General features: G+C 34.9%; 3 protein-coding genes, 2 long non-coding RNA genes and 4 pseudogenes across 10 annotated transcripts in view; 6 read left to right on the top strand and 3 right to left on the bottom strand.

The window, feature by feature from the left end:
* LOC143583885 (cationic peroxidase 1-like) overlaps nt 1-793 on the top strand; it is a 1547-nt gene extending 754 nt beyond the window's left edge. The window contains exons 2-3 of the mRNA XM_077066069.1: nt 1-6; nt 176-793. The exon at nt 1-6 is cut by the window's left edge and continues 189 nt beyond it. Coding sequence (XP_076922184.1) covers nt 1-6; nt 176-733 — 564 coding nt within the window. The 3' untranslated portion in view covers nt 734-793. The remainder of the gene's footprint in view (nt 7-175) is intronic.
* A 1526-nt stretch (nt 794-2319) lies between these two features.
* LOC143583887 (peroxidase RIP1-like) lies at nt 2320-4586 on the top strand (annotated as a pseudogene). The gene is made up of 3 exons (XR_013144258.1): nt 2320-2677; nt 2817-3011; nt 3141-4586. The product of XR_013144258.1 is annotated as a peroxidase RIP1-like (transcript).
* On the top strand, nt 4301-9701 carry LOC143583893 (uncharacterized; annotated as a pseudogene).
* A 10711-nt stretch (nt 9702-20412) lies between these two features.
* Nucleotides 20413-23576, top strand: LOC143583899 (uncharacterized). The gene is made up of 6 exons (XM_077066077.1): nt 20413-20515; nt 20919-21032; nt 21765-21943; nt 22721-22918; nt 23012-23071; nt 23274-23576. The coding sequence occupies exons 2-6, from the start codon at nt 20924-20926 to the stop codon at nt 23415-23417; spliced, it is 690 nt and encodes a 229-aa protein (XP_076922192.1). The 5' UTR covers nt 20413-20515; nt 20919-20923; the 3' UTR covers nt 23418-23576.
* A 2665-nt stretch (nt 23577-26241) lies between these two features.
* Nucleotides 26242-31122, top strand: LOC143583884 (MACPF domain-containing protein CAD1-like; annotated as a pseudogene). Its single transcript, XR_013144257.1, has 8 exons — nt 26242-26488; nt 26708-27254; nt 27912-28150; nt 28423-28618; nt 28699-28782; nt 29156-29339; nt 29854-30017; nt 30471-31122. The product of XR_013144257.1 is annotated as an MACPF domain-containing protein CAD1-like (transcript).
* A 187-nt stretch (nt 31123-31309) lies between these two features.
* Nucleotides 31310-33915, bottom strand: LOC143583898 (expansin-A8-like; annotated as a pseudogene). The gene is made up of 3 exons (XR_013144262.1): nt 33511-33915; nt 32451-32763; nt 31310-31766 (listed from the first exon to the last, which is right to left on the bottom strand). The product of XR_013144262.1 is annotated as an expansin-A8-like (transcript).
* Nucleotides 33916-40216: 6301 nt separating this feature from the next.
* LOC143583881 (B3 domain-containing transcription repressor VAL2-like) lies at nt 40217-46720 on the bottom strand. 3 transcript variants are annotated; one of them, XM_077066067.1, is made up of 13 exons: nt 46583-46720; nt 45834-45980; nt 45136-45217; nt 44940-45041; nt 44345-44856; nt 43768-43864; nt 43525-43699; nt 43357-43433; nt 42225-42581; nt 42102-42151; nt 41906-42019; nt 41137-41204; nt 40217-41057 (listed from the first exon to the last, which is right to left on the bottom strand). In XM_077066067.1, the coding sequence occupies exons 2-13, from the start codon at nt 45956-45958 to the stop codon at nt 40453-40455; spliced, it is 2364 nt and encodes a 787-aa protein (XP_076922182.1). In that variant the 5' UTR covers nt 45959-45980; nt 46583-46720; the 3' UTR covers nt 40217-40452. The 3 variants fall into 3 exon arrangements, with proteins under 3 accessions (XP_076922182.1, XP_076922181.1, XP_076922183.1); XM_077066066.1 differs by having other exon boundaries at nt 45834-46720; XM_077066068.1 differs by lacking the exon at nt 46583-46720 and having other exon boundaries at nt 45844-45912.
* A 4334-nt stretch (nt 46721-51054) lies between these two features.
* LOC143583897 (uncharacterized) lies at nt 51055-53302 on the top strand. The gene is made up of 3 exons (XR_013144261.1): nt 51055-51312; nt 53066-53114; nt 53214-53302. It is a non-coding gene; the product is annotated as an uncharacterized LOC143583897 (long non-coding RNA).
* Nucleotides 53303-55033: 1731 nt separating this feature from the next.
* Nucleotides 55034-56333, bottom strand: LOC143583896 (uncharacterized). The gene is made up of 2 exons (XR_013144260.1): nt 55996-56333; nt 55034-55106 (listed from the first exon to the last, which is right to left on the bottom strand). It is a non-coding gene; the product is annotated as an uncharacterized LOC143583896 (long non-coding RNA).
* Between the last annotated feature and the right edge of the window lie 15756 nt (nt 56334-72089).

Below are 72089 nucleotides of genomic sequence, written 5' to 3'. Positions count from 1 at the left end.
GTTGCGGTAAGTACATAGTGTAGACTTATGTGCTATGCGTTATACACGTGTTCATCATTTAACTTCCTTCCTAATGTTGAAAATAGAAATTAATAAGAACTTGTATATAATGAATATTTTGACACTAGAATTTCGTTTGTTATCGAATTTAACTTTTGTTTTGTTTTGTGTGTAGCTTGGCGGCCCATGGTGGAAGGTAAAGCTTGGAAGAAGAGACTCAACCACAGCTAGTCGGACTGCAGCTAACAATGACCTCCCGGCACCATTCATGGATTTAACCGCATTACTTAAAAACTTTAAGAAACAAGGGCTCGATGAAAATGACTTAGTTGTGCTTTCGGGTGCACATACCCTAGGGTCTGCCCAATGTTTTACATTTAGAGATCGTATTCACAACGAAACCAACATTCATCCCGCTTTTGCAAGCCACCTTCGTACCATTTGTCCACAAGTTGGGGCTGACTCAAGGCTTGCACCACTTGACCCCACACCAAACTCGTTTGACGCCAAGTACTTCACGAATTTAGTGAGTAAGAAGGGGCTTTTGAGCTCTGATCAAGCGTTATTAAGTGGTGGCGTAACTGATGAGCTTGTGTCAAAATACAGTCGGAAACAAAAAGAGTTCTACAAGGAGTTTGCAAGGTCTATGATTAAAATGGGTGATATAAAGCCATTAACAGGGAATAGAGGTCAAATTCGCAACAACTGTAGGAAAGTTAATTTGAAATATTAAGAGTTCATTTAATTATATATTATGTTATTTTTTCTTAAATTGCGGTCGCGGTATTGATTTGTTGATAATTGTAATGTTCTATTTTTTTATATTTCAAATTAAAATTGTTTGTAATTTGTTTGTTAATGAATTAAGAAGATTTGTTTCTTTAAATCCAGAATAAGATTGCCTACGTACGTTAAATTATGACTGTTATTGTTGTTGTCGTCGTCGTCGTTGCTGTTAACTTAGAATGTCATTTCAAATACTACTTAATTTCTATCCTAATAGTTGATGTTACACTAAGGATAATGATACACAAACAATAAGTATGCCTCCACAAGCTTAATGCGAAAGAGTGTGCAAAAGGATAATCAGTTGGTTGTCCTAAATGCGAGTGCCAAATGCCCAAAGAATGTGCGAAATGTACGTACTTAGTAGCAGAAAACGAGTGAAGCAATGCAGTTTTAATCAGGAAGCATGTCTTAGAGGGCTAGCGTGTAAAGTCTGAATAGACAAACCATAACATGAGAATAATTGAATAATAGTTAGAAGATTCTTGGTTAAAGCAGGAATATGAGGCCAACCTTATCGATAACCTACCATGATTCTGATTCATTCGGAAAGCGATTAATATTTGAACATGTTACACCACCGTGATTCTGATTCACGCGAGAGCCTTTATGGCCATGAACCTGTCCACGATTTCGATTTGTTTCATCATATTGATGGACATATATATCTTAAATAGCATGAAGATATTCATGTGTTTTTTCTTGGAAATAAGGTAACGTTATAGAAGAAGTTCCTTTTGTGGGTTCCATCATATGAATTACTACATGTTTGATTTCTCTTAAAATCATTATTCACTTTCAATTTAAAACAATTATCACACACAAATTGTTATATAAGGCCCAGTTTATTAGAACCAAAAGTCTTTTCCAGATATTTACCAAGTTAAAGTTTAGGTATGTGTATGACTAGTTCTTTAAGTTTTTTTTTCCAATATTAACAAAATGCATCAACCAAATACATTTATTAAATTTAAATCATGTGGGTGATGGGTGATTAAACAATGTCTTTTAGCCAAGTCAAAATCTACTTTTACTTTTATATCTTATTATGTATAACTTGTGGGATTAAGATATCTACCAAGTCTTACATAGCTTCAATAACATAGCTGGCTTTTTATTATACTCAAATACATATTCAATGTAACTCGTTTTTATTACTCACTCCGTCCCATTATAAGTGTCATAATTTAACTTTTCAAGTCTTTCTTTTGCAATCTTGACCGTAAATATTTTTGTTAGTGTCATATAATACTTGATGAAAATTATATTAATGTAAAATACATTTAAAACCCAATCCATTCATATATTTTACATCATGTATTATATAACACAAACAAAAATATTGTCGGTCAAAGTTAAATAAGAAAGACTTGAAAATCAAACTAGGACACTTATAATGGGACGGAGGGAGTATATATCTAATCTATAACTTATGGAATACGCATATTGAATAACTCAAATCTTTTACAGTTCTAGAATTATGAACCAAGTCTCCAACATTGTTTGGTGCAATTCATACTAAACATCTATATTTTTTTGACCATTTTTGAAACCAGCTATCTTTAGCATTTGCATTCCTTATAAATACAACATAATGCACACCATAACAACATAATACAATTAACACAAAGAATTTGTTCTAAAAGAACCTTTTTGGCTGCCAATTATGACGAAGATAATGAACAACATAAGTTGCTTAACTCTTTTGGTTACTTTCATTTTTGCTATTGTGGCTGCACATTCGGATTCGGGTTTGTCATCAAGTTATTATGATCGAGTGTGCCCTGAAGCTCTCCCAACCATCAAACGTGTGGTGGAGGATGCATTGGCACAAGAACGTCGCATGGGCGCTTCTCTATTACGTCTTCATTTCCATGATTGTTTTGTTAACGTAAGTGATTTATTTCTACCCTTTTATGATTGAGATTCCAGAATTGTTATTCATGTAACATCAACATATGAATTTTGTTTAATATTCATGTTTTAAGAAAAATTGGTAATACGGTTTTTTAAATTAACTATGTGTTTAGTACTAAACTTTTTCCATTCTTTTGGATCAAACGTCAACAATAGATAGTGAGAAAAATGCAGCTCCGAACGCAAATTCAGCTAGAGGATTCTAGGTTATTGACAGAATCAAGTATGAGGTTGACAAGGTTTGCGGTTGCCCTCTGGTGTCTTGTGCTGATATTTTAACTGTTGCAGCTCGTGACTCTGTAGTTATGGTAAGTATAAACAAGTTACGCAACACCTATAACTTGATCATGTGTTCATCACTTACATTTGAATATATATATGAGAGTATGATGATGTATATTTTGACACTAAATCTCAAATTTGTATATTGAGTGCAGCTTGGTGGCCCAACATGGAAAGTCAAGCTCGGAAGAAGAGACTCAACCACCGCTAGTCAGGCATCAGCTAACGCTAGCATCCCATCACCTCTCATGGACTTACGCGCCCTAATTAAAAACTTTGAGGACCAAGGGCTCGATGAGGAGGACTTAGTTGTGCTTTCGGGTGCACACACCCTATGGTTTGCTCAGTGTTTTACCTTTAGATCTCGCATTTACAACGATACCAACAGAGATCCAGCTTTCGCAAGCCATCTTCGGACCATTTGCCCACAAGTCAGGGGCGACTCAACTCTCGCACCACTTGACCCGACACCAGGCTCATTTGATTTGGTGAATAAAAAAGGGCTTTTAAGCTCTGATCAAGCACTATTTCATGGTGGAGAAACTGCTGAGCTTGTTTTGAAATACAGTCGGGACCATGAAGAGTTCTGGGAAGATTTTGCAGAGTCTATGATTAAAATGGGTGATATAAAGCCGTTGACGGGGAATAGAGGTGAAATTCGAAGCGACTGTAGAAAAGTTAATTTTAAATATTAAGAGTCATGCATTGAGCCGGTTAAATTCTTTTATGATAATTAATTTTACGTTTTTGTTTTATAATATTATGGTCGTGATGCCGATTAATTTCTCGAAAATTGTAATGGTCTAGTCTTTTATATTTCAAATTAAAATTGCTTGTACACGTTATTTTTAAATAAGAATATTTGTTTATATAATTATGCACCTTGTATAATATTACGCTTGTTATTTTGTTTGTTTTGAAACAAAAGAAAAAAGGAATATTTGTTGTTTATATAATTATACATCTTGTTATTTGTTACATGTAGCTTAGTCCTGAAAATTATTTGACAACCAACAATAAATGATCAATTGTCTTGTATCAGAAAGAGGAATTAGCTCATTAAGATTGAATTCATACACACAAACTTGATATTCTTTTGGTCCCCTTTGGGTATCTTATAATTCTTGCATATTTAATGTACCCTGCGTAGTGGACCACCGTAATTTACTTACGGTGGTTCAACTACAAGGAAACGCTCCCAATTGCTGGGCTTTTGGACCCGTAGCTGCCGCAGTAGCGACATATTGTAAGTTGAAGGGAACTGTTGTTAAATTTTCGGAACAAGAAGTTGTTGACTACTTTTGGAGAGAAGCGGATGGTTTTGAAAAGTTGCAGATGGAAAGGTACGGTTTACATATGTTTGCTGCATTTGATTATCTAACTAGAAAGATGATATCTCCGTCTTGTAATTATTCATACAGGGGAAAATTTGGACAAAGAACACCGAGTCAAAATCATTTTCAGTCGATTCACGGGAAAATTTCTACAAATCCCGAACGATGAGTTTGCTCTGCAACTCGCAGTAGCAACTCAACCTTTTGTTGCAGTAATACGAAGCAATGATGATTTGTACAAGCATGATCCAAAGGTATGAAGTTCTGTTTAGTTATATACAGTTAATTGATTTTGATTTTTTTAAATTATTATAGGATTTTTTTTTAAATTATTATAGGAAATTTACACTCGTAAGCAGGTTGGGAAGTTGCTATTACATGTTGTTTGCATTGTTGGGTACGGCGAAAATTTTTGGCTCATACCTGACTCGGGTGTACCCAAAAATTTCAGAAACTGTCATGTTAAAGTTGGTAAAATCACATTTTTAGATTGAGCCATCTCGAAATTGCCGAGAATGATTATATTCCACTAATGGAGGGACTTAAACCTCCAAACCTTGCGAATGCACTGATAGCTGGCATGTACTCTCCGGTGTTCCATGAATTTTGTAGTATTCAGGTTAAGAAGTCAAGGAAGCAACTGAAGGAAAGGAAGAACAAGGCAGAGATCAGAAGTGTAAAGAAGGTAAAAAATTAACTATATTTTATAAAAGAAAAACAGGGAAGCAACTATCACACTTTTTAATCAAAAACATGTATGATAAATAATGACTCATGATGTTTTTTTAACTGTTATATTGTAGTAATTCCATGGCCTATAATATTCTAAGGCTAAGGATAATGGGGCACGGGTTGAGCCCTAAGTGATCCAATCAAAACCCGACATGTAAGCGATGACATGGCAATGGATCAAGCCCCTCAACCAAGCCCCAGAGGGTGTAGTGGTCCAGGTGATCAGGGGCTTGAACCAGTTTTTTATTTATTTAATTAATTTAAATAATACATTAAATAATAATATAAAACATTACATTAATATGACCCCTAAATATAATTATTAAAATTATATAAGTTATGTAAATATTTAAAAAATATATAAACAAACGTAAATAATAAAATTATATTAAAACTATATACCTCTACAAAAGTGGTTAAGTGCATCTCGTCCGGTCTTTTTAGCCATTTGTAGATAGTCGTCCAACATGTCCGAGCCAACACATACGCTAGTTGCCGAAGAGCGGCGGTAATTTTTTGAGTAGCCTTGAATCCGGACTTACCTCTAGCGTCATTCCTTTGTTGAAAATACTCAAAGTGCTCAGGCAAGTCATTTGCTAGACGCATGAATAATCGTCTAGTCATTCGAAAACGGGTTCTAAAACTATCATCACCATATATGGGATTGGGACTAAAATAGTGACGTATAAAAGTTTCGTTAGCAGTCTTTCGATCACGAATACGTGGTTTCAGGAATAATGGGGCTCGGGGGCGTTTTTGATCTCTCAAAAAGCTTATCGTCGTTTGAACCGCTTGACAAATGAGTTCGTATTCTTCGGTAGAATAGAAAGACGAAGACGATGGCGACGATGCCATTGATAAATATGGAGAGAAAAAAAGTTTTGGTAGAGGGAAAGTGTGGTTTGAGTTTTTATAAAGTATGTGTGTGGATTTGTATTTATAGGTAATATATATATATATATATATATATATATATATATATATATATATATATATATATATATATTATGACTGGCCAAAATAGGTTGACCGGTCAACTCCCCTCCAACGGCTACAAAGTTGTGACAATCGTCAATTTCAGGTTAACTCCGTTAACTCAACTCCGTCAATTCAAACTTAAAGATCACTGAATTTATAACGCACACCTCATTACATTTAAACTAGGGTTTAAATGACGCTTGAACAATTACTACATGTGTAGTCTTTCGGGAATTGCACCGAAACGCAAACGAGTTGACGCAAACGATTAGTGAATAAACGAAAAACGTCAAAATAATAATTATGTGATAACTATGTGTTAGACTTATGTGTTACTTGATTATATTATATGTGATGCTAAACAAGAAACAAGAACTAAATTAATTAAGCTAGAAAGGTAACATTTGAAAGTTGAGGGACTTGAGTGTAATATATTGTTATTAAATAATATTATTATAAACCCTAATCCTCTCTTTCTCTCCCTCATAATCGACGGCCAGCCCCCCCCCCCCTTGCTCTCTCTTGCGATCGGCTCACACACACACACATATACACAAGATCTTTCAAGTTTAATCGAAGATTAAGGTGCTAGAAAGGTATAAACAACTATCCTATGTATTTTACATGCTTAATTTTGAGTTTGAATGGGTTAATTATAAACCCTAGAATCTGAAAATTTTATTTATGATGTTCATATGACTTGTTTTGATTAGATGATGGTTAATCATGTATTGATTGTTGAATTGATAGCTAGTATTGTTGTTATTGCATGTTAATCGTTTGTTTCTTGATTTTGAGTTCAAGTAAAACCCTAATCATGGATGTAATGTGTATTTGATGTGCATGGATAATGGTTATGGTGTCTAGAATGTCATATGAACGGATTATGGTACATAAATAGTTAATATGTTGAGTTTGGATGCAAACAGTTTCTGGACAGATTGTGTTATTGATGTTCAATTGACTGTAACGGGGTGTGAATGTAAAAATTGGTCGAGATAATTGATACTACAGTAAACTAGGTTGAGTCTAGTTTCTAAAGAATATAAATTTGCAATTTTTGGACGTGTAAAAGTTAACCTTTATGATTTTACAAAAGCGTTGTGCAAAGCTGAGTTGTTAAACCTGCTGTTAGGTTGTTTTGTAAATGTTATATCTCATGAACCACGAGACCAATTGGGTTGGTTCCACTTCTGGAAGTTGACTTGTTGAGTTAGGAACCTAACCCAAGTGGTCTTGCATTTGTTGGATTTTTCATTTAACGGGAATTTCAAATAGCATTCTGTTGCGCATGAATTTGACTGTTATGAGTTTGCTGTAATGTTTTGATCATTGTGAGAAACACATATGGAATAAAAATAAAAGAAATATGTTCTGGAAACCTAATACATGTATTCTTTTGTGAAGATTTTTGATGAATTAATTGAGATGCTATGATCGGTGGTATAGTATAATCTTTCAAGTAGAATATCTGTCTCGGTGAAACTAGCTGCTGAATTTTGTGAAAATGCATGAAACATGATAATTGCTAGTTAATTGTTATGTTTTGACCAAATTGCCCCTGCGGGGAATACTTGCTAAATAATTGTGGTGTTTTGACCAAATTGTCCCTGTGGGGAATAGTTGCTAGTGATGTACATTATTAATACATGACACGTAAATAATTGTTAACACATGTATCGTATCACAAATGTACTTGTTAAGTCACACACGATTCACAAACGAAATACGAAACGTGATATTTGCATAGGTACTACGTGCCGGATCTAGAGACTCGTTAATAGTTCCGACACTTAGAAAATCTTTTTGTTGATTTAGAACGCTAGAGAGAATTTTCTGTGACGCACATCACTTTTTTCTGAACATGGAACTTCAACCATCTAGAAAACTTAAATATAAGATACTAAAAAATCATTTAAAGATATTCACAATATTAATCTATTAATCTATCTAGAAAAAATAAATATAAACCAAGATAAATATATTTTTATTAGATTATACATAAATTTTCATTTCTTTCAAATGGATGGTTTTTGTCCCTTCAACGCCAAATGACATTTTATATGATTGCGTCATAATAATACATCAGCATGACGTCACTCACTTTTACCCACTCGCACCTATGCTCGTGTAACAGCATACTAGTCTTCACGTATGTTAACTAAACTAGTTTAGAGCGTGGTCGTGGATTTTACTCTCCTAATTTGTTTATAATTTCTTTGCCACTAGCCTGTTTCAAAAAATAGAAATAAACACACATTTTCTTATTTTAAACAAATATACACTTCATATTTTGCTATATTATCGATAAAGGTGTGCTATATGGATCTCACACAAACAATTAATAGCATATAGCCGAAAAGTTTACCAAGCAATAGCATCAAAGCATTTCAAAAGTTTTAGCCAATAAGCTTCTAGAAATGCTCTATTCGCAGAAAAAATTGAATCTGATATCAAATCAGTAAACAATATAGTGATACAGATCTCAGGGATGTCTAATCACACCCATTCCATCTTTAGCTCTACTCATCTTGACGGGATTCTTCATGATCCAACTAATGATGTTAGATCTTCAAACCGCTTTGAGGATCACAAGTCACAAGTTTTTGGTACAGACGTCAAGACTATGAAACCTGTAAAAACAAAAAGAGGATGTTACAAAAGAAGGTATGATTTATTCTGCATAATATTTTAACTAGCATAAATCGATCATACCATCCTTAAAATACATGTATACGATGTGATGTTGATGGTATTGATCTAAGTTGCATATGATTTTGTATTTTCATATCTTGTCTTCGTCAATTAAATAGTTGTCAACAATATAATATATATGTAAACATGCCATATGCATATTACACACACACAAACACACTAAGTTGTTAATGATTACTTTTTGGTTGCAGAAAAAACGTTTCAACGATTACAAAAGTTATCTCTACTTTGATTGATGACAGATATGCTTGGAGAAAGTATGGTCAAAAAATGATTCTCAACTCAAAGCATCAAAGGTAGAACATAAGGATTTGACTTGAATATCATAGCAAGTGCAATCGTGTTCTTTTTTTTCAAACTAAAATCTATCAAAGACTCAACTAGATTCGAATTTATTATGTTTTACCATTACAGATAATAAATATGTTTTTCTACGTTGCACAGGAACTATTATAGGTGCAGTCATAAACTTGAACAAGGGTGCCAAGCAACCAACAAGTCCAAAAAACCAATGACAAACCATCTAAGTACAAGATCACATACGATGGCTTCCATACTTGCAATAATTTACAAAGTGCTACCCAGGTCATTTTTGAAGCTCCAAACACTATGGATAACTCGATCCTTATTAACTTTGAAACAAATACCCTTATGGAGAACCATAAGTTTGCTAGTTGTTTCCAATCAATGAAAGACGTGTATAAGAACGATTTTCCTTCTTTAAATTTAAAGCAGGAACAAGTTTTCTCATTGGATCATGATACTCCATGGGATTCGATTGTGGGACTCTCACAAGTTCCATCGGAACCTATGTTGATGATGTCATCTGGATCTAATTGTGAGAACGTGGTATTGTCACCACTGTTTTCGTCTATATGTAGTGCATATGACTTTGAGTTTGACGATATCATCGAAAGTTATGACTATGGTGACTTCCTCTTTGAATTATACCGATAGTTAGTTGCTTTTCATGATGTAATATCTTCAAAGTATAAATGGTGAGGGAAATGTAATTTTTTTTGTTTTCGAAGTATATTATAGTTAATTCTAGTTAAATATGAATTTGGGTCCATCAATAAGGTATGATACATTGTATACCCGTTTAAGATACAATGATAATGTATCTGAGCTTTAGTTAAATAATTGAATAATGGAATTACTTTGGTTGTTATTTAAGGGATGATCCTCCTTATAAATAACCCTGAATTTCTCAACACCTTGTGTGTGAGACAAGTCCTCATTTTTTTCTTTTCCGTTTTGCTTAAGTTTTTGTAATTGTGTATGTCAAACAAACAACCTAAAGCATTGAAATCTCATTCTAGCTCCATTTTTAACTTAGTTTAATTAGTTACTAAGCTCTGACATAAAACACAAACATATAAAATAATAGTATTAATCATAATAAAAAATTATTAATGTATGTGTCCAAACTAAAATAACAGTATTACACATAATAAAAAATTACTAATGTGCATGTCCAAAGTTAGCGTGAACACATTTTCACTATCTTTTTCCCCAAAATCCCCCCCCCCCCCCCCCCCCCCCCCCCGCGGTCATGAATCAATCTAAATAATTGTGTCTACCATAATATAGAAAGTGTTATCCTTTGAACATTCGCTTTTAAGTTTACTAGTTGCCAATAGAACTTAATGTTTTGAACTAAAAGTTGTTCATATAAATTACAAAAATTAATACACATTCACAAAATTTAGTTTAACTTGGACAATTCCTCTTTTCGTGTCCATTATGGTCATGATACACATGCCCAGTTCCGCAAGAACTCTAGGAATTGCACCACCGTAATTCCAATCAAAGCGGCCATATTTCCTCTTACTAGGTGATTCCATGAATTATTAAAAGCACCATGGCTAGCCTGATTTACACTTACAACTAACCTTATTATGTCTATCCTCACATAAGTGTCACTTTTTGGGTACTCCCTCATAGTAACCCCCCCCCCCCCCTACACACACACTTTTTCCCCTAGATTATATTAGTTGTTTATCCAAGCTAACCTGAATCTTGGGATCTCATGTCAACTACGTTATTTCATCTTTCTTGGGTTGTAATCCCACTCACCAAACTAACCCGTTATGAAGGTTGGTGGGTGTTAACAAATTCACTACTCTGCGTCATCTCTCCTATTCTCCAATCGAGAGTTGCTTCTTTGTTGTTTCACCTTAAAGGTAGAGATCACAAGTATCCCAAACGTTTCACTAGTATAAAGGTAGTGATCAACTTTATAAACGCTTCGCTAGTTCAAGATAGTAATCACTGTCTATGTTTCATTAATCTCAAGAGGTAGTGATCACATCTCACACAATTCATCAAACAAGTAATGGTGAGCCCCTCACAAACTTCTCACTAAAATAATGGTACGTAGTGATCACCAAACTATAACAACATACGAATGAATAAAACGGTAGTTGTAGAACTACACTTCTATTTTTTTGCTATTCTTCTTGATCTTGATCTTTCTTCGTCAAATTTGATGACTGTATATGAAGAAAACTAGAGAGAATTATCTTATTAATATTGAATTGTTAGAGCACAATGGGTGGATATACCCAAGTTGCAAACTGAATAAACAACCCACTAGACCATCCGTAGTCGCTTCGGCGGTTGTTCAGCGGCTGGAAAAACGTCTGGTCCACTTTTTCTTGGCTTTTGAAAAACTTGAACGTTGTGTATTTTCAATTGCGCTGCTATGACGAATACTTAATCTTTCTCAAATGCGCCTCGGTCCATTTCAAGACCTCAAGTAAAAACTTTATTTTCCTGCTTTTTCATCCTTTTTTTTTTTACCATTTTATCAATACATTCTTAAATTGGCACCCAACAAGAAAAACATATAAACAACAAAGAAAAAGATTTTTCATGTCAAGTGAAAATATATGCAAAGGAATCAAAATGGAGGCATAAAATCCTTAATCTAGTGGCCTAGTGGGTTACACATGTTTTGAATGGACATTAGAGAGTATTTTTATTATTCTTGTGTAATAATTGTATGTTACAGAAACAAAAAGAAATAAATAACTACAAATGGACAATGCCTTTAACTATGGAAATTATAATAAACAAGGTAAAAAGAATCCCTTGATTGTGGGAACACAACGGTCTGAATGGCTGGCAATTTGGTGGTGAAATCTTCAAATAAAGAAATGATGTAAATTGGTTGATCCTTAAATATCTTCATTATTCTTTTTATATTTTCTAACACTCCTCCTCAAGTTGAGTAGTGGGATTTTCAATATTCAACTTGCTAAGAAAGTTGTTGAATATTCTTCCATTGACGGCCTTGGTTAAAATATCTGCTAATTGGTCTTCTGATCGGACGAATGGTAACTCTATAATTCCGGCTTCCAGTTTCTCTTTGATGATGTTTCGGTCAACCTCTATGTGCTTTGTACGATCATGTTGGATAGGATTTTCTGAAATTTGGATCGCGGCTTTGTTATCACACATAATTCTACTTGCTTCGGTTGGTGGGAACCCGATCTCAGTTAAAAGTCTGCGGATCCATAGAACTTCTGCCAAGCCTCGTGCAATTCCTCTAAATTCCGCTTCGGCACTAGATAAAGCAACTACTTTTTGTTTTTTTGCTTTTCCAAGTCACCAAGTTTCCACCAACCAGAGTGAAATATCCTGATGTAGATCTTCGGTCGTCTTGATCTCCTGCCCAGTCCGCATCGGTATATAGTTGGATCTTTAGATGTTTGTTCTGTTGAAAGAGAACTCCGTGACCCACTGTTCCTTTTAGGTATCTAATAATCCACATTACTGCCTCCATGTGGGAAACTTGAGGTTGGTGCATAAACTTGCTAACCACTCCCACTGCATATGCAATATCAGGACGAGTATGTGAGAGGTATATTAGCTTACCTACCAGGCGTTGGTATCTTTCTTTGTTTGTTAACTCGGCTTCTTTTTCCATACGAAGTTTATGATTTGCTTTCATTGGTATATCGTCGGGCTTGCAATCAATCATTCCTGTCTCGGCTAGGAGGTCAAGAATGTATTTCTTCTGAAATATAAAAATTCCTTGTTTGGATCTTAGTACCTCAATTCCAAGAAAGTACTTAAGTCTTCCAAAGTCCTTCATTTCAAATTCTGTGAATAGGTTTGCCTTCAACTCTCTCATTTCATCTTCATCGTTTTCTGTAATAATCATATCATCAACATATATAATTAAACAAGTCACAAGTTTACCTTTTTGTTTAAGGAATAGTGTATGATCTGAGTTGCTTTGCTGGTATCCGTATTTCTTCATTGTTATAGTGAATCTGCCAAACCACGCTCGAGGGGATTGTTTGAGCCCGTAGAGAGATTTTTTTAGCCGACACACTTCGTTTGTTTTGAAATTGTTTGTGAATCCGGGTGGAGCTTCCATATAAACTTCTTCTTCTAATTCTCCATGTAGGGAGGCATTCTTAACATCAAATTGGTGAATAGGCCAACCTTCATTAGCAGCTATTGAGAAAAGAACTCTAATTGTGCCAAATTTGGCTACTGGGGAGAATGTTTCATAATAGTCCACCCCGTATGTTTGGGTATAGCCCTTAGCTACAAGGCGTGCTTTAAATCTTTCAATAGTTCCATCGGGTTTGTGTTTGACTGTAAAGATCCAACGACATCCAACTGGTTTTTTCTCTGGAGGAAGGTTACATTTTTCCCATGTATTGTTTTTCATTAGGGATTTCATTTCAATATCCATTGCATTCTTCCAATTCTTTGATTCCAGGGCTTGTTCCATAGAAGTTGGAATTTGTTCGGCATACAGGGAAGAAACAAACGCCTTGGCTTTTTTGGAAAGGTTTCCTTCGGCTATGTTAGCCATGGGATACTTAGAGGATTTTGATTGTTTCTCAGGAGAATATCTTTTTGCTGGAATGCCTCTGTTGACCCTTGGTGGAAGGACATATTTCTCAGTCGTTTCTTATTGTCTTGTCTTTTCTTGTATTGAGTCTTCTTGTTCCTCCTGCATTGTATGTTCTACTTCTTTCTCATGATTATCAGATATGTTAACAATTTGATTTTCATGAGATCCTTTACTTGTCATAGTTTGAGGATCACTTACCTCGAATGGCCGATCGGGAGAGTTTTGGTCTGGGACACTGAATCTTGGTCCACCCGATTGTTCTGAAGTTTGTGACTCGTCTTGGGTACTGTGATTGACTTCTTCTGATGATGAAGCCCACTTTGGAACCCATTTAAGCCAACTCAGTGTGCCATGTTCGGTCTCCCCCTGAGCACTGTGTTGGCTGGCATAAAAGAACTCGACTTCAAGGAAATCACAGTTTATGGTAGTGTGCATATGTCGGGTTTTTGGATTATAGCAATGGTATCCTTTTTGATTGACACCGTACCCTACAAATACACATTTCTCAGCACATGGATCGAGTTTGGTTCGACTGTTTTTTGGTATGTGGACAAAGACAGGGCATCCAAATATTCGTGGCTATAATGTAAGAGTGGGTGGAAGGTTGGTAAATTCCGAAAGGGCTTGAAGAGGGGTTTTTAGATCTAGGGCTTTTGTTGGAAGTCTATTGAGGAGATACGTAGCAGTAGCAAGGGCTTCGGGCCAAAACGATGTTGGAACTTGGGAGTTGATCACTAAGGCACGAGTTATTTCTAATAGAATGCGGTTTTTCCGTTCGACGGTGCCATTTTGGTCAGGAGTGTGGGAGCACGAAGTTTGGTGAACTATTCCTTTTGTTTGGCAAAATTGTTTCATTGAATTGTTTACGAACTCCCCACCATTATCGGATCTAAGAATTTGGATATTGGCTTTAAATTGTGTTTGTATCATGGCATAAAACATAGTAAATTTATCAAAAACTTCATATTTATGTTTTAAAAAATAAATCCATATCATACGAGTGCAATCATCAACAAATAGAACGAAAAAACGAAAATTTAGACCACCAAGAACTTTTGCGGGTCCCCATACATCGGAACGAATAAGGGAAAAGGTGAATTAACTCTCGTATTATTGGATTTAAAAGTGTGCCTATGGCTTTTGGCCAAGACACAAGTTTCACAACTTAAAGTTTCATTTGAAGTAAATAATTTTAGAAATAAAATATGTAAATAACTGATAGATGGGTGTCCTAATCTTCTATGCAATAACCACGCTTCTCTGTTGATAGTTCCATGGGCCAACATCACAGTACCGTGTTGAGTAACTTCTTCCACATAGTACAACCCGTGGCGTTCAGTGCCACGCCCAATAATCACTCCCGTCCTGATATCCTGTAGTACACAGAAGGTCGGGTGTATTAAAACAGAACAATTTAATTCTTTTGTCGCATGACTAATTGACAAAAGTTTATGTGATAGGGGTGGGGCATAAAGACAATTTGAGAGTTTTAAAGTAGGTGATATTTCAATGGTTCCTCCTCCTTTAACGGGAACCATTCCCCCATTCGCGGTTTTTATATAGTTAATTTTAGGTTTAGAATTTGAAACTATATCAGATGATTCAAAGGTCATGGTGTCAGTAGCACCACAATCGAAAATCCAATATTTACTTAAATTTTCATTGGTTTTGACCATGTTAACTTCTCCCATGTTTTTGTTTTTTTAAGAAAAAATATAACCTCGAGGAACTTCCGAGATATGTTTAGATTTTTGGCCTGTATAAAAAATAATATTTCCTTTAGTGTTTTTATTACTAGTATTAATTAACTGTTCAGGAGGTTTATTGTTATTAGAGTCTCCATGTGAGTTATTTAACAAACCAACGTATTGGGAATTTTTTATTGAATTGCTTTCTTCCTTACGGATTATTTTAAGCAATTTCTGAACTGTAGGGTCAATAAAGGAATCATGACAAATACAATACCCTCAAACCCGTTACCTGTTCCTTGTATGTTTTGCAACAGCTTCTTCACCGCCGCTTTTGCCCCTTCCTTATACCCTTTCTTGTGCCCATCGTTCGGGGAAGCCAATGAGTTTAAAGCATTGATCTTTGGTATGTTTTGACATCCCACAATGGGTACACTTTGATTTTGTCTTATCGATCCGGGATGATGAACTATTTAAATTCTTGTAACCAGATTTGACCTTTGACAGAAACCCTAGCCCATCGCCTTCTGATTCGTTCTGAGATGATGGTTACGTTTCCTTGGTGCGCCATCTCTTTTCGAACGGATGAGTAGGCACCCTCTGCTGAGGATTTCCCGCTTGATGGTATCGTATTGTCGGTCAAGGGCGTTGAGGAATTGAAAGAGTTTTTGTTCTGACCTGATTTTGTTGTAGGCATCCCACAAAGTTTTTGCCGTGGGAAATTCAGTTAGGTTACTTGCAAGATCGGGTTCAATATTTTGTATTAACCACGACTAAATCGTCTTGTTCCCATTGTTCATATGCTTCATCGGTATGTTCCGGTGGTGCCGGGTTTCCCGATAAGTGGGTTAAAAGACCTTTTGATTTCCCTCCGATGGCAACTTGAATCATTCGAGCCCATAGGGAATAGTTCTGGCTATTTAGCTTGAGGCTGACTTTCAGGCTGTCGGAAAGATTTTGTTTTTGAGGTTGGTTTAGACCATTCTTGAGTAGGTTGGTAAGTTGTAATGCGAGCTCGTCATTGTTATTGCTCCCGGACATGGTTTTGGATCGGGTGTTGAATGGTTAAAGGGCTGAAAAAGAGAGGTTTGTAGCAGCAGGTTTTGAACAAAAAAACTGGTTTGAATGAGATTGAGAATTGGTAGAGATGAGCAGTTTGGATTTTTGGAGCAGGATGATCCAAAGATCATGCAACCTGCTTTGATACCATGTTTTGAATGGACATTAGAGAGTATTTTTATTATTCTTGTGTAATAATTGTATGTTACAGAGACAAAAAGAAATAAATAAATAAATACAAATGGACAATGCCTTTAACTATGGAAATTATAATAAACAAGGTAAAAAGAATCCCTTGATTGGTCTGAATGGCTGGCAATTTGGTGGTGAAATCTTCAAATAAAGAAATGATGTAAATTGGTTGATCCTTCAATATCTTCGTTACTCTTTTTATATTTTCTAACAACACAGCCGCCATGATGTTGGCCAAAGTTGATACATTTTTTAAAATCTTTTGTACTTATTTAAAGGTTCCAAAGATGTTTTAAGGAGTGGATTCCATATGTGGTCAAAAGAATCATGCACGTTTAATGCAGACAACTATCTTTTGTCCCCGCGACAGCTTGCTGTGTTTGAGTGTTTACGTGCCCCTCATGCTCAGGATTTCTGTCAGTTGTTCCCATTGAAGGTTTAGGGCAACGTATGTCGGCAGTGGAATATCGGGCTATCCTCAAATACCGGCTGATGGTACCCCTTTTCCCGGTTGATGACCCGTGTCCCGTATGTTTGAAGGTTTGTTTGGATTCTTTTGAGGAGCATGCAGTCCATTGCAAAGAATTACCGGGCTTTAAATATCGACATAATCTAATTCGAGATGTGCTTTATAATCCGTTACGGGTATAACCGAAAAAAAACGGTTTTAGAAAATAATAGTTAGAAAAGAGAACCGGCTTGGTTATTGGTTTAATATTTTGAATTATGATTTTGAGAAAGACGGTAAAACCAATTCAACCAGTCCATGGGACCGATTTTTAAAACATTTGTTTTGTGGATAATAAGATATAAGAGGTTGGTAGGTATGGATTAGGGTTTCTCTTTTGTCTCTTAAATAAATAAATTGATACGATTGAAAAGCTTTTTATTCCATTTTTTAACATCATATAACCTTATAATTTATATATCTGATTCTAAGAGTACAAAGAAAGTTGATAAAATCCACATCAACTTAGTTGAATAAAAAATCTTTTTGTGTTTATCCTATCTTAATGGTTGATTATTCTTAGAACCAAGTATCATCCAAAATTGGTCGCTCAGCAAAAAAAAAATAATAAAAAATAAAAAAGAATCAACCAAAATTATTTCGCACATTCGATGGTGACTCATAACTCATAAGTTCTAGTTTGACCCTTGAATCATTTTTCTTGGTCTAGTTTGATACATTTTTATTCTAGGACAAATAATGACCAACATAAATAGTCCAAAAGGCAAATCTTTGAACACTTACAACTTACAAGTATGTGTGTAAAATGTATATATCTTGATTCTCTGAGTGTGTTTTCTTTAAAAAAAAGTAACTATTTGTATAAGTAACTACATGGTAAATGAATAATACACATAATATAGAATAAAACCTTAGAAATGACTAACAATATAAAAAATTAGAAGACAATAACGCAAAACCGAAAACGATTCACATAATGTGTGTATCTTTGTCAAATTCTGACAATGCATGAATCTAACATGAAAATAATAAGTTTGAATTTACTCTAAACAACCAAGGGATTCGTAACACGCTTCGTTAAATGCATTTGTTCTTGTCAGTTGTCAATCTCATAGTTCACAGCGGGTTCATTTAACATGATATTTTTATATATATATATATATATATATTACAAATTTGTTGTATCTCCTAACTTAACTCGATTAAGCATTTTATGTCAAACTAATGAGGTGGTGGTTCATTAACAAATACAAATTCTTTAAACACATAAGATTCAAAGTTGGATGTCTTGGGTTCGAGTCCCATATACGATAACGATTAAAAGAAATTTTGTGTCATGTCAAAATTTAAAGGTTAAAAAAGAGAACTACATAATGTTGTACGGTTTAAAGTTTAAACACGATTTATTTATACATACTCTTACTTTTTTAGAACAACTTTCTTGTGTTTAGGCTACCGTACTTCTCAAATTGGAGATCCTCATTGCCCCACTCTAGACAAACTATCTTGTTTTTACCGCATCCACGTCAGCTTCAGAGTTTATCTTGGGTGTTCCCACCAGGAAACCATACAACTGCTGCCACTTGACAGTCGTTTCCATACCACAAGAGCAAAACTTTCCAGCGTAACACAAGGCCTAACTCAAATATTTTATTATATTAATTCACCAAAAATGACACAGGCGGGGGATCGAACTTTGACATTCTATAAAACTCCTACTGATTACCCTAAGGGGGTGTTTGGTACAGAGAATTGGGGGGGTGAGAAATGGAAATGAAAACAATTCTCTTGTTTGTTTACGAAAGAAAGAGGTGAGAAATGGAAATAAACCATTTCCATTTCCCTGATTTCTTTTCTCTAAAAAAAGCGGAGAAATCATTTCTCCAGGGTTTCATTTCTCACTTCCATTCTCTTCCGATTAACAGATCCCCTCTCATCGCTATCTCCATGAAACTGGTGGAGAGAGAAACAACAAACCCCAAGCCCTAAATCCAATCGAATCGGATCATCCAGTTCTCACCAACTGTCAAATGCTCACAATTTGCTCCCAATTCACATCGATTCTCGTTCCGGTGAGTGATTCTGTAACTGATTATTGTTCCGATGACCTAATTCCGCTTTGATCCGTCTCGATTGGTGATTGATTTTTAGTTGTTGTGATTGATTGTGTAGATGTGGATCTGAGTTATGGTGAATTGTTAGTTGTGCTGGTTTATTGTTGTTTTGATGATTAATTGATGTGCGATGAGTGATCTTATGGGGATTTTGATGTGGTTTTGTGAAATCTAGAGTGTGATAACGTAATTGATTGTGGATTGTTAAATTATTTATGATGTAGGTTGCTTTATAGTAAGAGTTTGTTAAAGGATGTGTGACATTAATGTGATTATTGCAACTTCAATGGCAGCTGAATGTTATATTCTGGTTTTTAGATGTAGCTTACTTTGAAATTGTACATCATATAATGTAATAATGCCTCTTGTAGCATACTGCATACTGAAACTAGTGAATTATTTGTTGGAGATAATTAGTCAAAGGTGGAATAAGGAGTGTATGGTTTTGTTATTACTATTTACAGTTCTTAGAAGGAATATATCTTACTGATTTAGTAATTTATGTGCATCGTCATCTTGTTTTAGCATATAAGTTTGAGTTAGTTTAACACTGAATGAGGTTTTGGGAATAGTTCTGTGATAGAAGCATATTTTCTTCAGTGGTTAATATGTTTGTTCATGGGAATTGTGCTCTATCTAGGAACTTGATTACTGCTTTTTTAATGCTTAACTCTTGCCTAAAGAGGAAAAGTAATTAGATGTGTCTTGTTTGTGACCATGGTAATTTTACCCAACCTTGTGTGCAAAAAGGATGAAGATAAAAGTTAATGTATTTGTAGTGCATCTTCTTTAATTTTTGTTATTGTAGTGCATACCTATGCAGGTGTTATGTGAAACCTCATTGATTATTATTTTTTCAGGAACACATGTTTGTTGGTGAAATAACTTTGAGGGTCCCAAAAGTGTTTGTGGAGGGTTACATTCATTAGAATATTTGGTTCTCATCAGGCTTAAAATGGCCTCTTCCAGCCTAGGACATGGTGGAGTCGGTACATCAAGAACTGTTGGTGGATTTAATGAATCCTCTACTGCAATTGATCGGTTGGGAAGGGGAATGCTTGAGATGAGACTTAGGGATAAAGTGGAACGTGGCGATGACAAAGTGAGTGTAAGTATAATCGTTAGATAAGATTTATAACTTTAGTGCATTAATATGCAAAAATGAAAACTTTAGGGGTATATTTTATTATATTAATAAACTAAGGACTTGCATAATAAAAAAATCAATAGATATTTTGGGTTGGACTTATATAATCATCAATCTACACTCCATTAATGATCAACATCACATAACCATTACATTACTTGAAAGCAACAAACTTTATTATTCAATTTGAATCTTTATCGATTACCCCCAATTCTTACACAAGGTATGCATATAATTTTGCCCTAATTTTGACCTAGGGTTTCAATTGCAATTGGGTGTTCAATTTCGTATCTTTAGCTTGTTTTTTAGGTTAAGATTCATCAGTTTTATGATCTATGGTTCTAATTTTATTAATTGATGTTATTATTATGAATTACAATTAGGGTTTATGTTTATATTAATGTTTATGTTCTAATTTCATCTTTTATTTTTTTAATTTTATGATTTTGTTGATTGATGGTGTGAATTGTAATCAAGATTTGATTTTTAAGTGATGGTTGACTTTATTTTTACAAGTAATTAGTTTTTTTTAATTATTATTATTATTATTTTGTTGTTTTTGTTAGTTGACTTTTTCATGGTCAAAGATTGTGATTTGAATTATGGTTGTTTGTGATTTGATTCAGGTACAATGGGTAAAGGAGCTAGGATTGTTTTCGTGTTCTTGTTGGCTGCCAGCGTGGCGTGTGATGCTCGGGATTTGATCGCTACCTTGAAAAGCAAGGTTTCTTTTGTTTCAGGTATTATATGTAATCAATATTTGTATGGTTTTGTAAATTTATTGTTTTAGTAGCTCATACTCTTGGTTATATTTAGCTGTGTAGACGAACCGAACAAACATGAACAAAGTATATTTGTGCTCGTTCGTTTAGCTTTAACTGAACAAACGATCGAACATGAACATTAAACGAATGTTTTTTTTCTTGTTTGTGTTCGTGCCTTATAAAAAAATGAACTTATTTGTGGTTGTTATGTTCGTTTATTTAACAATGTGCTGGGTCTAAAAATTTATTAAAACTAGACTAAATTGTTATGGGCTTAAACAATTAGATGGATATATTAACAAACGAACTTAAACAAACGTAAAGTAACGGACATAAATGAATGCAAGTGAAACATAAACAAATTTATAAGAGCAAACGTTCGCGAACATAAATGAACAAACGAGGCATATGTTCATGTTCGTTCGATTATAATGTAAATGTTAGATTCACTGAACGTCCGGTTCGTATACAAGCCTAGTTATAAACTTGTAATGGTTGTTTTGTAATATTGATTATTATTCATTCCTAAGATTCCCAATTTAAATGCAATATTTGATGAGTGAATGGTTTAAACAAGTCTTTTGATATCGGTTTAAATCATTTGTTAATGTTGGGATAAACGAAATTTGCTTCTGGTTATCAGATTATTTAGGGTCTAACCAAGTTTTTTTGCAAGATTTTGAAAAAAGTACCTTTTTACCCCTGTAGTTTTGAGATCAAGTGCCCAGAAGAGATTTGGAAACGTGGGTAGAAACGACAACTTGTGTAGTTTGTGTGAAGAATATACTAGTGAAGCTCTTCTTTATCTTCAACAAAACAAGACTCAACAAGAAATTATTTCAATTCTTCACGAATCTTGCTCCAAGCTACATACATTGAAGCAACAGGTTAGTTTTCAAATATTATTTAAACATGTCAAAATGGACATTATTATCGATCTTATAGGTTTTGAGCTAAACTGAACCAAAAATTCATTTTTTGAGTTTTTGAAAACAGTTTTGTTTCGGGGTTTTGGGTTCGGTTTTTCCGGTTATAACATTTGTAATTAGAAATTTTGGGACAAAAACATAAATGCCCAAAACAATGAATTTGGGCCTAAATCTTTATGATGATTAATGATTATTATACATTTGGAGTCAAGTATATGGTCTACACTATGTAGTAATATAATATAATTTACTTAACGTTCAAATACAAAATAAAAATCCATACATGCGATTCGGTTCCGTTTTAATTACATGTAAATCGGAACCAAACTGTCGTATTTGTTTATTTTCAGTTATTTCAATTTTTTGCGTACGTCTACTTTCTTATTTGAAAATTCTGTTACAAATAGTATGCTATTCCACTAATATGCTTTTTTTTAATAAAATGAAGGTAATATGCATTTCGAATACTTGTTTGAATTCAAAATTTCGGTTCTGTAAAGAAAAGATTTGATTTTTGATTAAATCACATGAAATTTTCAATAAAGCACACATCTATAGTAACCCGATGGTCCATTTAGGGTAAAAGTTATTTTGATTGTTGTTTTTTTCAAAGAAATGGTTAGATCTTGATACATAATTCTTAAAAAAGAAACGAACTTTAGTATAGGTTCTTCAATTTTACGGGTTAAAACTTTAATTTTGATATGAATATTATATGGGCCGTATCCTGTGCAGTGCATCACTTTGGTAGATTACTATGCTCCTCTATTCTTCCTTGAAATCTCCACCATCCAACCCGAAGAATTTTGTGGAAAAGTCAACCTTTGCAGTCAAGTTGTTGCTTATGCTCAAGAACTTTCGGAAAACAGCTGTGATGTTTGTAATATGGCGGTTTCAGAAATCATTACTTTGTTGAAAGATCCTGATAATCAGGTATGTTTAATTTGTTAGCCTGTTGGGTATAAGTTTGACCTTTGTAAGTCAAAGGATGACAAAAGTAATGAAAAATGTTATTTTTCTTTTCAGTTGGAAATCTTGCAGATCCTCTTGAAAGAATGCAAATCCGTGGAGAAATACGTGCCAAAGGTTTTTTTGCTAAATTCCGAACCTTTTTTTCGAATTTGTATTAATATATTAATTATGTATGTGTTTTTAAAGAATTATCAGTTTCTAAACCCTTGTACTCAAATCTTTTGGTTCAAATTACCTTTTTACCCCCTTAACCTATTCTTTTTCATTGTTTATGTCAACTTGTTAAATAATTAATATTTTTTCGGTTTTTCGACAGTGTAAAACTTTGGTCTTTGAATACGCGCCGTTGGTCCTAGCTAACGCGGAGCAGTTTCTAGAGAAAGAAGACATTTGCACCAAACTGCATGCTTGTGATTCCCATGGGTCCACTCAAGATGCATCTTTGGTTTCAGACAACTAAAAATGATATAACATGAAGGGGGGTATTATTGTCTTTTTCCACAATGTGTACATTTATGGTGCATGTTTTACATTTGGCTCTGCAGACTTGCTTTGTTATCAACCTTGTAATTATGCATTGGTTCTTGTTTGTGTGCTATTATGACATTTGTTTTACACTGCATTCCTGCACTTTAATTTAATATTTGCATCGGCCCGACCCAAGACAGCCCAAGTAAGCTTTCTTCGGTACCGACCTTGGTCTTGAGTATTAGCGAGTTTATCTGGTCCTGGTCCTGGTCCTGGTCCTTTTCCATTAGCATGAGACCTGCGTTTGTGTATTGATCACATGAATTCATCGTTTGCATGGTAGCTAAGTTCGTGTAACAATCATGTTCACTTGTATTAGTGAACTGTGGACATTTCATACCTAGCCTCATTTCATATAGAATATAAAATGGAAATAATGAACCCTTTTCTTAACACCTAAATTTCACCTTTACGTTGCACTTGTTAAGGATTTTAACCTGTAAACTCACATTTGTGCGGGGGACACTAGACCAATAGGTTATCGATAATAAATATTTAGGGGATGTGATTTTCATACACCACCCTTATGGTGACTGTACATGTTTATATGGCTCGTATAGGTCTATATGATGGACCGTATAAGCCATGCATGAATGACAAGTGTATCAAGAGAACACAAAAAATAACTAATTCAGGTCATGTACGGCCCATATAGCCATATACGAGCCGTATAGACGAAAAGTGGTGTGCGGATATTCATACTGGTGTATGAAGATCCTAGGCCATATTTAGTTGATAATACTTTTATGCTTCTTTTGGTTTTTATGCTCATATTCACGTGAAGCTATGCCATATTTTGTCAAAGCATTTTGGTTGTGACAATGTGGACAAATAACATTTGAGTAAAAAAAGTTTAATGTTGGACAATGTTCATGATGTTTTTAGGTGTTTTTGTTCTTTTACATGATCAAATGATACTAGTTTTTAACGTGAGCCTTGACCATTATTGTTGCATTTTGAATCTTCTGATAAACTTGTTTTCAGTCAATAAAAAAATCCACATGGCCAGATCGTTATGTTCTGTTTCGTCCACAAGAGAGATAATGGTCTTACCGAACGCATTGCAAAAGAGCATTCACGGTAGGTTCCTCGTCTCCAAACCTGAGTATATTTGGATGTGAATGACATAAAAACTCCACAATTAAATGTCCGGGATCTTTCCATTTGAATAACCAAAAATAAATCTTGAGCTTCTCGTGAGTAAAACAGACAATAGTGGTTGGCATGAGAAGTCGAACGATACAAATACTACTAGAGTACCGATGTTTTATTCTTTTTACAATTGGGGGGGGGGGGGGCTCTTTAAGAACAAAAAAATCCTGCGTGTTTGTAAAAGCTTCTTATGAATCTTACATAGTCCTGTTACCTCTGCCTACATGAGTGACATCCTAAAAAATTTTCACTCGAGGCAACAAAAACTATGTAAGATTCTTATGAGCAAACAAACAATATTATTGGTACGAAATACAATATGTTACAACCGTTTGTCTTGAGGATCGTAAGTCACGACGTGAGAGTCCGAAATAAACAAATAAATACATTATTAGCATCATCGTGAGAGGTAGATCTCCTGATCGATCTCTGACTACGTGAGATTAAATAGGGCAACATTTCTATATCGAGAGTGTGCTAATGCATTACACGTGAAATGAATACTTTGCTTTTTAAGAAGAGTATTAGCCAAAGACCAACCAATATCATGATACGTACAGTCGTCATTAACTGAATTCACTACTGCGACGATGAAAGACACGCCGCATGCCACGTCATGTCTCGTTCAGTCCAAATATCACATGTAGAAAGACGACCAAAGCCATCCCTTTTCATCGAGCAAACTTATCAGTGTTTATGTCATAACAGAGTTCATTTAGGGTCAGGCTAAATATACCCCCTTGGTTGCTTGTCATACCCCTCCCTGGAAAAACCAACTTTAATATTACCCCTTGAAATTATATCATTACCAAATTAGCACAAAAACAAGGATTTCATTTTTTTTACAAATTGCGTTTTTTTTATGATTTCAAGTTTAGGGTTTCGGGTTTAGGGTTTAGAGTTTAGGGTTTAGGGTTTAGGTTTCGGATTTAGGGTTTAGGGTTTAGGTTTTCGGGTTTCCGGTTTCGGGTTTAGGGTTTAGGGTCCGGGTTTAGGTTTTCGGATTTAGGATTTATGGTTTAGAGTTTAGGGTTTAGGGTTTCAGGTTTTCGAGTTTTGGGTTTATTTTGTAAAAGATAAAGAGGTAAAATAAGGATATTATAAATATATATACTATTAAAATAAAAAAATGCATGTTATAAATATTTACAATATTAATACTAAAAACATAAATTTATAGTAATACTTGATAGTTTTTAATTTGATATATGTAATGAAGATTATTAAGTGAAAAATATGTGTTAGGGACTAATATGTATATAAATAATTTTAAAAGGTAATAATAATTTATCTAATAAGTTAATGAAGGGTGTATATTTAATAAAAATGATGTAAGGGATGTATGTTTAGCAGCACCTTCATTTAATGCTTATCATTACATTATCTGTAATACCGAACCACCGTTGACACAACACATAACTAATATTGCCATTATTATTAGTTATCTTCCTTCATCTTACTAATACTTGCCACATAACATAACTTCATCATACAATGCAAAATAATAATTTTAAACTTCAAAATTAATAAAAACTGAAATGACCCATAATTCCTAAGTCCTTAGAAACAATAAATCCGAGTCAAAGGCCGTGTTTTGGACTCAATAACACAGAAAGTGACACTCAAAGTCTTCTTATGAATTCCATAAATAAAACCATCTGATTCCATTTCTCTTGATGAATTTGAGATGGGTTTTCAATCTTTAAACCTGGGTTAGTTAAAATCTTTAATCTTTTTCACTATTCCACCTTGTTTCACTCCCAATCAAGAACCCTAATCTTGATTTCCTTTGTGGGTGTAATTAATTAGCCCTAATCCCAAAAGGGTTTTGGATTAAACCTAATTTGTGAGGTGGGTTTGAAATATAATCATCAATTTGTTGTTAAATTGGGGGTTTTGGTTATAAAGATTTTTTTTTTAAACATATCAATTTTCTTTATTTAGATGTGTCAAAAATTGGGTTCCAATATGTAGAAACATAGATATTACATCAATATAGCAGGTAGGCGGGCAACAAGCTGCGCCGCCACCCCTTTCTGAATCTTGATATTGGGTTTTGGATTTTGTGAGGTGGGTTTGCAATATAATCATCATTTTGTTGTTGAATTGGGTGTTTTTTGTGATAAAGATTTAATCTTGATATTGGGTTTTGGATTAAACCTAACTTGTGAGGTGGGTTTGCAGTATAATCATCATTTTGTTGTTGAATTGGGGGTTTTTGTGATAAAGATTGAATCTTGATATTGGGTTTTGGATTAAACCTAATTTGTGCGGTGGGTTTGCAATATAATCATCAATTTGTTGTTCAATTGGGGGGTTTTGTTATAAAGATTGAATCTTGATATTGGGTTTTGATGAGATGGAGGAAAATGCAGCAGCGTTGCATACTGCTATGAATTCTGTGCAAGCATTGGGTAAGGGATTTGACGTTAATTTCGATAAGAGGTTGTTGTATTGTAAGGGGGTAGCAGGGTCAAAAGTTGTGGAGATTGATGAAGAACACACAAGGGATCTTTGGATTTATGATAATTTGGTTGTGCCGAATGTGTCGAGAGATATAGAGAATTGTCAGGATTCGGTTGACCGTGTTATGTCCGGCGTTTGCAGTTATCATGAGGTATATCGTTGATCACTCGTTAATTTTTGGTTTTTGATATTTGGTTGTAGTTGTAACATATATATTGCAAGAAATTAAGAATCTTTGTTTACTTACATAGTTGGCGGCTTTTGATTTTCAAAGTTGGGTTTTTAAGTTCTTTAAAATATTGTTTTTTGACAGTTAAAAAGTTTTAAGGGGGTGATTAAATTTGCATTTTGGAGCTGATTATGAGATTGTTTCTAATAGTTCTTGCTTCTGTTCAAGCTGCGAGCCGAGCCGAGCCCTAGCTCAGCTAAGCTCGAGCCCGGCTCATTTTGAGCTCTAATTCTAAAGCTCGAGTTTGCCACATGATTAGTTTTTTCAAGCTTGATCGGCTAACTTATTATCTGTTAATTATTTAATATACATTTATAATTAGTTTATTATATAAGTGATAGGTTAAGCTCGGGCTTGTTTATTAAACACGCTTATTTTTTGGCTTGAGCTCGTCTAAGCTCAGTTTGATTTGTGCTTTTAGCGAGTCGATATCAAGTAGCTTGCGAGCGGCTCAGCTTTACACCCCCAGCTAAAATAAAACTAGTTATTAAAGAGTAAAATGCCTGATTATTCCTTCTTAAATGTAATTTATGGTTAAACTTAAAAATATTATCTTTATGACACTCGTTATGATTGCAGATGGTCGAGTATTTTAACAAGAGAGCTAACCTATCAGGCAACATTCCTCTCGGTAGCTTCAATGCTGCGTTTAGTTTTACGGGGTCAAAACATGTAGATTCTGCAGCCACTAAAACCCTATGTATGGATGGGTTTTTTATCCCGCTTTCTAAATTTGAGCTCACGAAAACCTCGTTAGTGTTGCTCGAAAGTGTTAAACGGGCAGTCCCCACAACGTGGGACCCACCAGCCTTAGCAAGGTATTCATCTTATTGGGACTATTCTGTATTTTTCCTTCTAAATGTTTAAATATTCATATACATCCTAAGTTTCATAATGCCATATTTACCCTTTCAAAACACTAAATATGTCATAAATACTCATTCCATGATGAGTATGATAAAAATACTTACTTATAAAAGTTATTTTAATTTAATACATGTTAGAAGATATGTAAAGTTTTGAACTTTTAAAAGGATATATACGCAATTGCCACTAATGGTTTATTTCTATATTATTTTTTGTGTGATAGCTTTATTGAGAATTTTGGCACTCACGTAATCACATCGGTTACAATCGGTGGCAAGGATGTGATATATGTCAAACAACACCAATCATCACCTTTGTCAACCGTTGAGATAAAAAACTATGTTCAAGATATTGGAAATCAAAGATTCTCCAACCCTGAAAACCTTACCAATTCGGGTCTTTTGAGATACAAAGAAAAGGCTAGTTTCTCTTTTTTATTTTTTTTTAATTTTTTTATTCGTGCACTAAAATTGTTTTATTTTTTAATTTTATTTTACAGGGTGGCGATCCATCAATGTTTAGCAGCCAAGGCGTATATCCTCAACCGACAAGTGCACCATCACTCAGTGGAAATGCAAAGGAAGTATGTAAGACTATATAAAGTCAATGGTTGACTTTTTTATTTCATTTGAATTAGTAACAACATATTCTTTTAAATTTCATAATATCATATTTACCATTTCAAAATGCTGAAAGTATCATGTTCATTTGTTCCATAATAAATGTCATATATTTATTTAGTTATAACATTTATGGTAATAGCATCGTTTTCTTGTTTGGTTATATAGTGAAAAAGACGGTTATAGCCAGGCTTGTAAACGAACTAAACGAGTACGGACAAAACATGTTCGTGTTTGTTTTTTAAGAAAGAACGTGTTTGTTTATGTTTGTTTGTCAATAGTATAACAAACATGTTTGCTTGTTTTTTATTTATTTTTATTTTTGTGGTTATACAGGATGTAACCGTTATTTTCAGAAGAAGGGGAGGGGATGATTTAGAGCAAAGCCATACTCTATGGGGCAAAACGGTAAAATACTCTCCGGATGTCATCGCCATGCAATTCGAACCCATTACGTCTCTTCTAGAAGGATTACCTGGAAAGGACCATTTGACGCGGGCCATAAATCTTTATCTTGAATGTAAGATACGTTTTCGTTTTTCAATTTTTTTTTAATATTTTTTGTTTAGTTTCAATTTGGTTTAAAATTAATCGTGTGATTTTTACGCTTGATTTGGTTATAGGTAGTAGTTACTGGATGATACTAAATCTGATTAAAATAATGCTGACTTGGCATATATGATATATGCCACATGTCGCCTAAATGTGATATTTAATAATTTTTTTATTAAATATTAATTGGGTTTAAATCGTGTTTTTTATTTTCATGCTTGTTTTGATTATAGTTACTGAATAAAAATCTTTTCTGATTCGGAAAATGCTGACCTGGCATATATGCCATACGCCCATACTTGCCTAATGCGATATTAATAATTTTTGTTAATGTTTTAATCGTGTAGTTTTTTTTGCTTTATTTGATTATAGTTACTTAATAAAATCTTCCTGTGTTTTAAAAAAAGCATGCTGACTTGGCATATATAATATATGCTGCCCGTCGTCTAATGTGATATTTTAATAATTTTTGCTTGTTACAGACAAGCCTCAGATCGAAGAGCTAAGGTACTTTCTTGAGTTCCAGGTGGCACGAGTGTGGGCCCCGTTACAAGACCCGCTTTTGGGCCATCAAAGAAAGGAGCCTGTTTGCCCGTCTTTACAATTTAGCATGATGGGCCAAAAACTTTATGTTTCTCAAGATCAGGTACATGTCTTTGAATCCGTAAGACGGTTCGTAAACCGTCATGATACTGTACCAGTACCGGTATCGAAAATACGGATACTGAATTTCAGGAAAAGTGGTACCGGATACCGTACCGATGGGATGAAGATATGAGTTAAAAATAAAATGCTAAAATATGTTGTTAAAAGGGCCTGCACTTGGGTAATATCTTATTGATAATGGGTCTAAAGATGGGTCAACAGGTCAACAGGCTCTATGTATTTTTATGTCAGAACGGGTAAATGGGCCGGTTCAAGTTTGTAACTTTTGATAATGGATAAAACAGGTAAAGATATAATAATAGGTTGAACATGTAAACGGGCTCTCTTGTGGGTACAACACGGCCCGTTTTGACCTGTAACTAAATTATTATTATTATTATTATTATTATTATTATTATTAATCAATTGTTTGTTTTTTTTTACTTTCGCATAGATATCGGTGGGACGTAAGCCGTTATAGGCATACGGTTATGCTTAGAAGGTGCAAAACATAATCGATTAGCCATTCACATCCAACACCTACAATCGCTCCCCGAAAAATCCTCCGACCAGTACTGGGACACACACGTAGCCATCGGGGCACCCAAATGGCTCGGGCCCGAGGAGCAAGACAGTCGATGGTTCGAGCCCGTTAAGTGGAAAAACTTCTCTCATGTAAGCACCGCACCAATCGAAAGCCCTGAAGCCTTCATTGGTGACTCGTGTGGGATCCATATCGTAACCGGGGCCCAGCTCGGTGTCTGGGATTTCGGGTCAAGAAACGTTCTTTACATGAAACTGTTATATTCCCGACTGCCCGGATTGCACTGTTCGAAGATCTTTGTGGGACCACTCTCCAAACGATAAGTCAAAGCGGTCAACTGATAAGTCAACTAATGGTGGAAATAGCGTCGCTGATTCGAGCTCGGGTTCAGGAAGTAATAATAAGTTGGCTAAATTTGTGGATACGGCGGAGATGAGTAAGGGGCCCGCGGATCCACCTGGCCATTGGGTGGTTACTGGTGGTAAGCTTGGTGTGGAGAAGAAGAAAATTGTATTGAGACTCAAGTATTCTCAGCTTAACTATTGAGTGAGGCTATCTATGTTGGTACAATGGGCCGGGCCGGGCCATCGTGTATCGTTTTGGATATTTGTTTTTGGTTATAGGAATGTTTTAACTTTTGTAGAAAGTTTCAGAATATTTTGGTCGGGTCGGGGCCAGTTTGGGCCGGATCGGGTCATAGACTCATAGTTGCGTATTAACGATGTATGAACGCTTTACGCATGGTATAAATCTCGTTAATATCTAGTATTATAAATTCGACAATATTTATAACAAACATAACTTGAAATGTTATTACTCATTATTTAAACACTAAATGGGCTGGTAGAATCGGTAACCAGGTCGGGTGTTACTGATTTTTATATCGGATATCTTCAAAGATCTTCAAATTGACCGCCTCGAAAAGTTTGACTGAACTTCCAACTAGAAGGTGCCACGTTGTAGCTGGTGACAGTTCTTCCGTCACTAGCTGTTACTTTAAAACGAGAGGCTTTGACCGTCGAGATAAGAGTTGCTTTGCCAGTTTTGACCCCAGTTTTTTGTCATTGTTTGCCAACCTGTTTTCGACCCTTTGATCGCAACGCTATGGATTTCCCCTGCAACCGCCGACGTTGTGATCAAAACTAAGTTGAAGTAAGAGTGACCATTGATTGTGAACCTCATGCCTCCTCTCTTATACATGGTACCCTATCAAAGACATCACAAGTTAGAAAATAAATAAATAAATAGATTTATTAATTTATAAAATGTATAAAATCTTACTTTAACTTATCCGACCATTAATTATAATATTATTCCCAATGCACCACCCGTGAGGTGCATTTGGCTAATGTGCCCCCACCCTTGTGAAGGGTCGTATTGATGAGGCGTGCGCACTTAGTGAATGTCCCTTGAGGTGGACATGATATGTTGGAAGTGCTGATAAATTAATTTAATTTTTTATTTTTTTCTTTGTTTCAGTTAATTTTAAGTGAATTAATGATTTATACACCATATATTTTTTTTACTTATATATTGCATTTATTTTAAAATATAATGGAGTAAAATAACAAAATTATGTAATTTTTTAATTTCAAAAATATTAACTTCTATAATTTTTACACTCTTTTCATTTATATAGCATTCTCTAACTTATATAGCTTTATTTTACTAAGAACATATTTGTTTATTATAGTAATTAATTAAACTTTATAAATACATTTATTTGGTAAAAAAATAACTTGATTTTGAAAAAATTAATAAGATGATGATTATAAGTGCTTTTTTTTACGTTTTAAAAGATGAATGGAAATATGATGCATCAACTGACTTGGCAAGTTTATTTATGAGTGTTTTTAGATATATATATGGTGATGATATAACATCTTTTACCTTCTATATGCCACGGGTACAATTCCAGCGTGATATTGTGCAATCTTCAAGAAAGCGGGTTGTGACAGATCAAAGTGACGTAGTGGCGGGTTGCACCACCCGCCATTATCATTGGCCAACACATAATTTGGTGGACAATAGTTGGTGGCAGTGACAGTGATGACGTCACGAAGACACCACTTTTGGTCAACGACACACCGCAATTGGTAGCAAGCACCGCAGCTTAGCCCGTTGTTAAAGAGGGTTGTGCTCAATGCCGCGGTGTTTGTACCGTAGCCATCACTGTAGAGGTTACCGTAGCCACAAGCACCACCTATATGCATTAAAATTGTTCACAAAAAGTTAGTTAATAAAGAGATTGGTGCGCCTATGTAAGTGCAACCGTGTGTCACAATAAATAAAAAGATCATATAAAAAAGTTTATTTTTCATTATTTTTTATTTATTTAATTTGGTTCATAGAGTAAAATAAGTATTTGATTATCTTAACCAGGCATTAATAAACGAACACGAAAAATAAACGAATATAATTTCTTTGGAAATTGAATGTGTTCATATTTGTTATAATACACTAATATTACTTTAAACATGCGGATACATCCAGAGTAAGTTTAAATATGATTATAGTAATATTTACATTTACTTTTAACTATAATGTAAAGATTAAACTACCCGGTCTTACTTTTAACCGAAGAAATAGATGTTAATGAAGTGGACTAATTGATTGCAAACCAAAATGAAACGTCAGGAACGAAAAATGCAAATTTTAAACTTTTCTACTGATATAGAAAATTTGAATAAAACCATAGAGACTAAAGCCGCACTTTACTCTCAACAACATTTAAAAAGTAAATAGTGGTATCTTAATTTAAAGTCTAAATACCATTATATAATTCACTATTTGTTCTAGATTAATATTAGTAAATGTAACAAGTAAAATTGAATATAAAACCCCATAAACGAATGTGTATGAATGTATGTATATAAACAAATCACGAGACATTATGTGTTCATGCTCGTCGTTTAATTACATTATGACATAAACTTAGAAACACACATACCCATGGTACCAGACGCATCTTCACCACCGTAGAAAGTTGCATGAGCCTTTTGCCAACCGCCTTTTAAGCCATGGGCGGTATGGAAACACAAGACGATGATCATACTTAAAACCATGAGATTACTCATGACGCGTTTATGTTCCTTTGATGAGGAGGGAGATATTGGAAGGTATGTATATATATAGAGAGAGTGGTGTACTAGTGTGCATGTAATAAAGTCACGTTTGAAGCCAGCAAAAAGGCTTAATATTAATTTAGTTCAAATGATCATATGTATCCATGCAACCAAACTATGCATATGACTCAATTAAACTCATTTAAGTTTGACTTTGCTATAGTGTTGGGTATACGTGTAAAATGGATCACAAAACACATTAAGAGCACTCACAATAAAGAGAGTTAAAACAAAAAAAAATATCCAAAAACTTGTCACATATAAAAGTAAGTAATTGTTACATTTGTTACTGATATTATTATTGAGTGTTGGTTTGATTGTATAAAAAATTAGTTGAAACTTGAGGATCATAAACATAGACTAAATTGTTAGGGCTTTAGTATTAGATTCACGTTCGATTCCTACTTTCCAATCGAGTCATGATCTCTTGAATTTTCTGTCGGAATTGAGTGATTTTTCAGAAATCGTATAAAAATGGTGTCATCTTGAATTTTCTGTTGGAATTGAGCGATTTTTTTTAGAAATCGTATAAAAATGTGTGTCATTTTACTTCCTCGAGCTAGTATCCTAAAAGTTTTTTTCTTTTTACGAAAGGTCTTGATTTTAGAAATCGGGTTGGGGGCAAAATAGTTAAGCGACTAATAAGTGATAAATTAGTATCTCCCAACAAAGGTGTCGTATATCTTCGGGATAAATTAATAGGTAACTCTGATCAGGTGTAGCGTTGTCACGGCATTAATTAAATTTTCTAATGGAGTCGCGTACGACATGGTCATTTTAAAACAGGGAAGATGACCAAATGTCCATCTGTCCAGTTAATATCGGCAAAATGTCCATTTCACCAACCAATTTCGATAATGTCCATCCTAAAACTCACTGAATTGATCACTTTTTAATAATTACTTGCATGGATTTTTAAGCAACCAGATTCTGTTACTTGTCCAAAAAATCTTGTCGAAAGCTAAAAAGAATGTCGTTAGATGCCAAAATAAATTCCGTTGAACACCAAAATAAATTTCCCCGGACGCCTTAACAATCTCGTTGGCTCTGATGACTTTTCTTAAAAAAAGACTAGTAACCCAACGGTTTTATAACACGTGACAGTATCTTGTTGGCTAAAAATCCCGTCACTAATAGTGATTAAAAAATTGATCAGGACGACAAGCTTTTAATAATATTTTATGAATTGGTTGATCAAATGGTCATTTTATCGATATTAACCGATCAAATGAAAATTTTATTCATAAAGAAGTAATTAAATATTTGAATTACTTAACACGTGAGAAGGTTACATGTCAGAAAACACTAACACGTCAACAACATAATAATATTTTTGGCAGGTGATATGTAATAAATCTTTGTACAGCTTGCTGACATGTGAACTGTTGTCGGCCCATTTTCTAGAAAAAAAATAAATGATAAAGTACACGTCGGCAAATTTAGTTGTTTGGTTAACTCGTGAAGCGATCTAATAAGCTTTTATACCAAACTCGGTTTTTCCACGTCATCTTAGAAGTAAATACATGACTCATGTCAATCAGGGCCGGCCCTTGTGTGTATTAAGTTAAAGCAAACGCTTTAGGCCTCTAAAATTTTAGGACCTCCGTTCGTTTAAAACAAAAGCTATTTATACAGTCTATATTTATGTTTTCATTCCCAAAATTAGTAAATATTGTTACTGAAGTGAATTGGTTAAGGTTTAGCACTTATAACTTCCACGCTCAAGCTCGAGTCCATGCTGCAACCATTCTTTCTACACTTTTTGCATTTTTTTTTCACAAATCTACCAATTTTTTTTATTGCTTCCCTTTTGCAATATTATGATCAGACGAACCCACAGGTTTTCATTTAATCAATCTTTTATACTATTTTGTATTCTTTTTTTCCATTATCTAGCCTTTTAATGTATTTTAATTTGTGGTATGTGATATACAGTTTTGTAAACTATGTTGATATTAAAGCATCACATTTATATTGTTAGTAATACTATACTACAATAGACTTAATGTTTTAATATTTGCATATAGATGGTTGGTAAAATACTAAAATGTGATATTTTGGTCTATTTTATGAATTAATATGTATTCATTAATCGTGCCCGTTTATGCAAAACTATGTGATGATATTGAGTCCGAATTTCTCGTTTTGATGTTGCTAGTTGACTAAGTGCATGGTCTTTGTTAATGACTCAAGTGTATTTCTGAGCCCGTATGATAAATCACCCGACCCGACCGACCCACTTGTTTTGTCATACTTATTTGAAAGTAAAAAGGCCCCAAATTCAGAGACTGCTTTAGGCCTTCAAAAAGGTTGGGCCGGCCCTGCATGTCATATAGTTTTGCTTTGATTATAATGAATTTGATTTTAATTAATATATTACATTTTAATTAAACCTTAATAATTTTTAAATTTGTAACATTTAATGTTAAAACAAAATATATTATCTTGCGTCGGGAGATTTTGCGCGTAATGGAAACCTTGAAGAGAATATTTATGGAAAACAGTTAGTGATTTGAGGTTGATGGTTAGAAATACGAGTTTGTATGGTCTCAAGCAGTCACCAAGACGAAGATACAAGAGAGGTAACTAGTATAAGATCATTTATGGGATCAAAAGTAGTTCTTATGATAATTGTGTCTACTATAGAGGATATGTATATAACATAATAAGTTTATGTATACTTTGTGTTGTGTTGTTGATATGTTACTGACTATGTGAGTAACATGCATGATTGTACAGAAAAATAGACTACTAAGCAACTTACGCAGCTTAATTCGACCCAAGGTAATATTATTATGTGAAGGAAAAAGTTTCTTCATGGGTCAAAGAAAATATGTGACAACTCCAACTGTTCATTTTTTTTACGGGTTTATCTTTTAATATCATAGAAACATCCAAACGATTTACAATGAAGTGACAGGTAATTTTAAGTAATGTTTCAATGTGTCAAACAGGGATACATCAGAAACAAGTAATGATATATGGGATATGTCTCCAGGAACAACAAAATTAAGTTAGAACTTTAGGCCTTCACTTTCTAAGACCTCAATTTTCAAAACAAAACTAATAATGATAATTTGTAAGATGAGATCTGGATTAATGTGTGTGAGTTAAGCGACATGTAGACTGAATTAAGTCAGGAAAGGTGTGAGGAACTGTATTACTTATGTATTTACAAAAAATGATGATATCTTGATTTATTTGAAGCGAAAGCAAGATAACTTTTTTTAAAATAAGGCCTCGATTTTACGCATCGTTTTAGGCCACTAAAGAAGTTGAGCCGACCTTGGGGATATGGTGCTAATGCGGTTGAAAGTCTCATGTATGATGTATCTAATAGTGTGTAACATGCATGCACGACCTAGGCTATATATGTTGTTAGTGCGGTGAGAAGATTTGAGGCTTAAATCCAGGAAAATCGCATTACGAAGTTGTGAAATGGATCTTTAAGTACTTGAATGATTCTAAGGTATTGGATTGGAATTTTGTTATGATCGATCTCATGAATGTTTCTCTTACATATGTAGATGGTAATGTTGCATAAGATCTTGATAAGGGGATATGCTATTGGTTATATATATATAAAGTTCTTGGAAGTCTTGATAACTGAACAGTATCGTTACAAACCGAGGTTATGTAATTACTCTATAATGTAGTTGCATAATTATTCTATATATATATATATAATTATCCTACTTGATTCTCACAATTAGCACGTTAATTTATTTGTATTTGATTCAAACTCAATATATCTATATTTTAAAAGACTAATAATATTCAGTGACTATTTTGATAAAAAGATGGTTCAATATGCCTATTTTTATGATGTTTCCATATAATATTTTTACATATGTGAATTATCATTTATATTGTTAGTTTATAGTTGACCTAAAATCTACTAAGGTGATTACTTTTTTGAGTTAAGTGACAATCTAGTTTTAGAATCCTATACGCAAAACTACAAGTAATTTCTTGCAAAAATTTCTCTTTACACATGCAAAAAACACCTTAATTTCTCATAGTCACACATTATATAATGTATACATTTTTCTTCAGAAAACCCTAATCCACTCTCTCTCTCTCTAAAACCACACCAATGGCAGGCGGACCCAAGGCGGCGTTTGTGGCAGCCCTCATCACCATCATGGCGGCTGCCACCATACCACGGTCAATGGAAACCGGGGTGACTTGCAAATTAGTGGTGAGTAGTCTAACTCCATGCACGACTTACCTCATTAGAGGAGGTGAGGTTCCTACAAAGTGTTGCAATGGGGTTAGGTTACTATACAAGGATGCGGATACCAAACCGGATAGGGAGATGGCTTGCCGGTGCATGGAACAAGCGTCGAAATTGCTCCCTGGGATTAAGGTTCAATAAGCTGGTGACTTACCGGAAAAATGTGATGTGCATATTCCTTACAAGATCACCCCTACCTTCAACTGCTCAACGTACTATTCTACTCTTAACTACATTTACTAAATGCTACATTCAGACGATTATTTTAGAACCAATAATATGTTGAGAATGTAAGAAGCGCATTATATATACATTTCCTGAAATTCTGATATATTATTGGTTTTGAAATGAATGTTTTGTATATACATTGACTTTACAACAAATAACTGATTTTGGCGTATACATTTATTTTAAAACCAATAATATATTGAGAAATATTAGCAATAACATCAATAAAATGCCGAAAAATGTAAGAATTGCATTATATGGTTTTTGCCGTTTAATATATTATTGGTTCTGAAATGAATGAATAGTATATTGTATATAGTTACATAGACTTTACAACGTAACAACAAATAACTAATCTTAACGTATGTTTTTGGACACATGGTATGTTCAAAGTTTAGTGATCGATTTGCGATTAACAGATTCATAACTTAAATATACGTTTGTCTATATAATCACTATTACATAAACGGTAACTAAAACTTGTGAATAAAAACTTAGTCGTAAATTTATCGATCAATATAGTTTTTTACTTGCAAGAACCGTATAATCTTGCAAATTAGTCATAAAAGGCCATTTGAGAGAGAAATTGTTGTCGCAAATGCCCAGTTTTCTAGTAGCGGTACGTAGAAAATCATTTACGCATTGTAACAATGACATTTTCAACTTATTTTGCAGGGTAGAATAAGAAAGACATGAATGAGAGTGAAGCTGATACATATATACAAGCACTATAGAGCAAATAATAAGCTAGCATCCAATGTAGCTATTTGTTACTTCAACATCTTGTTTTTACTTAATGCAAAATATAAACATATACTAATACCATTTGCTTTTATTTGTCATTATTGAGTAAAAAATCTTTGATCATTTCTATATTATTTTTAGGTTCATGATAAGCCTGCATATTATAAAAACGTACTTATAATGTGGTATAAATAATAAAAATGATACCGAAAGCATAAAAAAATGTTAAATTTCTTATGAAATAACCGGTCTTAATTTGGAAATATAAACCTGGACCAAATTTTCGGAGAGTAGATGACTAATTATGCTAACACATGAATTAATAATATCGATGATCAACACGTTTTCACTAAGGAAGTTAAACTAATCGTTCAAAATCGTTAAGTTTGAAGAAAAAAAATCGGCATATTCAAAATCGGGCTCTAGATGAATATTGTGAAGGAATTTTAGCATGTCACCACTATGTTGATCTTGTTACACCATCGTTAACTATATTGTATGGCCCTTAAATCCGAAAAGCTGAAATGTTGAAGCTAATACAAGGGTGATTATCGTAGAAGGTGATTTTTGCTTGTGAAACATATGAAAGATCCAAGATGTGACGCATACACGTATTTTAGGGTGAGGGTAAACCTTTTTGGTAATATACAAGTTGTTTTAGAAGTGATATCCTAACGAGTTGGATGAACTATTGTAATCACATAGTGCGTTCATGCATTAGGCAACTTGCCCGCACCATTATAGTCTATGCACCCATTATTTGTAGGTTGGGCGTCGTTTTCAGATAGTGCATCAAGATATTCTTTTGTTTAAAACATTCTTTAAAAAAAGTACGGTAATAATATACTCGGAATCAATGAAAACAATTATAAAAATTATATAAAGGTTATTTGAGATCAAAGTGATGAGACTGGATTTAAATTAAAATAGTCGTCATCTACGATTCAAATCAAAAGAATAAACATCTTTTCACTAATAATTTTGCCATCTCATCGACTTTAACCATTGAAATGCTTGATCAGTATAGGAATAAATCACTAATAAATCACAAGTTTCAGCTGAAAGAAAGCAAAATAGCACACATATATACAAAATCATGCATATAGCATTTACCCTAATATGCGATCATTAGTCGAAACACAACGGTCATGATTAGATGCCTACACGGCTAAGTTAACGATTACAATTAATCTTATTAATTAAAATTCGTAAAATGATATAAAAAAAACACAATTTGCACTGACAAACGTGTTAAATACAGAAAACCAGTGAAAACCGAATTCAATCTCGAGACCTCTACTAATCAAAACTAAAAAAAAAAGTTAAAACTGTAACACACTTTTAATTCATATATCATGCAAAGAATCAGTCCCATATGTTATACAACATTAAGGTTACATATTCAAACATAAACTTGTGGCTAAACATAACAATATAACACCTCACTCAAATTGTACAACAACAAACACATCAACTTCACAAAGTAGGAAAAAAAGATATAATTTTTCATCCCAAAACTATGAAAAACCTTTTAAATATTCCATCAAGTGGACATAATTTACGAACCGTTATCGTTATGGTTAGGTCTTTGAGGCTCATCCTCTTGAACCGTAGGTGAAGGACCCGAGGTAGCTTGTGGCAATGGTTGGGAACCAGAGCTAGCCTGTGGCTCGGATATCAAGCTTGTGAGACCGTTTTGTTTCATATATGTCTCGAGTGGCTGATTTGCGGCTTGGAGAAGACTCATCATGCTTACATGGGGTGTACTCGATGCGTGAATGTCTTGTACACGATGAGGATCTATGTTCAAGTCTAGTTGTCCTGAAGTTGACTGTTTGACTTCCGTTGACTCCTTGGTGGTGGGGCCCAGTTTGAGTTGACTTTTCTCTGCAATTTCGGCTTCGCGTTCTGATTGGTGTTGTTGCTTGCGTAGCATTAGGGTTTTGAAGCGGCGTTTGACCGTCATGCAGACGGTGCATGTGCAGTTGGGCTTGTGTTTGCCTTTGCCACTTGGCGGTTGACTGCAGACTATGCATGAGCAGCCTGGGCGATGCCTTGGGTGCTTGGTGGTGGTTGCAACCGATGGCTCAGTTTGGTTCGGTCCACTCGGTCCCTGTTCTTGGTCTGGTTTATGGCTCATGGTATTCCTCCACTTGTGATATTCTAAGTTAGACACAAAAAAGTCAGCAGGTCAAACGAGTCAAACACATATGCCATTTTTACAAAAATGCTCATTTCATACCTTTCATCATCCCGAGAAGCTGCTCGAGTTCTCTAGGGTTTAATTCATCTGGTGCGAGACAAGAAAACCTGCTAATGGCAATTCATTAGTGAACAGTTCGGCAAAAAGTTCTTTTGCTTAATAAACGAACGAATATGAACAAAAAATTTTGTTCAGTCACTTATACAAACGAACATGAACATGTGTCTTGTTTTTTCATTTATGTTCATGAACATTCGTTTAACTTTGTTCATTTAAATTTGTTTGCTTTGTTCATTAGTTTACGTTTGTTTAAGTTCTTTCATATACGTTCTTTCATTTACGTTCGTTAATATATTCATTTAACTTCTTTTTTGGCCCATTACAACTTAATCTAGTTTTTGTAAGTTTTTAGGCCAAGCGCGTTGTTTTTTACATTAATTTCAACTGGTTTTAACTCTGTTATGTTTCGTTTATATTGTTAACAAAACATAAACAAGCACAAACATGTTCACTTTTTAATGAATGTAGTCACAAACACGCACAAGAAAACTCCGTTTGTTTACTTGTTCGTGTTCGATCGCTTGTTCAGTTAAAGTTAAATGAATATGTTCATTTTTTAAAAAATGTAGTCACAAACACAAACAAGAAAACCCCATTCATTTACTTGTTCTTATTTGATCGTTCGTTCGGTTAAAGTTAAAGGAACGAACACAAACATACTGTGTTCTTGTTCGTTCAGTTCTTTTACAAGCCTAAACAAAATGAAAAGAAAATAATATAATAATAACAATAATATAATAATAATAACCTGGGCCCGTCCCATATATTTTCTTGACATGTCCATTTGGCAGGAAGAAGAAAATCAACTGGTAACCGTCGCCATTTTGAACAGCTATCACATTGGGCCCACTGTTCTTGCTCCCTGAATAGTTATATATGACATTATGATATTTAAAAAGATATAAAATACAATGATTCAATGGATTATTATATTAAACTCTTACCCAGATAACCGAACAGTGAATATACTCCCCTTTCCAAAAACTGGAGGTTCCTACCAAAAAATAATAAAAAGAAGAAATAAAGAATAATTTTATGCGCAAATTAAAATTATTAATATTACTTACTTCATATTCTTCAAATTCGTGGTCTTCAATGGTGACGATACTCGGGTGCACAGTGGCTGGGTTTAGCATATCCTGTAATTCTTCCAATGTATATTTAAGATCAAGAGCATCTTGATTTTCCATAAGTAATCGTTTACTTTTTGACCCGATGTTTCTGCTTCGTTTTTTGTCTGGTTGAAATGACGAATCTGCCCTCGACTTGGAATCTCCAATAGGCAAGTTCATGTTTTTTGATAATAAGTTTAGATGAGAATCTGTGTTTCTCTTCAGTGATTGAAGAAGATTAGAGTAATCGTTCATGTTTGAAAGATTCTCGATGGCGTTCATACCACTATGCATTGTAGGTATACGGGAATCCTGTTTATAATAACATTAAAATGATTATATGTTGCAAAATACTCCATGGTAGATAACAGATAAACATGGCAGCAATCACGAAGAAGTCCCTACATGTCATTTATCATGGAAGTCGTCATTTTATGGAATTTTTAGCGATATGTCCCTTGACCGTTAAGTAAGATTATGAAAGACTAAGCTGGTTATTACTCAATACGGTTCTTTACAATATATAAACATTACAAAGGAACCCCAATTAACCTAATAAGCCTGTGGCCCTAATCTGATTATACATTCTATACGTTATACATAATAGCCCCCACGGTAAAATCTGAAAAATGACAATTTTGCCCTTTTGAAACTCATTCTTTTAGCCCCTAGAGTTTGTAATTAATTTACTATATATTGCCCTTATAGGTAAAAAACAATGTTTTATAGTTTTATTTATATATTTCGTAATTCTTTAAAAGAGTGAGTTTTTCAAAAGGGTATTTTGAAACTCACTGTCTTTAAAGTTTGTAACTAATTTACTATATTGTCCTTATAGGTAAAAAATGTTTTCTTTTAGTTTTCTTTGGTAACACTATAGAAGAGTGAGATTTTCAAAAGAGTAAATGGTCTTTTCTTTAACTAAACAAAGGGGCAGTAAAGTCTTAACAGGCAAGGGAACAATATGTTATAAAACTCCATGAAACAGTAACTGTTGAATCACAGGGACTGTTTTCATACTTTCTGCCATACAACAGGAACCATTTATGTAATTTAATCTATGATATATTATCTGCAAGTAAATTACCTGAACGGATGTGTTAACGGAGGCTTTTCGGGAGCCCATAAGAAGCTTTCCTTCAGGTTCCATACGACTGAATGTCACTGGAAAGTAACAAAAGAATCAAATATAAGAAACTACAGGGTTATAAAGGTAATTAATAACATTGGGGGTATAGAACAAGTAGTTAAGTACCAGTATCCCCAGCTTTCAACTGCATAGATTGTATGCAAGGAGTGACACCTTCTAGAACATACATTCGGCTGTTATTATTAGGCCAAAATCTGAACTGAAATAACCATTCTTTTCCTTTAACATCTTGAATCCTCAATGGGAGTCCTTCGGGTTGAGAAATAGGTGGAAAATATGCCTGTATAGTAGTCAAACATTAGTCAAGCATCACTTAAAAGTTTTAATAAGTTAATGGCGTACACTTACTTCAGCACATGCTTTTGGAAGAACCAAACGACCAATTCGACCCGCATCGCTGGCACTCAGAACCTTCTCAAAAAGTGGAACAATTGTCGCATTTGAACTTAGAGAATCAGAATTAAGGAAATTATAACATTGTGAACAGGTCAAAACATGTAAATGTAATATGAGTCAAGTCGGGTTGTGTTGTCCACTTTTTTTTGGGGGTCCATTTTAACATAAGAGTATAACAAACTATCTTGCTAAAATAATAATTCAGTTTTTTTGAATAAATCGATTTAGAGGTATTAACTGTATGAAAACACTTTGGGAGACTTTCGACTCACTAATTTGACAAGCAAACTGTTCAAAATTATCACCTATAACTTTTAGGTTGGGTCATGTTGGATTGACTTACAAACGTTAATTTTACAATTATAATCTCATTTATAAAGAATTTAATGATTATTAGACTGTAAGAACTATAATGGGAAACTCTCAACCTATTTAACCCATTTCCCTTTAACTGGTTAGAGAAAAACCATAACCCAAATCGACATTTTCGTAAGTAAACGGGTCAAACAGGTAAAACTGAAAAGGATACTCTCCAGATATCTGCTGCAATTCTTGTTCTGTAATTCTGGGCCAATAACGAGGAAGCAACTGATTTTTTACCCGACCCTCAACAGGTGGTCGGGCAACCCGTATCTGTGAACTCATACCAGAATTTGCATCAAATCCTTGAGGAAAGATGGATTTGGGCACTTTGGGCAATATATGGTGGGCCCAAGGCCCATGTTGCATGGAAGAATATGGTTTGCTCAATTCCCGGTCTTCAAAAGCAGGATTTTGCGAAGAAGAAGCCAAGCCAATAGTTAATTCTGTTTGGACATCTTTTATCCCTGTACTTTCTCTTAATTTAACATTTGGTCCATGAGCAGATTCAGAAGGTGTATTGTAAATTGATATTGATGTTGATGTTTGAATTTCTTCTTGTTTCATGTGTGATGTGGATGCATCGTCATCATAATTAAGCATTTTTGTTGATGATCGAATTTCTCCAACACTATTTTCTACTGAAATCCCACACTCTTCAGGCTTATCATCACTTGTGCTCTGTATGTAACACAAAATATATCAATATTTGAAAGTTTTAAACTTTTAACACATATTTTTTTACTTGTGTAAGTTGATCTTACAGGGTCATGTTTGAAACTATTTGAGCAGTTGACACAATTTACACCACCGTTTTCAAGTAATTCAATGAAAGCACTAGAAGCAATGCATCCACAATGGAGTCGCTGAATTAGCAAACATTATTAGAGCATTACCAAAACAATTTATTATTATTATTATTATTATTATTATTATTATTATTATTATGTACATGTTTACCTTCCCACAAGAACTACACTCTCTCCAACCAGTGTCCTCTTGATGGAACAATTCACAGAATGCTAGTTGTTCATAAGCAGTACTGTAACAATATATAACTTTTGAGTGTTAACAGGTTATTCAAAACTTTCAGAAAATAGTATATGATATACAAGGTTCAATTTGGTTCCAGTTATCGAGAGATAAAATTTGGAAAAACACAAACACAAACACAAACATACAAGGTTCGGTTCGATTTCCGTTAAAGTTGGTTAATGAAGACACATTAAGCGTAATCATAACCGAATGGTCGGTTAATCATTTTCACTTAATCATAACCGTCGGTTTTGTTCGATTATGGCTAACTTTTTCAGTTAACGGTTCTGTTTTTGCTCACCCTACGTAGGATATGCTAATCTAAAACAGATAATAAAAAAAGAAGATAGATTCTGACTAACAAGTTTTCTTCCAAACAAGAAGATAGGTTAAGTACGTTTATTCACTATTCCAAAAATAATACCTAAAATCAGTCACAGTTTGGTCTATTCATGTTTCAATATGCAAAAGAATGTAAACTTTAATGTAACAGTATAAAATTAGGGAATCAAGTAACTGCAGGCTAGTAGTAAATCCAATTGATTTAATAAAATAACAACAAATCCACCTTCAGATCAAAAAACATAAACTGAAAACTGAAAACCAAAGAGATCTAGGATTACCCGCATTTACCACAAAGTTTTGCAAAATCACCAGATCGCAAAGCCCAACCTTTTATAAAATCTTCACCTGCCACTAACGAAGCTCCACAAAGCTCATTCGTGCATATCCTAGACTCCATCCGCATACATCAGTTCGAAAAAAAACCCCTAATTCATAACATTAGACCTAAATTCAAATCCATTTCAATCGTAAAACCTAAATACTTTCAAAATCTTTCCAATCAACCTCTTACAACACTCCAATTCATAAAACCAGACCTAATTGACAAAATCAGACCTAATTTGATCGATTAAAAACCGTAATTCAAAAAATTAGACCTGATTCAAATCCAATTCAACAGATAAAGCTAAAAAACTGACAAAATCAATCCAATTAACCTACTACAACAGTTTAATTCATATAACTAGATCTATTAGATACCTAATTTTATTTGAAAAAAACCCTAATTCATAACATTAGACTTAATTCAAATCCGATTAATCAGGAGAAGCTAAATACTTTCAAAATCTATCAAAACTAACCTACTACAACACTCCAATTCACCTAATTGATAAAAGCAGACCTGATTTTATCGATTAAAAACCCTAGTTCATAAAAAATTAGACCTAAATAAAACAGTACAGAAGCTAAACACCTTCAAAACCTATCCACTTAACACTCGAATTCATAAAACTATACCGAATTCAGATCTATTTAATAAACTTAAACCTAATTGATAAAATTGATAAAATCAGCCAATCGAACTTACTCGTTTGTGTTGTTGTGAAGTTGTGAAGTCAAAGCAAACGTTGACCTGGTGGTAGTGGTGGATTGAAAGTTGACGGTGGCAGACGGTGGTTGGTTGGTTGGCCGGAGGTTGTTGACGGCGGTTAGAAGCATTAATAATAATAATAATAATAATAATAATAATAATGGAGAGAGTGCATGCTTAAAGTTATTATTAAGAGGAAATAGTAAAGAGAGAGAAAGAGTTGCATGCACGACGCTTTACGGCACAGCAATATATATAGGAGTGTGTTTGTGCGCAGGCTGGTCTACCACTTATTATTATTACGACTAATTACTTTCAAGGTTAATATTAGTATTGTGTTGAAAATAATAATATTGGATATCGGGATTAATAGTATGCTGTTTGTGGGTTAAGAACCGAGGGAAGAAAGCTAACATTTCCTGGGAAAAATGGAGGAGATTTGAGGTGTAAATGGGTCTGGAAGTGTGATTCTCGATGCTGGGTGTTTTATTATTTACTTGTTTTTTGGCTATGTAGGTGTTTATTTTGGGGTTGATTGTAAAATTTGGTGATTGTATCTTTCTAGCCTCTGGCTAGTTATATATAAAGCTTTGTTGATCTTTCAAAAAAAAGAAACTTGTTTAACTAACCCGAAAATCTTCATACACGATCAGAAAACAAAACATTAATGTCATTAATTAATTAATCATACGAGAGTCTAAAAATATATGTAAAGACGTGGCGGGTAAACATAAACTGGCAATGGGTTACTTTTCTTGGGTCGAGATATTGTACGATAATGCCTTAACGTACGATAGGTACGCGAGACGCTCAGATGCAAAAATATTAAAACGTTTAGCCGAAAACCTTAAACGCTCATAAAATGCTCAAAAACAGGTTTCGTGAAAAAAAGTAAAAAATTGATCGATTAACCATCCAAATCTGTTTTTTTTTCGATGAATCGATGATTAATTGGGTATGTATTGATGATTCCGAGATGTTGAGATGTGATTTTATGGATTAATTTATTGAATATAGATATTCTTTTATCTTAATAGATATAATAATATCAATGACTATTTCCAACATCTTCGTTGACCAAATTGATCAACGAGTACACAAACTTTTGCTATTTTTGCCTTTTTGATCAATTATAATTAAACCACCAAATTTTTAAATAATTTAAACTAATGGTTCTTAAATACTTAAGTTAAGAGAGTATTTTAAACATGCTTCAACCATTGTTGACCAAACTGGTACAAACTTTTGCTATTTTTTGAAGAATTTATATTTATACTCAACCTATCAATTTATACAAAAACTTTCATCAAATAGGAAAGCCCATTGCCATTGGTACTATTTTGATCAGATGTGACACAACATTACTTAATGATCATTCCAAATAATATCGTTTTAAGTTTAATACCATTTGTACAAAAAATAAACTTTAACATGATGATATTATGAACCCATGCATACAATAGTAGTGACAATACTAAACCACATCACCATCATCCTTTTTCACGCATGTTGCTTGTTAAGTCTAGGTTGGTACTTAGGTTGTTACCTGTTTATAATAACATACGTATGTCAGTTTATGTTCAACTTTACAACACTTGCCTGTCATATGCCACCACTGTGGAGTAATGATGATTTTTTCCCCATATCTTTAAAGATCGGGAAAACCACCAACATTATGGTTCACAAAACTTAAGAAAGCCCAAATTAAAATAATGTATCAGAGCATTTCTAACGTATCCATTAAATTTTTGTGAGTGGATTTTATAAATTATAGGAAAAGATTAAGAGTGATTGTGAGTTAAGAAAATAGAAAAATTAATGAATTTTTTGTAAGTTTGGAAAACACTTGTTTGCTCTCATTTTAGATTTTAATATTTGTTGAAATTAGTAGTGAGTAGAGATAAGGGAAACTATAATGATAAATGTATAAAAATATATTATTAAATTAAATAAAAAAGAGAAAAATATGTTTTTAATGTAATTATAAGGCAGGGTAATGGGGCTTGGTTGAGGGGGGTGATCTAGGTGGCTGCATAGGTTTCTCGCACACACCACTACACCACACAAGTGAACCGGGGCGTGGACGACCCAAGTGGTCCGGACCACGGGGCTTGAACAAGTCTTTGAGCATGGGGTGGATTAAAAACTTGGGGGTGGATCAATCAAGCCCCACTACACCCTATGAGGCTTGATCTAGGAACATGTCATCGCCTATGTGTCGGATTTTAATTGGATCACTTGGGACTCAACCAAGTCCCATTACCCTTAGGCTAAAGATGAGGACAAATTGGTAATACTTTTACAAGGTATTAAAAGATTTGATAACGCTCAAAAAGCATCCATTGCGACATTATAGGGGCATGAAGAGGCATGAACATTACTACAGTAATGTCATATATGATTGGAAGTTGTAATGCTTGAAGGACATTTAGAGGCATTACTCATTTCACATGTTTTAGTTAATTACAAGGAGTTGGTGGTAGAATGGTAAGAGATAGACTTGGTGTTTCATGTGACCCGAGTTCAGTTCCCACTCCCCTTTATTTAATTTCAGTGGCACCATGGTAATGACGGGAGACTAGGCGAGTAGGTAGTGTTCGCTAGTTAGATCCTTGAACTGAACGACCTTTATAAACTGAATTAAACCCAACATTAAATTGACAAATTTTCAAACTTTGGATTGAAGTGGCAAAAGTTTCTAACCACAGGGACTAAAATGACCATTAACTCAAAATAAAAAGAAGAAAGACAAAATACCCTTAAACTAACGGCATAGCAGGATATCGTTAGACGGATGAGACATAATTGGCTAATGTTTAATACTATGAGGACTAGATTGATAAAATTTTTAGCTTTGGACTGAAGTGGTGAAAGTAGCAAACCACATGGACAAAAAATGGCCATTAACTCAAAACAAAATACAAGTAAAATTAATTATGTTAGTAAACTAGTCAAAACAATAGCTTAAGTTGAATACTATTTGTACCAAAAAATAAAGTTGAACATGATATATATGAACCTATACAATAGGTATAGCCTGCTCTTATTGTGTAAACTTTAATGCACTATTTCAAGAACAATATTTTTCCTATAAGAATGAAACTCCAGACTCTACCAACAATGAAACTCCTAAGTATGGGCATTGCAACATTTGTCGTTGCACTCATATAGTCATATACACTCCTAAGTATGGGTATTGCAACATTTGTCGTTGCACTCATATAGTCATATACACGAAGATTGGATATGTAACTCTGGATCACTGTATGTGCGTAAATTATAGTTGGGATTTGCATTACCCATGGGCGGATGGGCGCAATTCTGATGATTCTTATGGCATTTGGGAGGATGAGTTTGTTCCTGTGGAACATCCTTTGAAACGTTTATTAACGTATTTTCATATCTTTAGTTATGTTTAACTTTTTATTATGTGTTTATTTTTATTATCATCTATGTGTAATGTTTTTAAATTATGATATTTAAAGCTTGTTAGTTTTATAAAGAATAATTTTAAAACAAAAAAGTACAGTCTAAGTACACGCATTGAAAAGAGAAAAAGTAGATGTCATGTCATATAAATATATAAAAACAGTGAATGATTCATTTTTATATTGGACATAATTTTTTTTTAAAAGAAACAAATGTTTGAGTGAATAAATGTGGTGAATAGTTAGTTAATTGTCTTTAACTCTTTATATGTAATAAATTGATTATTAATGGATACTTAATTCTTCAAAAAACTCCAATGGTCATGTAAACACACCGTAAACCTTTGTCACAAATTGTAATTTAGCAAAATACCCACATAGTTAGGAGTGAGTTTGTCATGTGGTAAACAACCCAAACCTTACCCACACTAGTGCTCATTCCCCTCTAACAAAAGAGAAGGCCGAGTGGTAGAAAGGTTTAGGTTTCTTAGTGAAAACCCATGTTCGATCCCCACTGAATATTTGGTGGATATTGGCAACGAAAGATTTGAGCTATAAACACTAATCAATTTTGTATTTGAAGTTAACTATCAACAATAATCAGGTAACCCGAAGTTTTTCCAAAAACGAACCCGAAACCCTACCATATTAACAATTCGGCCAATTAATATTTTTTGACTCTACTAAACCCGACCCTAATTAGCTTATTTGGGTTCAGGTTGGGTTTGGATATTTTTCACACCGCTAACTATAACTATAGGTGGGTGGATGAGTAGGTTATTTTGATAAAAGATAAATAGGGTTAATATTCATTTACTGTCTCTCACTCTCTTTGGACTTGTGATGGCTTTGGTATGTAAGAAATCATCACCAGTTGTAGTCCACTTGCAGCGATTATTGTGGATTAACAACCACAACCACCAGTCAGTAAGAGGTATATACGTGTATATGTATATGTATATGTATATGCATGTATGTATGCATGATTAACCTAAATTATATGTTATGTTATGTTATGTTATGTTATGTTATGTTAGATTACCGTCGGCCACGGCACGTATCTGATGATGACGTGAAGGCTATATTCGAGGAATGGGCTATTGATCATGACAAAGTGTACGAAAGCCTTGAAGAGAAAGAGCGAAGGTTTTCGCTTTTCAAACAACAATTCTGGAGGTTAGAACTCACAACCTTTCACCAGATGCTTCTATGGGCAAGTTTGCGCTCTACCGGTTCGCCGATTACACCCCTGTAGAGCGTCGTGGCTTGTTTGGGCGCTTGCGGCCCATGGACGACATGGTTTAGATCAAATTGTTTCATGTTATTATTATTATTGATTATGCATTGCTTTTAAAGGATGGATGGATGGATGGTATAATTCGGTTATCGGGGAAAAATCAATATATTTTTAATGTCTAATCAGTATGACTTACAAAATAAACTTTTTTCAGAACCAACGTCTCCACCCAAACTCTCACATCTTTTTTTCAGGAGAGGAAGTGACTTAGGGGTAGAGGTGTTCACGGTTCGGTTTTCGCAGTTTTTAGGTCAAACCAAACCAAACCGTTAGTAACGCTTTTTGATTTTTGTAAACCGAAACCGAACCGTTTATAACAGCTTGGTTTCATGGTTTGGGATTGTTCGGTCTTTATACAAAATGTCCAAAATAATTCATGTTATGTTAATATTGTACAACTCATAATAATTTATATAATTTGACAAACAACTGATTTTTACTTTTTTAAAATCTCATTAAGAAAATAAAAGGCCAATTAAAGTTTCTTGCATTTTCGATTTGGGCTTAGCACCCTTTTTTTTTTTTTACTATCAATATTTTGATACGTATTTAGTAGTGTTCATGTATGTACACATGTATATAATACAAAATACTATATATGTCTAGTTATAAATTTATACACACACATATATATATTATGAAATATTAAAAAAATACATATAAATAAATCATACGGTCCGGTTTTATGTGGTTTGGTTTCGGTTCAAACCGTTCACTACGGTTTGGAAATTTTCAAACCAGCCGACCGTAAGTTAAGAAAAAAAACCAACCGCAAAACCAAACCGATGGCCGGTTTAGCGGTTTCAAACCGAGCCATGAACACCCCTAACTTAGGGTTTGGATCAAATACAAATGAAATTAACGTGCTAATTGTGATAATCAATTAGAGTAATTATACATACAAGTAGAGTAATTATGTAATTGCATCATTGAGTAATTATTAATTAGTCTACTTGATTCTCACAATGCACGTTAATTTAATTTGAACGTTAACTTTTCCCATAATAATTATAATCTTCTTTATGAATCTTATATCAAAACTATTATATTATATTATACATGTTTGTTTTCAAACCTTAAAAGAAAAATCATGTCAAGTAGGTATGGCTGTTCAAAAAATCACAATTACACGGGTTGAGAAGAAAATAATATTAAAAACAAAGCACATTTACACATGGAATCAAAGTTGGATTATGATATAATAATAATCATAACATAAATGAGGCAACTTTTGGATCTGATTAGGTTCATAAGCTTACACAATACAATTAATAGGCCAGGTTTCTATAGCCTCATAAGTATTGTTATTAGGATCGCAACAATGAACAATGACCCGAGCTCTACCATAATATGCTTTGACTTTGACCTCAAACGGGTCATATCGGTCAAATATATGCAGGTAAACAAATGGGAACGAACACGAACGGAAACATGTTCAGGTTCGTTCGTTTAACTTTAACCGAAAACGAATACGGACAACTAATCGAACGAAACTTTTGTGTTCATTCTTGTTCGTTAAGAATGATTCATTTGTTTAGAAAATGAACATGCTCGTTTGCCAAAAATATAAACAAACATAAACGAATGACAACTAACGAACGCAAACACGCATAACCGAACATGAACGGGGCATGTTCATCTAACGTTGACCGACAACAATTATAATCTTCATAGGTTTTTTTTAATCATGCATCTTTTATTATGTTTAAAAGTTTAACTCCTATTTGTCTATGTATTTGTTTGTTTCTTGTGCAGATGAAAAGCCGAAAATTCAATTATGACATTTGATGAAGCATACCAAAAGGTACTCGGCTAAGTTTAGGCTTTAGAGTCGATTGTTCTTTTCATTAATCGTCGGAACTAGTGTTTCGTAAAATAACTCATGTTAGTTATCTTTATGCAGATTGATAAGGAGCAGCATGTTGGATTGTGGATGTTGTTTTAACTTTTATGCATTATGAATGTAACTATGATGGATTTATCTAGACTTTTGGTCAAAGACTAATATGCATTTTCTGCTTCTCTATGTTTATTGTAATTCTGAACTTTGTGTGTACAACAATTGTTCTTTTAGTGAGTTACCAGGGTGTTAGATATGATATAAAAACTTCGATTTGGCATGTTTTACGCTTTTAAAAGTACAAATGGACGTCTGATTCGTGTGACCCATTAGACCTGTTTCCTTCGTTTATTTAACCTTTTTGACTGCGAAACTAGGCAGGGGTGGCTCGTGGGACAGCGAATAAAGCCTTCAAATCTAAAAAAACATTATATATAGTTAACGTGTCTATCGTTGTAAGTTGTTTTCAAAGAAGAATATACAGTGTTTGTGGGTCAACCCAACCGACCTATTTCAACCTGTTCTAAAAACTGACCAGTTAGGCGGTACCCAAACTGCCCATTGACACCTCTACCCATCCAGATGGTTGTTCGCTAACAGTAAATGAAACCGCTAACATTAAAATCATTAAACATTAACCATTCCATAAAAACACAAAATCTGCCAGTCAGAACACGAGTAAACATACAAAAACAGCAACGAGTGATTACTGAATAAGTGATATATAAATCCTTAAACAACTAACTAATAAGCAGCATCAGTTGCGATATGGGCGTCGTCGGGTGTGACAATAGATACTCTGAAGCTCATCCCAGGTCTTATCCGAAAACTTGGTGAGTTGTTTCTTGCAGGCGTCACTGTGGGACGAGTTGTGCTTTTCTATGGACCTCAGTTTCTCTCTAAAAATACCAAACCTCTTCTCCTTTTCTTTATCCGTCTTGTACGATTTTCCATGTTCAGCAGCCCACGCCTCGAAAACACCCTTCATTTCTGGTTCTTCTTCCACGGACGACGAGAAACCTGCTGCTGCAACTTATTTATTTATCAAAACTCACTCAAGACAAGAAGAATCAATTAAATTAACACAGATTAACCATATATGCCTACTTTTTAACTGACTAATCGGGCAGAGAAACCGTGGCATGACAACCGATTTCTTCCATAGCAGCAGCAAGGCCATTAGGAGAAGAGTGTCTGCGCGTGTTGATTGATTAATGATTTAGGATTTCTTAGAATGAACAAAATTTTCTTCTACATGTTTCGTACGCATTTTTCATTCAAAACCGACAATTTACAAAGCAATCCTAAGCTTGAGACGCGTTTACTACATGGGTAATTGATGAAAATTATGCGCATACGTTTTGTTATCGACAAAGGTGACAATAAAACAACATACATTTACCAAATACATAAATTTCCCCCTAGAATGAAATCGTTGCATTACATTTTCAAGTCAGCATAAGGCTTAGTGTAGTGGGCGATTATTTTGGGCGAAATGGGGCGATAATTGTTTGGAACACCGCCCCCAGCCAACAATAGGGGCGAAAGGGGGAGGGATGAGTATTTGTCGCCGGCCATGTTTGAAGAATATTATTATGTGTGTGATATATATATATATATATGTATGTATATGTATATATATATATACTAGTGGGAAACCTGCGCGATGCGGCGAGGACATTAAATTCGTTAGATAAGAGCGACATTGATACATTAGTAAAATAAAGCATATGTGTTACAGAACACGGAACCAAAAGAACTGGGGGGGGGGATCATAAAATATATTTGCTACAAGGATATAGAAAAAAATTCAACAAATCAGAAAGGAAAAAACCATAAATCGAACCAAACAATTCATCAATGGGCAATTCAACCATAGCAGATTAAACCAAAATTTATAGTTTAGTTAGGTTTGATGTGTGGCATATCTAAACCAGACCATGTTAGACAAGCAACCTATTGATATTTGAAGCAAATTAAATTAAAACTTTCAAGCAATGTAATTTTCTTTTAAAAAGTATCATACCTATAATTAAATGACGTTGTAAGGCTCTTTAAATAATTTAATACATTTAAGTTTAAAAAAAGTGTTTAATATACATAAATCATGATTTTTGAATGTGATAAGTTAAAAAGGTAACTGCGACCAACAAATAGTATTTCAATGTCAAATACCTTTGTTTACAACTGATGGGACATCCAACAAAACAACCAGATTAACTCATGAACATGAGCCAAAACAAACCCAAACAAAGACCAGGGCAAACAAGTCAAATCTTTCAAACTCTTACAGATAATGCAGTAGACCAAATCCAATTTTAATGGGTTCAGTTGGGTTAAGATTTTTGGTTTCGGTGTCGTTTCGTTTTCAATTGGAATCAATGATGTGTTCCTTTCAATCGGTTCAGGAAGAAAGGGCACTCACCCCATTTTAAGAATGAGCTTCGCGTGTTAGTTTCAGTTGCTTGATTTACTCGAAGGAATATAATTTGGCCGTTAAGTAACCTGCCTCAACCCAAAAATAATCAAATCAAAAACCTTACAAATCAATCAATCTAAAATTTAAACAAAAACAAATCTCATTATTCCTGCCCATTAACCAAAACTACAAGATTTTTGAAAACTTTATTTACCTCAACAATTTGATTCTGAATTTCTTGTATCCCTGGCCCTCTCTCAACAATTATAGCCTCATTAAATGCAATATTATTTTTCAAAAGCAACACTTCCTCTCTGCAAAAAAAAAAGGAGAACATGAACATTTTACTCCTAACGACACCATAACATATTCACATAATTACAAAAGTGCCCTTGCATATAAAACATTTTCTTTGATTATTCACACCTGCACCAATTTCACAAACTCCTCACGTACTTTTGCAAGTCCCATTCCACGTCCTCTACCACCTGTTGTAGCTTTTAAATCATAAAACCTATATGAACACTTACACTTTATATAAGTCATAAAAGTTTAGTATAATATATTCAATATGCATCTATTTTTAGAAACTATATTACAGCTGACCTTAATCATCACAAGAAAGCCGTTCTCATCGGCTAGCCTGATTCCTTCTTCAATGCTTTAATAGGACAATGAAAATATATGACTGAAAAGGCTTTGTATTAAAATATAGTAAAAAATTGAAATGTAAATGAACTAAACTACCTTTAATAGCCAACCACTTCCTGGTACGGTTGGAACACCAGCATTCTTCATGATTTCTCAGGCAGTTGCTTTGTTTTTACCAGAATACTTTCAGTCTTCAAAGAGATACATTAAATAATCTAGATATGTTGCACGTTTAATATATTTGACATGTGCAAACCTTAAACTGAAGCGTTCAAAAAAAGTTATTAGCAAAATGCTTCTGCAGCAAACTTCAACTTCTTAGATCACAACTTCCATCTAATTCAGTCACAAACAAACATTATGTATAGCATGATCCATAGGAATGTATGATAATAATAATAGTAACAATAATAATAATAATAATTATTATTATTATAGTAATAAAATGAAGTAACATAAAGATTCAAGCAACAGAGGTATACCTCATCTTTCTTCTGGCTGGCCTCTAGAAAACGCTTGGTTCCATCGGATATTGCCAATCCCTGGCCATTTAAATAGATGAAAACAAACTACAAAGAGGAAAAGAAGCACATACTTACATGTAAGAGCCACTTGAAGATAACTCAAACCCTATCAGTATCCTATAATTGTTATGCAACTCACGCGACAAAGAAAAATATAAAGTCGAATCGGAATCAGCCGAAACCAACTCATAGCTGTGGGTTTAGTTTATTTTCCCAAAAAATAAATTTCCAGTTCAATTTTGGTTTCAAACATATTCATCTCTGAAAAAAATTCGATCGAACCAGACAAACTAAACCGGGCCTGTAATAAATAGTGTAGCCCAAATTGTTTTAGGCCGAAAGATGTAATAACTAATTTATCCTTAATTAAAGAAAACTAAACCGGGCCTGTAATACTTTTAATTTATTTTAGCACAGTTAGTTCGTTCATCTATATTTAGTTTTGTTCCTTCATTTACGAATTGCTCGTTTGTTCCTTATTTTAGCTTAGCTTCTTTTTTAAACCTTTTGACGAGTTAGATAATAAAACAAAAAATTTGATAAAGTTCTAACTCTAACACCAATTTGTATTTCATGTTAAAATTCTGGTTCGAATCAACATAATTGATGAAAACTGTAAACGGGTCAAATGGTTTTGGCCATATGGTAAATATGCATAATTCAGTTTAAAAGAGAACTTACAAATTAAAGTATTTGGTTGTGCTTCTATAGCTGATCAATCGTATTTAAATTGCATATAAGAAACATGGATTCAGCACTACATTGGATCACATTACTGTCTTCTTGATCCAAAAGCCCATTTTCCAACAGATAACCATCTTCAAGTCACCACAAGACCAACTTTATTATCCAGCACATATAAGATCACTTTAAGTTGACTTGAAACACGATTTCATGCGAACTCTTTACATCATTTATAAAATTTAGTGTGTGGAGTATGATCATGAAACGTATATAACCACAGTATATATCTAGTTTCTTGCATAAAGTGACTTTCAGATGTATGCAAACACTATACCAATTAACAAGGATGGCGTGATATATACAAGTGAGACGTGGCGCACCTAATTATCATAGAAACAAGAAGAATGTCTTCAAGAACTGTAGCATAAAACAATAGCATATAAGAATCAGATTCACATGTATATGTGCTAATGACAAACAAATGAATGCAAAACATTTTGTTGATGCATTGCAACTGTTTTAACATCCAAAACAACCCATTCAAAAGCAAACATTTAAATAATACAGGAAAGATATTACTAACATGTGATGACTCGTGCTGCCCTGAATCGCAAACTCATCTTCAGCCTCATAAGCTCTCTGATATGCAAACTCTGTAAAATCACCTTCAGAAGTTTCATAACTGAAGAGGTAGGTCCCAGCAGAGCCCAGTTGGACCCGCAGAACTCACCTTGAAGAGAGACGTCTGCGCAGAAACCAACTGGATCCGCAGGACCCACCATGCTCAGAGACGTGACGTCCTTACGCGCAGTACGCAAGCTGTTCCCGCAGGAAATGCCTCCCAATGGTGAAGTACTCCGCCTGTTCCCGCAGCTGCGGATACAAGCCATCAGGGAAGGCACCCGCGCAGCAAGGCTACACGCACAAGGCACTTAGCTCTCAATAATTCAGTAGTCACCTGAAGGAATGAGCAAAGCCGGGAACAATCCCGCACAAAGGCGGGAGGGGGAATACTCCCGCCCAAATAAGCCAGTCCGTACGATACTGGAGGATCTTTTGTACTGTACCTGACGAGGTATGGGCAAAAGATCTGACCAGAGATACGACAGCTCATCGACAACAGTATGGCGAGCAGCATGCTCTTGTACTGTATGTCACTATTAGCCGCTGCCTACTCACCAACTCCTGTCATACCACGTGCATAGCCGGCAGTTGGTGGAAAATGAATAGTACACAGCAGGCCTGGTCACTGTCAGCCGCTGCCTACCCACCAACTACCAGCATGGCACGTGCGTAGGCCACAGTTGGTAGAACAGGAATACTATTCAGCCGGCTATACCTTCTTGGAAACCTACCTTCGGCTATAAATACCCCAAATGGTATGATCATCTTGTATCTTATATCATATACCTGGTATCTGCTCTAGCAATCTCTTAATATACACTTATATTCAAGAGCAATCTAGTCTGATTCTCAAGCCGGAGGGTGGTCACAAGGAGGTACCCCCCCTTCTCAGTGACGAGCTCACGGTGTCTGTTTTGCAGGTTATCAGAAGAACCATCTTTGCCGGGTCTAACCCCTCGTGGGAAACATCTATTTAACCCCCAGATTATCCGTAATCTGCCCGGGGTCGATTAGTGTTTCTTCATTGGCGCCATCCGTGCATAAAAGCTAGAACTTCATTTCTTTTCAGTTTTTTCAAACTTCTGGAAAGATGGTTAAAGAAACTCCGGTAACCACAACCCCAGCTACTGGGGGGAATACCGGCGACTACACAGTTTTTACAAACACTACCCCGGTTACCCAAGCCGGGGCAAGTACAGTAAATTTTACGAACACTACCCCAGTTACCCAAGCTGGGGCAAGTACAGTAAATAATCGCTCACTGGGATTCACCGATACCCAGTTAGAGAAACAACGAACGAGGCTCCCCCGCCAAACACTCGATGAAGTTAAAGCGTGGGCGTAAGCACGTCAAAAAGAATTCCAAGCTGAGTTGGATGAACGCTTACGTTCACTCCAACAGCCTGAGGAATTCGAAGAATACTTGGACGATGATTCGGAGGAATCCGATAGTGACGCAAACCCTCGTCATAGGGCGAAAGGGAAGCGTAAGGAAACGGACTCCCAACCGAGAAGGCGTTTTGGAGAAACCTTCAAACCAAAAAACGCGGGTGGAAACCCACGTGACTTCTCCAAAACATTTACACCAACTGCTGCAAAGGCGGGAACGTCCAAATTTGCAAGGGACATTGCGGAAGCAATCGTCCCGAAAAGTGCCAAACAGATGTCCAACATCGGCACTTACGATGGTATATCTGATCCAAACGATCATTTGAACAGGTTCATAGCAGGGGCAACCGTCAGTAGTTGGACGGAACCTACGTGGTGTTACATGTTCCAAATGACGCTTGTTGGGGCAGCTAGAGCGTGGTTCGATCGTCTACCGGTCCACCACATCTACGTTTGGGAAGACTTCCAGCAGAAGTTTAGCCAACACTTCAGCCAACAAATAAAGTATACCGAAGAGCAATGGACAATCCTCAAATGCATTCGAGAGAAAGATGAATCTTTGCCAGACTTCATCACTCGCTTCAACTCAAAGAAGCTAAGTCTGGGTAATATTAGCGAAGATCTTGTTCGCGCTGCTTTTATCCAGGGCGCGAACGATCCAGAGCTCATCCGCACCTTAACGGGTAAGGATGGCATGCCATCCACATGGGATGCCATCATGACAGCAGCTAAACGCTTTGCGGAAACGGAGAAGCAACTGGGTAGAGATCTCCCCCAGAGCACAAACCTCTACACCCAGAAAAAAGAGAAGACAACGTCCTTACCGCCCGACTAAACAAAAAGCGGAAGCTAGGCATTTGGCAGTCAAGGGTAAACTTTGACACCTCATCCGGCTTGCAACATCGGTTAGGCGGAAGGGATAACGTACAGTCGAACCAGAACAGATGGACGCCACTCACCAAAAGCGTCACCGAGATATTCGCCACTGAGGAGCTCCCATGGCCAAAGACTCCAATAATCCGACATCGTCACAATGCTGATCGGAGCAAATACTGTGACTTTCACAGGATAAAAGACCACGACACTGAAGAATGCACAGACGTAAAGGACATCGTCGAAGCATTTGTCAGAGATGGGACGCTCGCGCACCTCGTGGCGTAACGAACGCTGAGCAGGCTGATGCGTGTAGAACCCCAGTTGGGGAAAACACGAATAAAATTGCAGCTTCAATGTTGGAGACTACATACTGCGTAAACAACGAGATCCCGAACCAGGTGCATATCGGCTCGATGGCACTCCCATCCCAACAACATGGAAGGGAGATCAATTACACAGTTTGCATGTAGATCAATTCCAAATTTGTAAAGAAAAGGCCCAGAGCCACTTCTAATGGAAATGATTCTCCTTATCACATTGACGCTGATGATTTTACATTTATACTTTATGAACTTTCCATACGGATATGTCGGTCTTCACCGCATACATAAGTGTGAAAGTCGTTGCGTGGGAAAGGCGGCAAAACCCGCATAAACCCATCACGCAGGTCAGTTAAAGGTAAAGTTCAGTCATCCAACTAAATGAAAGTGCCGGTCCTAACCGCACGAATCATGATAGAGGAAACTGAACGCTAACCTATTAACAACCGCGCGTCGAACGGTTAATTTATTCAACACTGATGCCGGTATTCACCGCATAATTACGTGGAAAGTCGTTGCGTGGGGAAGGCGGCAAAACCCGCATAAACCCAAAAAACGGCAAACCTTCATGCAGGTCAGTTACAGGTAAAGTTCAGTCATCCCACTAAATGAAAGTGCCGGTTCTATCCGCACGAATCATGATAGAGGAAACTGAACACTAACCTATTAACAACCGCGCGTCGAACGGTTAATTTATTCAACACTGATGCCGGTATTCACCGCATAATTACGTGGAAAGTCAGTGCGTGGGGAAGGCGGCAAAACCCGCATAAACCCAAAAACGGCAAACCTTCACGCAGGTCAGTTAAAGGTAAAGTTCAGTCATCCCACTAAATGAAAGTGCCGGTTCTATCCGCACGAATCATGATAGAGGAAACTGAACACTAACCTATTAACAACCGCGCGTCGAACGGTTAATTTATTCAACACTGATGCCGGTATTCACCGCATAATTACGTGGAAAGTCGTTGCGTGGGGAAGGCGGCAAAACCCGCATAAACCCAAAAAACGGTAAACCCATCACGCAGGTCAGTTAAAGGTAAAGCTCAGTCATCCAACTAAATGAAAGTGCCGGTCCTAACCGCACGAATCATGATAGAGGAAACTGAACACTAACCTATTAACAACCGCGCGTCGAACGGTTAATTTATTCAACACTGATATGCCGGTATTCACCGCATAATTACGGGGAAAGTCGTTGCGTGGGGAAGGCGGCAAAACCCGCATAAACCCAAAAAACGGCAAACCTTCACGCAGGTCAGTCATAGGTAAACGTTGGTCATCCCCCTAAATGAAAGTGCCGGTCCTAACCGCACAAATCATGATAGAGGAAACCGAACTAACCTATTGACAACCATGCGTCGAACGGTTAACTTATTCAAAACACTTAGAAAATTTCAAAGGAAAAGATGAGGAAAACTTCCACGCAGGTCAGATATAGGTAAAGTTTAGCCATCCTAAGTGCAAGTGACGGTCTTATCCGCACAATCATGAAAAAGGACGCAAAACTTTAACTTATTATCTACCACGTTGAAAAGTTTAACTTATCTAAGTACTAAAGAAATTGCTAAGTTAAAACAAAATATGCGTGAAATAAACAAGGCAGGGAATTGACGCCAGGAATACCTGGGAAGTAAAGTAACCGTAAGACGAGTGCGGGTACAGTGTCAAGGCAAAACCCTTCACATACCTAGCGCTCCGCAGGGAATTGAAACCAAGAAGGATCTTCTGGGCAATGCTTGCGGAAACTGGAATAACATCCCCGCATAGCGGGACCGTCGAGAACTACATTGTTTGAAGCTCCAAGATGGAATTGGTGGTTTTAACATAATTGATCACTATGTTCAAAACTACCAAAACCTCATGGAGAATCTACACAAGTGGGACTCAACGCTCCTGACTTGCGAGGAGGTTACAGACCTACCCGCATCATACCCAAAGATCAAGCAGGAAAGTCGGGAATTTCTGCAAGTGACATTAGGACTTCCGCGGGAAGAATCCCCATGGAAAACCTTAAAACTAAACCCTTTGCTTAAGTCCAAAAGTTCACCTCACTTTATTAAACATTCATGAGAAGAACATTGGACTGGGGGGACTTGAAGAGGTAGGTCCCAGCAGAGCCCAGTTGGACCCGCAGGACTCACCTTGAAGAGAGACGTCTGCGCAGAAACCAACTGGATCCGCAGGACCCACCATGCTCAGAGACGTGACGTCCTTACGCGCAGTACGCAAGCTGTTCCCGCAGGAAATGCCTCCCAATGGTGAAGTACTCCGCCTGTTCCCGCAGCTGCGGATACAAGCCATCAGGGAAGGCCACCCGCGCAGCAAGGCTACACGCACAAGGCACTTAGCTCTCAATAATTCAGTAGTCACCTGAAGGAATGAGCAAAGCCGGGAACAATCCCGCACAAAGGCGGGAGGGGGAATACTCCCGCCCAAATAAGCCAGTCCGTACGATACTGGAGGATCTTTTGTACTGTACCTGACGAGGTATGGGCAAAAGATCTGACCAGAGATACGACAGCTCATCGACAACAGTATGGCGAGCAGCATGCTCTTGTACTGTATGTCACTATTAGCCGCTGCCTACTCACCAACTCCTGTCATACCACGTGCATAGCCGGCAGTTGGTGGAAAAGGAATAGTACACAGCAGGCCTGGTCACTGTCAGCCGCTGCCTACCCACCAACTACCAGCATGGCACGTGCGTAGGCCACAGTTGGTAGAACAGGAATACTATTCAGCCGGCTATACCTTCTTGGAAACCTACATTCGGCTATAAATACCCCAAATGGTATGATCATCTTGTATCTTATATCATATACCTGATATCTGCTCTAGCAATCTCTTAATATACACTTATATTCAAGAGCAATCTAGTCTGATTCTCACGCCGGAGGGTGGTCACAAGGAGGTACCCCCCCTTCTCAGTGACGAGCTCACGCTGTCTGTTTTGCAGGTTATCAGAAGAACCATCTTTGCCGGGTCTAACCCCTCGTGGGAAACATCTATTTAACCCCCAGATTATCCGTAATCTGCCCGGGGTCGATTAGTGTTTCTTCAATAACTAAACTGGAGGCAACCAATTTTATTACGTGGTCAACTGCCTTAAAATACTTTTCCACCTCATCCCACTCTTCATTTGTCACCATTTCCTTAAAGTAACGAATGTTGAAGAAAAAACCTTACTATCGCTCCAATCTTAACAAGAAAGCAAACGCAGACCAAAATTTCAAGTATGAAAAAAGTAAATATGTAGTAGATAACATATACAGAAAGAATATTGTCAAATTGGTACCTGTGAACAGATGCCTTAAACTTCCTTTCATCTAAAAACACAAGCTCCCTGCTTCTCAAAAGCTGTAGTAATTCAAATTGATTAAAAATATAATCCTCAAATTTGAACAAACAAAGCCCTACATCGATGTATGACTGATAATCTACACATCTAATTAGTAATTACCTCGAATATTGATGATACATGGCCGATTTCTACTTCATCGCATCCCTCTCTCGGCAGAGTTTTTTTTTTTTTTTTTTTTTTTGTGAATTCAAAATTTGAAATTTTTGAGGATTAGTAAAGCAGACGTGGGATTTGGGCGGGATAGTTTCTAAGCTTTTGGTGTTTAAGATTTATATATAACCACTTGTACTTAACTTATTGTAAAACTCTTACATTTTCAACATCTTCATTTTCTCTCTCTTATCTCCATTATATATATATATAGTAAATAGATATATAGGGCTATAAGCCTACAACATCATTACACACCAAAAAATAAAAGTTAACCCTTTGCTGACTGGGCACCTACTGGCGCAGATCGCCCCATTTTGTAGCCCCTCACTAGTCACTACACATTGCCTAACTAATAATGAACTAATAAAACAAATTTTTAACTTAAACAAAATATAATGTTTACATCAAAAGGCAAACGCGCAACAAGCTGCACCGCAATCCTAAAAAAAACAAGTTAACAATGTTGTGAAATTAAAATAAGAAACAAACTAGCAAATAACAAATATCAAGGATGCAATTTACTTATCTATAACAATGTTGTAATTTGTAATGTTCCAAGAAAACAACTATCCAGACGCACATACATATATACATTTATATATATGTATATTGAAATAAATTGGGAGTATTGGTTAACAAACCGTGGAAGGAGATGATAGCGGCTGTGTGGGTTATTGGTTAATATTTTGAAACCCTAAAAACATGAATAGGCTTATTTCAACCTCCATTTTTAACTTTTCTAAATAATTTATTTACTTTTTACAAAAACTATAATCAATCCCAAGCTTCTTCTTCTTTTTTTTAACAACTAAATATTTCCAAAATGTGTCAAGTAGGAACGAACGTTTTCAGTATCGGCTATCGAATTAAGTACCAAGTTTGAGTTTTCGGTACTGGTACGATATTGGTATTTTTCTGAATTTTGCACAGAATACCGGTACCATCCCGAGCTCATCGATAGTCTCAAGTAAAACAGAACACACAACATTTTGGTTAAAGGCCAAGCTAGTGGTATCACACAGGTCCGGCTCCGAGAAGCCAAAAATATTTTTGGGCCGAAGGCGAAAATTTGCGAAAAAAATTTTGAGCCTCAAGTAAAATGAGTATTTTGTTAGCTTTAAACAATTAAATTTTTAAATGGACATACTTGGTTATGATTTGAGTTGTGTAAAAAAGTTTATATAAAAATAAGCTTAAACATGTTCCAAATGGGACTAGAACACACAACTTTTTGGTTGAGAGCAATACCTCTTTGTCACTAAGCTAAACCAGTTGTTATGTAATTGGGTTTAAACATTAAATATACATCTTACTATTCATAAAAATACATATAATTTTTTTAAAAAAAAAATCGGGCCTAACGGAGTGTCGGACCGGGTGCCGTCGACCACCCCGCCCTCCCTAAAGGCCGGCCCCGGTATCACAAGCACCCCAAAATTAGATCATGTTAAAAAATAAAACAAAAAACCGGCTTCTAACAAGACTCGGAGTGCAAACGTGCCGAGCCTAGCCTGAGCTTGAATCGTTAAAAAAACAAAAAAAAAACAAAAAAAAAAAGAAAGAAAATGATTCCCTTAATTTCTTAACTCAAGTCAAGAACCCAATGTAAGAGCATTTTTTTTAATCTCTTTTTTCCTTTCTAACTAGAAAAGTAGAATAGTAATTTTACACCCACTTAACAACGATTTTTTAATGGTCATTCAAATTAGGTGGTATTAAGTGTTACTTTTTTTTTCCAAATAGCTGGGATCAAGTCCGTAATTTTCAAAGTTAAGATTGAATTAAGGTGCAATTTTGACAAATCGTATGAACCTTTCATATAATTTACTAGCTCTTATTATTATTATTTTTTATTCTAAAGATGAGTAGATTATATGGGTCATGATTTTAATTTGTAGCCTTTTATCGATTGGAACAAAAAAATTTCATTATTATTCCACTTCAATAAGGCTATTCGTAATGGGAGAAATTTTAGGGCGACAAGGGGCGATTTTACGGGGGGTGGGGGAACACCGCCCCGGGGCGATTTTGGGACGAATTGGGGTGGGGGCGGGAGGATTTTGTCGCCGGAAGGAAGAAAGGAAATATTATTATTATATTCATATGTGTTATATATATATATATATATATATATATATATATATATATATATATATATATATATATATATATATATAGAAAATGGAAATAAAAAGAAGTTGTTTATTAGAAATTGTAAGAACCAATAGAATTTTGACATTTGACATTAAAACCTATGGTGAAAGAACAATTATAGGAAACTATAACGGTTTTTTGTAATTTTAAATCTCAACCATTGATTGATATAATCCAATGGCTATGTTTTATTCATAGTCTTCTTAGGAAACTACTTGTTTTTAGGATAACCCTTCCATATATATAGGTTTAGGTTCATTTTAGAAGTATTTTTAGTCCGAGAAGTGCGAGAAGAGACTTTAACCAATCACATATTTTCTTTTTTATTTTCACTTTATTTAATCATATGGGTATATTAGTAAATTAACTAGTTTTGTTGTTATGGTAACTAATAATTATTTTTGCAAGTTACTAAACATTATTATTTATTTGATTATGTTTTATTATAATTCTTAATTCATGATTTTGTTTTTCATCAAACTAATTATTTTTCACCAATATTTTATTTGAGATTATGTTGACACCATCAAATTTATATGAACAATCAAATTCAATATTTTTGAATTGTCCCATATCCGTCTTCTATCAGTTCATCATATTTGTTGTGTTATATATTCGTATTACAATTTCGATTTTTTGATTATTCAAAACACAAAATCAACCAAACTAAGTTATATTGAATTCGTTTATGCCAAATTCTATATTGTCATAACATCAATTTTGTTATTTAGTTGATTCATGGAATTCGTTTAGGTTATACCATAATCCTACACAAGTTACATAAATCAAGAATAAAAATATACTACAAGCAGATGCCAGCCTATTAGATTAAAAAAAACACTTTCAGCATGTCAATCCTTCAACAAAAAAAACCCAAATTCATAAATGATTCACAGAAACTTCACTGAAATTGTATATAGCCATAATCAAATGTGGTGAATGTCATTCTTGTGCCATCGCCCTTCAGTAGTTCAACGTTGCTTTTTATCAAACCCTGTACAATTTTTAGATGAGCCTCACACAATTTACAGAAAATTGAGTACCAGGTTTAGAAAAAAACAACTACCATTTTTCATATAAACCTTATACAGTCTGCATAAAACATAACATAACATGAATTCAAATTAACTCTACACAATTTGCAGAATAACAGAGTACCAATTTCTAGAAAAACAACTAGCAATTTGCATATGAACCCTACACAGCCTACACATAACATAGCGTAACATGTATTTTCGTGTTTATGTCTGAAAGCAAAATCTTAGTGGCAAATTCAATCTTTAAATCCAGAAATGGCAGATTCCACTTTGTTGACTCCACACATGCACCACAAACTGCATATAATATTAGTTTTAAGCATAACCCTCCACTCTTTTGTTTGGAATATTTTCAAGCGCCATACGCAACAATTAGTCACCTTACATAATAACAAATTACTTACATGAGAGGCCCATTAACCCTAAACATAAAGCAAATTACTTACACAACATGCCTATTAACCCTACACATAAAATAAATTACTTACACAATAGGCCAGTTAATCCTACACAGAAAACAAATTACTTACACAAAAGACATGTTAACCCTACACATAAAACAAATTACTTACACAACAGACCCGTTAACCCTACACAGAAAACAAATTACGTACACAACAGGCCTGTTAACCCTACACAGAAAACAAACTACTTACACAACATGCTTGTTAACCTACACAGAAAATAAATTCCTTACGCAACAGGCCCGTTAACTATACACATAAAAAATTACTTACACAACAGTCCCATTATTCATATTTAACTCGTTAAATATTTAAACAACATGCATACACGAAAACCACGTTCCCACTACGCATTAACACATTACTTACACAATAGGCCTATTAATCATACACATAAAACAAACTGCACACACCCATACACATGCAACATTATTCATAATTAATTCATTAAGTATTTAAACAAATTGCATAAAGAACAACCACAATCGCCCCTACAAAACAACAAATTACCAAACTCAACTTCACATGTACTTATATTAAATTAATTTTGACATGTTACCCAATTAATTCATTTGGTCATCTCTAGGTTGAGACTCGTCATTGTAAGAAAGACGCAAAATATACCTACATATTCTAAACTTGTTTGTAATACCAGCTACACAGATCATCATATAGTATTCAAAATGTATCGTGTATGAACTATCAATATTTTTTAATGGTTGCGTACACTAACAAGACAATAAGGTTACAAAGATCATAATACCAACTACATATTCTACACTTGTTCATCATACCAGCTACACAGATCATAATATCATCTACACAGATCATCATATTATTCAAAATTCCTTCAAATAAATACATACATGTCGTTGCATTAACAAACAATTACATATTAAACCAACATATCCCTACACAACCATTATCTACACATATGCAAGTTGACTCATAAACAACCTACATATAACATAATTCGAACTCAAATTAATACCTACACAACTTACAAAATTTACAGATAAACCTTACACAACCAACACATAATAAAATCTATACATAAATTAACACCTACACAATCTGCAGATACACCCTACACAGATACACATAAAAAATTTGTGGTGTATTGAACTATGAATAGCCACATCAGAATTACTTAAACGAGCTTCCATATTTAACATAATAATCTACATCTACTAAAAAACAAAACTTAAAATCGCCCAACATACCTTCAACACCTTGTGTAGGATTCGATCCCTCTAGCATAAGAAAAACCCCCAATTCAGGTTCAAAACCAATTTCGTTCAGTGCACTGACGACCGTTTGCTTCTTATACTCATGGAATAGGAATCAATTGACTTTCGTTTGGTCGTTTGTGTGTATCAGTCGGACATCGGAAGAGGATTTCCAGCCATGAGTTGTGTGGAGGAGTTACAAAGTAAATCTAGGGATACTCCAGCCGTTCCTTTTTGATAGCTATACACTAATGACTTTTTAGCCCTTGCAAGCAATTAAAATCTAGTTAAAAGTTATTAATATTTACTAAATTGCCATGGTGTAACATAAACCATTGATCTTTGTAACCAACGGTTGAGATTGACTTCTCGCGCTTCTCGTTGTAATATTACTTCTCGCAAGATTCATCCCCTATATATATATATATATATATCACCTACACCATTACATCACAAAAACAAATTCTCACCCCTTACTGACTGGGTGTCACATGTCGTAATTCACCACAATTTGTAGCCCCTCCACTACGCATAGCCTCAGAAGTTAAGAAAAGTCTACTAGTTATTATGATATTCTTCAAACCCATTTTAAAAACTAGAAAAATATGAAAGTGTAATTAATGATTGAATGAACTATCACCCCTATTAAAAAAAAGTCACATACGTATCACCTGCGTTTCATTATATGTTTTTTTGATCATCTCCAAATCGGATGATGAAATGTTAGTTCTTACAAAAATAAATTACAATCATGACTTAAGTTGATGACGATGGTATCTACATGAAGAAGAAGTGCACACTTACGTAGGATTATGAACAAATTGACCTAGTATTATGACACGAGTTGACAATACAAACTAGTATACAATAGTTGCGCAAACTTAAAACGAAGTAAAATATAGAACAAGTCCTTTTTACCTTCTGTCAATCTTAGTAAAATATAGAACTAGTGGATCGATCGATGATCATGGTATCTGCATCAACAAACGCATACTTAATTACATAGGATTACGATACGAGTTGGCATAGGATTATGACACGAGTTGACAACATAAACTAGTATTTAAGAGTTTCTCAATAAACTTAGACCAAGTAAAATATAGAACAATCTTTTGTACCTTCAGTCAGTCTAAGTAAAATATAGAACCAATGGATTGATGATCGCGGTATCTCCATCCTAAAGCTCATACTTACATAGGATTATGACACAAGTTGACATAGGATTATGACACGAGTTGATAGTATAAACTAGTATAATTTAAGAGTTAGCTCAATAAACTTAGACCAAGTAAATACATAATAATTTTTTTTTCAGTCCAATCTAAGTAAAATACCGAACAACCAATGGATGATGATGGTATCTGCATCATCAACGACGAGCACATACCTATTTAGGATTATGACACACGTTAGACAATATAAACTGGTATTTGGTAGTTTCTTAATAAACTTAGACTACGTAGAATCATAACATTTTTTTAACGACAAATGTTACCTCAACTTCTAGTTACTCCTAAATTTACTCATTGTCTGAATTGAACCCAATACATCTCATCTAAAAGCCTTTCACCTCTACAATATGAACTAGTCCTATAATGATAAAGAGAAATTTAACCCACATAACCTTTAATTTGGAAATGTTCGAACTCACACTACTTTTGTAGAGATAAATTACATAACACTACACTACTAAATTGTTGGTGAATGTGTATGACTGATGAGTCAACTTGGACTATATGCTATGGTTAGCGAAAGGTGATAGTGTAAGACATGTCACGTAGGCATAAAGGCAATTACATTTCACACTTATTAGAACGCCCTGCTTGCGGTGCGCATATATGTGTGAAACCTCGGGTGGGCAAAATGAAATTGCACTAGTTTTAACGTTATTTTACTAATCTCGTGAAAATAACGTTAAAAGTGGCGGAAAGTTTAATCAGGCATCATGTGGTGGCGTTGATAGCCCAAAGACAAGGGTACATGCACCAATCGTTCGGTGTCCCGATGGTTGAGGTTACGTGTCTTATGTCCAAGGCTTGATGCAAAACTACTATCGAGCCGGGGACTCACCGGAAGCAACATCTCTATCTCTATGTGGTAGAGGTAAGGCTGTCTACATCTTACCCTCCTCAGACCCTACCATAACTTTGCTATTTGTAAAATATACTTAGTACGATGATGATGATTCACAATTATTAGACATGTGTAATGTGGCGAGGTGAGTAATAAAAATTTAGAAAAAATTTGTAAGGTGAAGCTAAATTATTGATTGGTATATCAATTGATAGTTGAAAAAAAGAAAGAAATCAATTGTGCGTACGTAGTGTTTGTAAAAGGAGGTAGTCTTGTAGCAAAATTAGTGTTTTTGGAGAATCTTGAAATCGATATGATGGGGTAGAGCTGACACGTTTGTGGGTGTTTGATATAGTAAGCGTTTGGTGGATGCTCTAAATAATATTTCAAATTTTGTCTACAAATTACAAGTTATATAAGTTGTGTCAAAACTTTCTTTCTACCTCAAACTCAAGAACAAATGATCGAATTAACAAAATATATACCTATTCACAAGATTAACCGTATACGTATTCCAAAATTGAATGTGTGAAACAATCACAAGTGAATACCAAATAACCAAACTAACAAACACAAACACCAGGTTTGCTCTAAACAGTCGAGCGACTCTTTTTTGTTTATTAATCTACTCACGAAATTACAATACATATATATAAACCAAATTACAAAACATGTACATATATAGAAACCAAAAGACCTAAATCTTATATAGGCATTACAAACATGGAGGAAAAGAAAAGTAGTAAATAGAAACATAATCACCTTCTAATACTAAGCAAATCCTTTCTAAAAGTAAATAACTTAATTGGCCATCAAGTAACCAAGCCTTGATCTCCTCCAACCAACCTGTGAGACCAAACCGGACCTCACAAAACTTCGAGTGTTGTTACGTTTTACAATAAGAACAAGTAATTATAAAAAGAAAATTTTCCAAGATTTAAGAACACTTCTCACTTATATATCTTGTTCTTGGATATA

Source organism: Bidens hawaiensis, unplaced genomic scaffold (assembly GCF_021521415.1).
Source record: "Bidens hawaiensis isolate Kalapana, Puna unplaced genomic scaffold, B.hawaiensis_p1.1 tig00032715_1, whole genome shotgun sequence".
NCBI lineage: Eukaryota > Viridiplantae > Streptophyta > Magnoliopsida > Asterales > Asteraceae > Bidens > Bidens hawaiensis.
Note: the sequence above shows the minus strand (reverse complement) of the source record. Positions and strands in the feature narration are given on the sequence as shown.

Bases quoted from the DNA above. Each gene is read 5' to 3' on its own strand.
- LOC143583899 (XM_077066077.1), top strand. From the start codon at position 20,924: ATGGGTAAAGGAGCTAGGATTGTTTTCGTGTTCTTGTTGGCTGCCAGC. The intron at 21,944-22,720 runs GTTAGTTTTCAA...TATCCTGTGCAG, and splicing joins TACATACATTGAAGCAACAG to TGCATCACTTTGGTAGATTA. The intron at 23,072-23,273 runs GTTTTTTTGCTA...GTTTTTCGACAG, and splicing joins TGGAGAAATACGTGCCAAAG to TGTAAAACTTTGGTCTTTGA.
- LOC143583881 (XM_077066066.1), bottom strand. From the start codon at position 45,958: ATGCGGATGGAGTCTAGGATATGCACGAATGAGCTTTGTGGAGCTTCG. The intron at 43,865-44,344 runs GTATCCTTTTCA...TGATTCTCTAAG, and splicing joins TTGCAGCAGATATCTGGAGA to TTCAAATGCGACAATTGTTC. The intron at 42,582-43,356 runs GTAATTTACTTG...TATTATAAACAG, and splicing joins CCGTTAACACATCCGTTCAG to GATTCCCGTATACCTACAAT.